The sequence below is a fragment of the Brassica napus genome, chromosome C4, assembly GCF_020379485.1.
Source record: "Brassica napus cultivar Da-Ae chromosome C4, Da-Ae, whole genome shotgun sequence".
Lineage (NCBI taxonomy): Eukaryota > Viridiplantae > Streptophyta > Magnoliopsida > Brassicales > Brassicaceae > Brassica > Brassica napus.
In genome coordinates this window covers 1-54289 of record NC_063447.1, presented here as the reverse complement: position 1 = coordinate 54289, position 54289 = coordinate 1, and the positions used below count along the sequence as shown (strand labels likewise).

At 39.9% G+C, this 54289-nt stretch overlaps 10 protein-coding genes and 2 long non-coding RNA genes across 18 annotated transcripts; 7 read left to right on the top strand and 5 right to left on the bottom strand.

The window, feature by feature from the left end:
- Positions 1-10043: 10043 nt before the first annotated feature.
- LOC106428343 lies at positions 10044-10875 on the bottom strand. Its single transcript, XM_013869086.3, has one exon. The coding sequence runs from the start codon at positions 10757-10759 to the stop codon at positions 10235-10237; it is 525 nt and encodes a 174-aa protein (XP_013724540.2). The 5' UTR covers positions 10760-10875; the 3' UTR covers positions 10044-10234.
- A 3547-nt stretch (positions 10876-14422) lies between these two features.
- LOC106428329 (RNA exonuclease 4-like) lies at positions 14423-16424 on the top strand. The gene is made up of 7 exons (XM_048756494.1): positions 14423-14584; positions 14774-14925; positions 15011-15150; positions 15309-15493; positions 15568-15756; positions 15828-15908; positions 16021-16424. The coding sequence occupies exons 1-7, from the start codon at positions 14553-14555 to the stop codon at positions 16235-16237; spliced, it is 996 nt and encodes a 331-aa protein (XP_048612451.1). The 5' UTR covers positions 14423-14552; the 3' UTR covers positions 16238-16424.
- Positions 16425-16541: 117 nt separating this feature from the next.
- On the top strand, positions 16542-22711 carry LOC106434839 (mediator of RNA polymerase II transcription subunit 33B). Its single transcript, XM_048756493.1, has 12 exons — positions 16542-16899; positions 17119-17229; positions 17382-17708; positions 17847-18166; positions 18274-18365; positions 18622-18976; positions 19258-19468; positions 19689-19803; positions 19942-20103; positions 20214-20874; positions 21080-21286; positions 21510-22711. The coding sequence occupies exons 1-12, from the start codon at positions 16616-16618 to the stop codon at positions 22613-22615; spliced, it is 3951 nt and encodes a 1316-aa protein (XP_048612450.1). The 5' UTR covers positions 16542-16615; the 3' UTR covers positions 22616-22711.
- Positions 22712-22879: 168 nt separating this feature from the next.
- Positions 22880-24617, top strand: LOC111205846 (protein PALE CRESS, chloroplastic). 2 transcript variants are annotated; one of them, XM_048756495.1, is made up of 7 exons: positions 22880-23087; positions 23151-23224; positions 23294-23488; positions 23579-23665; positions 23759-23809; positions 23952-24176; positions 24265-24617. In XM_048756495.1, the coding sequence occupies exons 1-7, from the start codon at positions 23000-23002 to the stop codon at positions 24499-24501; spliced, it is 957 nt and encodes a 318-aa protein (XP_048612452.1). In that variant the 5' UTR covers positions 22880-22999; the 3' UTR covers positions 24502-24617. The 2 variants fall into 2 exon arrangements, with proteins under 2 accessions (XP_048612452.1, XP_048612453.1); XM_048756496.1 differs by having other exon boundaries at positions 22881-23087; positions 23997-24176.
- Positions 24580-25371, bottom strand: LOC125586404. The gene is made up of 2 exons (XR_007322925.1): positions 25141-25371; positions 24580-25036 (listed from the first exon to the last, which is right to left on the bottom strand). It is a non-coding gene; the product is annotated as an uncharacterized LOC125586404 (long non-coding RNA).
- Positions 25372-25498: 127 nt separating this feature from the next.
- Positions 25499-27835, top strand: LOC106434841 (protein PALE CRESS, chloroplastic-like). 2 transcript variants are annotated; one of them, XM_048756500.1, is made up of 5 exons: positions 25499-26124; positions 26214-26300; positions 26394-26444; positions 26632-26811; positions 26900-27835. In XM_048756500.1, exons 1-5 carry the CDS (start codon positions 25882-25884, stop codon positions 27143-27145), a joined length of 807 nt encoding a protein of 268 aa, XP_048612457.1. In that variant the 5' UTR covers positions 25499-25881; the 3' UTR covers positions 27146-27835. The 2 variants fall into 2 exon arrangements, with proteins under 2 accessions (XP_048612457.1, XP_048612456.1); XM_048756499.1 differs by having other exon boundaries at positions 26587-26811.
- Positions 27836-36510: 8675 nt separating this feature from the next.
- On the bottom strand, positions 36511-38864 carry LOC106434835. Its single transcript, XM_013875689.3, has 7 exons — positions 38478-38864; positions 37992-38395; positions 37854-37913; positions 37516-37756; positions 37057-37418; positions 36906-36971; positions 36511-36814 (listed from the first exon to the last, which is right to left on the bottom strand). Exons 1-7 carry the CDS (start codon positions 38725-38727, stop codon positions 36770-36772), a joined length of 1428 nt encoding a protein of 475 aa, XP_013731143.1. The 5' UTR covers positions 38728-38864; the 3' UTR covers positions 36511-36769.
- Positions 38865-39481: 617 nt separating this feature from the next.
- Positions 39482-42026, top strand: LOC125586403 (protein PALE CRESS, chloroplastic). 2 transcript variants are annotated; one of them, XM_048756498.1, is made up of 7 exons: positions 39482-40462; positions 40532-40619; positions 40703-40897; positions 40988-41074; positions 41168-41218; positions 41406-41585; positions 41674-42026. In XM_048756498.1, exons 2-7 carry the CDS (start codon positions 40596-40598, stop codon positions 41908-41910), a joined length of 774 nt encoding a protein of 257 aa, XP_048612455.1. In that variant the 5' UTR covers positions 39482-40462; positions 40532-40595; the 3' UTR covers positions 41911-42026. The 2 variants fall into 2 exon arrangements, with proteins under 2 accessions (XP_048612455.1, XP_048612454.1); XM_048756497.1 differs by lacking the exon at positions 39482-40462 and having other exon boundaries at positions 40473-40619.
- On the bottom strand, positions 41989-42781 carry LOC106434852. Its single transcript, XR_001286853.3, has 2 exons — positions 42551-42781; positions 41989-42446 (listed from the first exon to the last, which is right to left on the bottom strand). It is a non-coding gene; the product is annotated as an uncharacterized LOC106434852 (long non-coding RNA).
- A 127-nt stretch (positions 42782-42908) lies between these two features.
- On the top strand, positions 42909-44680 carry LOC106434849 (protein PALE CRESS, chloroplastic). Of its 2 annotated transcripts, none has more exons than XM_013875703.3 (5): positions 42909-43534; positions 43624-43710; positions 43804-43854; positions 44042-44221; positions 44309-44680. In XM_013875703.3, exons 1-5 carry the CDS (start codon positions 43385-43387, stop codon positions 44543-44545), a joined length of 705 nt encoding a protein of 234 aa, XP_013731157.2. In that variant the 5' UTR covers positions 42909-43384; the 3' UTR covers positions 44546-44680. The 2 variants fall into 2 exon arrangements, with proteins under 2 accessions (XP_013731157.2, XP_048612458.1); XM_048756501.1 differs by having other exon boundaries at positions 43997-44221.
- Positions 44681-44754: 74 nt separating this feature from the next.
- On the bottom strand, positions 44755-49398 carry LOC106434851. 3 transcript variants are annotated; one of them, XR_007322924.1, is made up of 12 exons: positions 48931-49388; positions 48670-48855; positions 48496-48554; positions 48295-48408; positions 47651-47794; positions 47519-47567; positions 46529-47410; positions 46201-46400; positions 45968-46096; positions 45225-45617; positions 45103-45151; positions 44755-44990 (listed from the first exon to the last, which is right to left on the bottom strand). XR_007322924.1 is itself a non-coding variant. In XM_013875705.3 (3 exons), exons 1-2 carry the CDS (start codon positions 49271-49273, stop codon positions 48686-48688), a joined length of 513 nt encoding a protein of 170 aa, XP_013731159.1. In that variant the 5' UTR covers positions 49274-49398; the 3' UTR covers positions 48479-48554; positions 48670-48685. The 3 variants fall into 3 exon arrangements, 1 of the variants encoding a protein (XP_013731159.1); XR_007322923.1 differs by having other exon boundaries at positions 45103-45156; positions 48931-49386; XM_013875705.3 differs by lacking the exons at positions 44755-44990; positions 45103-45151; positions 45225-45617; ... (4 more) ...; positions 47651-47794; positions 48295-48408 and having other exon boundaries at positions 48479-48554; positions 48931-49398.
- Positions 49399-50579: 1181 nt separating this feature from the next.
- LOC106434836 (probable glutathione peroxidase 4) lies at positions 50580-53598 on the top strand. The gene is made up of 8 exons (XM_013875690.3): positions 50580-50698; positions 50764-50840; positions 50928-50989; positions 51094-51212; positions 51449-51616; positions 51706-52301; positions 52437-52545; positions 52644-53598. Exons 1-6 carry the CDS (start codon positions 50645-50647, stop codon positions 51736-51738), a joined length of 513 nt encoding a protein of 170 aa, XP_013731144.3. The 5' UTR covers positions 50580-50644; the 3' UTR covers positions 51739-52301; positions 52437-52545; positions 52644-53598.
- Positions 53599-54289: the final 691 nt, after the last annotated feature.

Here is a 54289-nt window from a genome sequence, read left to right as displayed (position 1 = left end):
TTAGCATATAAAGAGGAGGAACTCTACTGGCGGCAACGGAGCCGTATCCAATGGCTCCAAAGTGGTGATCGCAACACCAGTTTTTTTCACGCATCTACCCGAGGTCGTCGAGCTATCAACAAGTTTTCGGTAATTGAAAACAGTGAAGGAAATGCAGTCTACAAGGAAGAGGAGATAGTACTGAGCATAACCGAGTACTTTACTCGGATTTTCTCATGCCAAATGTCTGATTCATCTCAGGTAGTGGAGGAAGGGATCTCCCCGATGGTCACCACAGAGATGAACGATACATTGATTGCTCCTCCGATAGCACTAGAGATCAAAGAAGCATTATTCTCTATCCACCCTGATAAAGCACCGGGACCAGATGGTTTCTCGGCCAGCTTTTACCAATCATTTTGGGACATTATAGGAGATGATGTGGTGGAAGATATCACAAGTTTCTTCACTACTGGAACCCTAGACACGCGACAGAATGAAACTCACGTAAGGCTCATTCCAAAATTCTCAAGCCCGAAAAAGGTGTCGGACGACCGTCCTATCGCTCTTTGCAACACACACTACAAGATCATAGCCAAAATGCTCACACGACGGCTCCAGCCACTACTCACCGGACTAATATCAGAGCACCAGTCCGCATTCGTAAAAGGAAGATCTATTGCGGATAACGTTCTTATAACTCACGAGATTCTACACTATCTTCAACATTCAAGCGCCACCGTCCGGTGTAGCATGGCTATCAAGACGGACATGACTAAAGCATACGACCGCATCGAATGGAGCTTTTTACGGAATGTTCTCACGCGGCTGGGTTTCCACGACCTGTGGGTCAGGTGGATCATGAAATGTGTGACCTCTGTCTCGTACTCTTATCTCATCAACAGAGCGGCACATGGAAGAGTTAATCCGACCCGAGGAATCAGACAAGGCGATCCCCTTTCACCATATTTGTTTATCCTTTGCACGGAAGTTCTATCTGGCCTCTGTAAGAAAGCCCAGCTTCAGGGTGATGTAATTGGAGTCAAAGTCTCTCGTCACAGTCCATCCATCAACCACCTCTTGTTCGCAGATGATACTATGCTTTTTAGTAGGACGGATCACAAAAGCTGTGCGAAACTCATCATGATCCTAAAGAAGTATGGAGACGCCTCAGGTCAATGCATCAATCTGGATAAATCCTCCATTACCTTCTCATCGAAAACACCTGGGGAAGCGAAACGGCGAGTAAGAGACCAGTTCCAAATTCTCAACGAGGGAGGAGTCGGCAAGTATCTAGGCTTACCGAAGCACTTTGGTCGGAAAAAAACGAGACATTTTCGCGGCACTGGTGGATCGCATAAGACAACGCTCACATAGTTGGACAACGAGATTCCTCTCCGGAGCGGGGAAGTTGGTGCTACTCAAATCAGTCCTAGCAGCTATGCCGACTTACGTCATGTCTTGTTTCAAACTTCCCATGTCCTTGTGCAAACAAATCCAATCTATCCTTACTAGGTTTGGTGGGATGCTTCCCCTAGTGTAAAAAAGATGAGTTGGATTGCGTGGGAAAAACTCGCAAAGCCGAAGAACGCTGGCGGTTTAGGGTTCCGTGAAATTGCACAATTCAATGATGCAATGCTTGCGAAACTGTCTTGGCGAATCCTCAAGGAGCCTTCTTCCCTACTGGCAAAAATCGTTCTAGGCAAGTATTGCATTAACTCTTCTTTCTTAGACGTAAAGGTTCCAGCAAGTGCCTCACATGGCTGGAGAGGTCTCTTGGTGGGACGTGATTTGCTCGTTAAGGGATTAGGCTGGGCAATAGGGTCAGGGAATGAAGTGGAGATATGGAAGGAACCATGGCTATCAACTGTTGAACCAATGTGTATCATGGGACCACCCACTGAAGAAAACCGTAACTGGCGGGTGAACAAACTTATGAAACCATCGTCTACAGACTGGGTCCTTGATCTTATTAGAAGTAACCTCCCCCAATACGAGGAAGCAATCCGGAGACTGATTCCCAGTACCCTTGGAATGCAAGATGAGAGAGTGTGGCTGCCCAATGCCTCAGGCGTGTACTCCACGAAATCAGGCTATGCTATAGCAAAACTCTGCAATGAAGATCAATCTGACCTAGCTTTCAATTGGAACAAGTGTATTTGGCAGATAGAAGCATCACCAAAGATTAAACATTTTCTTTGGAAGGCCAACAACAAAGCGCTCCCTGTGGGTTCAGTCTTGGTACACAGAGGAATTGATGCTGCCGCTACTTGCAAACGATGTGGCGAATTGGAAACTGAACTTCACGTGTTACTACACTGTCCTTTTGCTGACCAGGTGTGGGAACTACTCCTGTGCATCAATAAACCGAACCCACATGGAGTCTCATCTGTCTCAGAACTACTTGATCGATGCCGGAAGATGATATCTCTTCCCCCTCTTGGCCTTGGAAGCACGCCACTATATCCCTGGATCCTATGGATTCTGTGGACCAATAGGAACAAACTCCTTTTTGAAAACAGAATCTTTACTGAGAAAGACTCTGTTCTTAAAGCTATTCAAGATGCAAGAGCTTGGAGAGCTGCTCAGACGATGGTCACAAAACCTCCTGTACCACAATATGTGGTTTCATCTAACGTTAAACAAGCTGTTAATTCTTATATTTGGTCTTCATTCTCAGATGCAGCTTGGGATTCTTCAACAGGCAACTGCGGCCTCGGATGGCAACTCCGAGACGCTGAAGGAACCAGTGCAGAGTCTTCTTCATCTCACCGGCGCTTTGTCACCTCGGCCCTTGTAGCTGAGGCACTTGCGGTTAAAGCTGTGGTTAACGCTGCAGTCTCGTCACACGTCAGCAGTCTCATTGTTTACTCTGACTCAAAAGCTCTTATCCTGCTCCTGAACTCACAAGGACAAGATGTGGCTTTGAAAGGCATCCTACATGACATCCATCAGTTGGCTCAGTCTTTCACCTCTATCTCCTTTAAGTTTATTCCGCGTTTAGCAAATGCTCATGCTGATTCATTGACTAAATCAGCTTTGTACTACCTACGATCAAACCTCCTTGGAATGAGTAACTACGTTTCAATATAAGTTTAATTTGATAAAAAAAAAAAAAAATCAAATATAGTATCACATCATAAGTTACTCTCTCTTTCGCGGTTTGCCAATTCCAAACGAACATTGTTCTACGTTTTTAGTTTAGGAGAGAGAGATTTAATTAAGGGTTGTGGAATTTCCTTTATTTATCAGTCCTTATACTAACACAATAGTCGAATAAAAGATATTATCTTCTTGGATCAGAAAACTTGTTAATAGGTCGGGGTCGGGGATTGGTCTCTCTGTCACTGTGAGAGGTCACTGAGCTGTTCGAAATTTTTGTTCTTGCTTGCCTTTTGTAATGAGAGGGTTGACGGTAGTGAATAGAGAGACAAGTGAAATCACACAACGACAAAAGACGTGTATTGATAAAATAATTGCGAATGTAAATGTTATTCAACTCTTACATATAAAGTCACTTTTAAAAGACCAACCATTTGCCTGCAACGCGAAGCCTTTGGTGACTCAGCTTTTGTGTCACCGTCCATTGTCTTCACTGCTTATACAGTGTCGACTACTTGCTCGATCGAAGCAAATCATTCCGATATTTTACTGTCTTTTTCGTTTACTTTCTGTTTGTCTGTTTAATTCTCTCTTTTTTTTTTGTATGTTGTTTTAAAACAGCTTTATCGATTGACGATTCTTCATATATATAATAGTATATATCAATTAGTCAAAACAACATCGGTCAGCATGAGTTTTCCATATGTGTTTACACTTTAAAGACATTTGCATTTAAAACAGTGAAACGCAAAATTATATAATATATAGAGTTACCTTCGACCTGCTATACAAAATTAGAACTAGTATAAAAGTTGGCGTCTTCGAGTTTTTTTTTTTTAATATTAGAAAAATATATATAAGCCAGTTTGGTAACGTCAAGATGTAGTTGACAAATATTTGTGAATGTATTTTCTTGTAATTTGATCAAAATGGTGTTATTAAAAATAATATTTTCTAATAGTACGAACAGTACATATTATGCATCTGGAGTCAAACTTGACTCTTGATCGTCGAAAAGGGACTCTCTCCGTTTTACTATGAATTAAACGACAAATTAGTATTTTCAAACTTTTATAATTTTATTTTGAAAAGTTTGCATTCAATGTAGGTTTTTGAATACATCCATGTACACAGCCAGTGCCGTCCCAAAAGTTTCGGTGGCCTAAAGCAAAAATAAATGTTCCTTTATAGTAGTATCATGTAATATATAGTCTTGTTAACTATAATTATTTTAAATAAAAACACACATTTAAATCCACAACTAATGATAACTAATAAGCTTATTAAACATCATAACCAAGATAACAAAATACTGTAATGTCACTATGGAAACCTTAACATATTTCACCCAAAAAAATGTCACTATGGAAACTACCAAATGCAATAAATATTTTATAGAACGTAAGATTAAGAGAATCAAACTTAAGATAACCAATACATCAAAATTCACACAGCTAGTATTAGTAAGGAAAACACCAAATATGTGGCCCACAAAATTAATAAATATTTGTGGCCTAAATCTCATGCTTTACCTGCCTTATACAAGGGACGACACTGTACACAGTTCTGTGTATTTATAAGTTTATAATTTTTAGAACACTGTTTTCAGTTTCTTTAACCTTAAGCAATGTTTTTAAAACCGGACCGGATACCGACTCGGTAAAGCTACTGGTTAAGTGGTCGGACCGGTTCAACCGGTCGAACCGGGTTTTCTATTTAAAAATAAATAAATCTAAATAATCATATAGTTACACTATATAGACCTACAGTTCTATGTTCTCTTTTATTAATTAGATAATAAACAATAACCATAAGTTTAGTTATATATACAAGTGAATACTATATCAACTAAAATTGATAGAAAAATGAATGACCGTTTAAATTATATATTTATTTATTTTTACAACTAAAAGTCTTAAATTTTATGAGTATAGAAAAACGAGAATAAAATATGAGAGTCGAAAAGATATTTTAAAAAAGAAAATTCTTTAAAAAAGAATCAATTAGAAAACTAATTAAATAGTAAAAATTAAATATTAATTATGAAATATTATATTTTAATAACAATTGAAAATGCATTAATTATATGTTGATTTCTATTGAACCGGGTTTTGAAGTTGAACCGGGTCACCGGTTTTTAGCCGGTTTCACCGGTTTTCCTCAAATCCGGGTTTTAAACCGAACCGGACTCGGCTTCTTTAACGAGTCACGGTCGGACCGGTTCGACCGGCCGGTCAACCGGTCCGGTCCGGTTTTCAAAACCTTGACCTTAAGTGATTAGTAACTATATAAATACATCTTCTTAATTTACTGTCGATATGTAGTGAAAAACCGATAAAATGACTTCATATCATATGAATAAGTTTTCACTGAAAAATTAGCCATCAGAGTGCAAATAGGAAATATTTTAAAGAATAATTACTGAAATAAAGTAAAATAAAATAAATGGAATCATATTAATCATTTTAAACATAAACACTAATAGCTAAATAAGAAAGTTTTTTAAAAAATCGTGATGTAAATTAATATATTAAATAAGGTTCTTAAGTTGTTCTCATTTAGTTTGTGTTAAAGCAATGATATATATGAGTAAAATAAGAAAACGAAATCTCAACACAATCTGACCTTTTCGGTTAAGAGAACTCGAATAATGGCATGGCGTTTGCATTAAATTGGACAGATTAAAAAACAGTTGTCGTTTGAAATTGAATAATCTGTAGAACTTAGAGATCATGTTACGACACAAAAGCTTCATAACAGCCCATTCACAGCATTATTTTATGAAGGATTTAACGATCGTGCATGTCATCTCGTTATTCTAAGCTTTTTAATTGTATTTTGTTGTTTATATTAGTGATTAGAAAAAATTCATATCAACAAAGTAATCATATCTATTAGGTTCATAAACACTACTCTATCTTGTTTTTTCCTTCTTTTTGCCAAGGTAGAATAGCTCTTAGATTAACTTATTGTAAATCTAAACATCATATTATTAGCATTCTTAGCAAAAAAAATAACAAAGTAATCAGGCCGGGTTTGGTAGAGTGCTTAGGACACCCGCAATGGTGTTACTCTTAATTGAGTCTTTAGCAATATAAAACTTTTTTTTGAATAGTTAAGGATCCTCGTACTTTTGTTATGTCCAATGGTGTACTTCGAAGTCCTTAGGAATAAAAAAATAATTTATTTTTTTTAAAGTGAAAAATTTATTTTTATTTAGCTGTCGTACATTTTTGTAGTGGAGAAAGGCCTAACCTACCGGTTGCATCTCTTCTTTGTTGAAAGAATGGAACGTTCTCTGAGAGGCCATCGACAATACGCATAAATAATTCCTTATTCATGCGGAAACGGCGTCTGAATAATTGTGTAGAGAATGTATAATCTTCGCTGAAGTAGTCATTCCATAAACGGTCGTGTCCTGCTTCACGGTTTTGTTCTATATAAGCATGTCTCCTTTGCTTATTGGTTTGGGACTGGACTATTTCATTGTATGTATCTTCGACGATTTCTTCGAAAATTTCTTCCAGTCTTTCTTCGACTTCATCGGATGAAGATGATGACATTTTTAGGTATCCCTCCTTGAAACCATAAAAAGTTCCACAATTCAGTAATTCAAGCTATATAGTTTCTATAACAGATTGGTAAAGGAGAAATGCTTGGATACATCGGATGAAGATAATGACATCTTTTCTATTAGGTTTTACAAGTTTTAGATTGGTTTCTAGAAGGTTTACAAATTTTTTTCAAGCTATATAGTTTATATAACAGATTCGTAAAGGAGAAATGCTTGTGTTACCTAATAAGTGAAGCAGCTCAAATCTGATTACAACTTGTTGCAAGTTCGAGTAGTAGGAAAAGATTACAACACCTTGATAGCAAAATATTACAACACCTTCGAGTAGTATCAACCGCAAATGAAAGGAAAGAAGAACTATTTGAGAGTAAACAAACGAGATAGGTAGCAATAAAAACATCCTCCAGCCGTGAACTTTTATAGAACATAGAGTGATACAGTAGAACCCGTGAGTTGGCTCACATGAAGCTAGACAACAAAACACTTTTTTCTTGCAGCACCCGTGCCTTCACATGTCCTACTGCTCAACCTAAAACAACAGAAAAATGCAACAGTTATTAGCACTAAACAATACAAACAAACGACATGAGATAAACTAAACAAACGAGTAACAAAACTACCCAACATCTCAGACATAAGTTTGAGTTTAAGAGATGTTTCCATCTCAGTGAGTGGCTCTTTTTTGCCAAGTAAACGTTCAAGCAGTTTCTGTTTAGAGAGTTTTTCTTTCACTGCCATGATGGCCTAAATCTGCGACAACTCCTCTTCTTTACCACTCTTCTTCCTCTTAGAAGGAGCTTTAGCAGCCTTGACGCCCACGGGTCTAGCCTCTGGTTCTCCCACTTCGTCTTCTGTATCAACCTCCAGCACTTATTTGCGCTTCTCCTTACCACCGTGATTAGACAGATAGGTTGAGCACCATTTCTGGTCGTGCCTCAGCTCCCTCCATCCATGTTCCAGACTGAACTTGTAACTGTGATCATTGTAGAAGTAGTCTAGTGCAGCTTTCATCACACCATCATCATTTTGACCACTTCTCTGCTCCCTCAGAGCCGCATCATAGCACCCAACGAACTTGGAGACTTGCTCGTTAATCCTAGCCCACCTCTGCTTGCACTGACCAAGCTCTCTAGGTTTTGTCCCAACGAGGTGAGGACTTGCGTTGTAGTAAGCAACAATTCTCTTCCAGAACTGTCCAGATTTCTGCTCATTGCTCACCACCGCGTCCTTACTAGTGTTAAGCCAAGCACCAATAAGTATTTTATCTTCCTTCAGAGACCATTTCCTCCTCTCCTTCCCACCAGACTCGACACCAGACTCGATAACAGGCTCGGCAACAGGCTCCTCAGGACCTTGGCTACCGAACCAAAAAGGTTCAGGTGAATCAAGGTCAACTGAAGATTGAGATTGAGTAAACAATAGATTAACATAACTAGTGTTCTTATCCATGGTTAGAGAAGTGTTGTGTGTCACTCTAACAGCAATACGTATCCTTAAGTAGGCGCCCTTCAAGTAAAAAAGATTTAAGTCAATGAAAACCGAGCAGTTAGGAAGGTAGAAAGCAGACTAGTTGCATTAACCACCTATCAAATCAGACTAAAACCGAGTTCATAACGTTCTAAAACATTTAAAACAATCACATCTGAGACGGTAGGAAGTGGAAAGCAAAACAACAAGCATTTAAACGCAAATACTTTCAAAGAAAATAGACTTTCAAATTTTTTTTTTAGTTTTAGATTTTAAGTTTTTAATTTTTTACACTACTATATGTTTTATATAATACAAAGCAATAGTCATACACAACTATAACTAGGAAATAGTAGTATCGTACCTTATTATACGGACACTCTCGAGGTTTTAGACACTCGCTTTTACTTCTTTGAAGCTCTTCCTGTAACAACATGAGATCAAACAGTCACAATTTTTTAACAAAATGCATAAAGACCAACCCAAAAGCACAAGAGAGTAACTTACCAGACAGATACATGACCGCCAAACCTAAAAAAAACTACTGCAGAGAGCACTAGACAAACTTCCATTGCAAAGGCATTTGTAATAAGCCCTGATTTCTTCTTAGATAACTCACAAACAGTCTTCTGTAGCTTTACCAGCTTCTGCTCACACTCAAAACCTTGATCCTTAAGCTGCCTAAGTTGTGTCTGAAACTCACACATCTCCTCCATAATAGCCACGTCCCACCATTTTCAAATGTGGCAGTCCCCATCATCGACATTTGGGCAGGTGAAGTACCTTCTCCCTGGATTTTTAGCCGTGGAAGATATTGCAACAACAGGGTCACCACCACAGTAGCATATCCTCGGGATTTCTTCGTCACACTCGGGTTGAGGTTGGTACTGAAGCGGCTCAGCAATATGGTAGTTACTCTCAGCTTCATCCCCGTACAGTTCAGCTTCAGCTTGAATAAGTGAAGTTATGTCGTACTCATCTGATGAAGAAGGCTGGCTATATGAATAATCTGGTCCCATTCTTCGTAAACCTGAAATAAATCATGTAACCGAAATCAATTGAAACAAGCATTTGAATGAACATATAATCTACATGACTCTTAAGTACATTCAACTTCTTTGAAACCAATAAGTACAAAACGCTAACAGCAAGTGCTAAAATGGGATTGAAAACCAAAATCGTTATCAAAGCCTAACTACAAACGACCTTAAACCCCAAATCGAGTGAAAAAAAAAATTTGAAACCCCAATATCGTTATCAAACCCGGTCGAGAGGAAAACAACATCGAATGTAATCAAACCCTAACTACAAACTACCTTAAACCCCAAATCGACTGGAAAAAAAATTCTTCGAAACCCTAATTTCAAAAAAAAAAATTGAATCCCCAAAATCGTTATCAAACCCGTCGATTGAAAACACAAAACCAAACCGATTGAGAGGAAAACAACATCGAACCTAATCCTAATCCATAAATCTACAAGAGAATCGGAAGATTTACCTTGGTCTCGGGACGGATCGAAATCGCCACAAATCGCCTTTCGTCGAGAGCTATTTTTTTTTCTCGGCTTCGGTCGCAAATGTTTTAATTTTTTTTTGATAGAGCAAAGACGAAAACCGACCGGACCACTCAGGTTATGACACGTCGCTAAGGATCAAGTCCGTTTAATCCTTAGTTACGGACTAATCCTTCCCTTTCTCGGCTCGTATATTATTTTTATAATGCGACGGACTCGCTAAGGATCACGCACCGACCCCGTTGCGGATGGTCTTAGGAGGTGCAGTAATAGAGTAATATAAGTCTTAGGGGATCATATTTGATGGGCCGTAGGTAAGCACTGTTCATATATCAGTAAAAGCCTACTCAGAGCCCAAATGATATTTGTACGTTTTTCAAGGTCCGGTACAAAAACTATTAAATGAGTGAGCAAGCAACAACAAACCTTTATTTTCATATAAGTATTACAATATTCGGGTGGGATTTTCAATAAATCAATGGATCCCCCATACCCACAACAGAATTTTCAAATCATAACATATTTCACAATCGATATTTTCCTTATAATATGGAGCAAGCCAAGACCAAGATTATTCATAGAAAGTTGTCGGAACTCATCATTGATACTTGAAAGAATCGTGAGTTGTGTTCGCACGAACGACGGTAGAAGATGACCTGAACTTCATCTTCGCCTTGTTTATGTACTCAGAGAAACGATCTGATGATCTCCCACTGCTACTCTCTCTCGATACACGAGAGATAGGTACATGGTGGTGGTGATGATGATCATCACGTGTATCTTTTTCACTTGTATCCGACACATCATCATTCCTCGTCGGTGCCCTTATCTTCAGCTTCGCTTTCTTTATATAGTCGGTGAACCTCTCGTCTGTTTTCAGCGTTGTCTCTACTCGAGTGATCAGCGTCTTCTTCTGCTCGATGTTTGTTACGGGTTTGGCTGTCTCAGAGAACTTGACGCGGACAGCCTCTGCTTGGTGGTGGTGGTGGTTCGGTGAAGGTTTAGTGGAAATGCGGCGAACGGTTCGTACAGGACTCGTCACTGCTCTGAAGATCTTCTCACACACTCTGTTTCCTTTCTTCTTCTCCTGGTTCTTGCTGCTGCTCTGTGAGTTCTTTGCCATCGATTATTGCAGAGAGCTTAGAAAGTAAAAGAGTTAGTTAATTAGAGAGTGAGTGACCTGTGCAGAGAAGACGGTGACATTAACGAGGTTTTTATAATGCCCAAAAAATCGGTGCATTATTATCTTTGTTGAAATCATAATTGATAACGTGTTCAAAAGGGAAACAACATGCAAAGAGAGAAAAAATCGAAGGAGAAATTTCTTGGGTTGAAAACAGGAAAGGTGGAAACTTTAGGCAAATTTTTCAAAAAAGGAAGAGTGATGCTTGAAAGGGATCGGATTCTGATTCCACTCTGTTTCTTTCTTTCTTTCTTTCTTTCTTTCTTTCTTCTTCCTTGTTTTTTGTATAATTGTTTTTCATTTAACGTAGAGAGACGAGGATCAGCAATTCAGCATTAGGCAAGGGATACAAGAAACACATTAATCTTCGCGTTAAAGTCTTAAACATAAGATTAAAAATTGTCGATTCTCAGCATTAATTACGTCACTTTCCATCAGCTTTTGCTAACTTATTTTTATCCACGAATATGCTCTCTTTGTTATTCCTTCCCTGCTATTAGCATGAAATATTGTTTTCTATTACTGAAACAATCCACTTCATTTCCACTATTATTTTAAAACATAAATAAACTCTATATCAATCACATGCTTTCAATAAGAAATGTATATATAATCAATCTTGGATTTCTAGATGCAATAACACTGGTTCTTGCCGCATAAATGTAAAGCCGCACAAGGAACTTATAAAATTATAAGTCCTTTTTAATATATAGGACAAAAACCAGACGATGTTAAAATATGAAATATATGAAAAATGATCATGTATTGCTGATTATTGTTTTGTTTTGCAGGTGTGATGCAAAGACACGAATTTGAATACAAGGAAAAAGGTTGTCCAGAGTGACAAAAATAAAAGACGCGTAAAACAAATGATTGTAGAAGGAGTTGAAAGGATCGTCTTGATTCTGTGGATTCGTTTGAAAGCTGTACATTTTGCATTTCTTCGGATTCCTTACATGCTGAAAGGAACGTATTACTTAGCATTTTAGTCATAGCCCAAGAGAAGAAGCAGACAAGGATAGGTGATGTTTTTATAGGTCAGTGGTGCGTGCGGGATAGTGCAGCCCAGTCTTGACAACCTGTCTGTCTTAACTTTATGATTTGGTGGGGACTGTGGTGGATCTGACCGAGTCTTCATTTAGTCTCAGAGCCGAAACTATGATTTTACCGGTCATATGATTGTCGCTTCTGGTCCATACATGATATCTTTTGACCGAGATAACCAGAACTAGAAGCTCCTACATTCCCCAGTTCACCTCATATTTATGTCCAAGATGTAAAGAACCATACATCTTCAGGGGGAGTATTAGAGCAACTCCGATGATGTTACCTACCATTAGAATCCTTAGCATTTTAATAATAATTTTTTTTGAATAGTTAAGAACTCTAATCATAAATGTAGGTCCAATGGTGTTATCCAATATGGAATCTTTAGAATTTTTTTTTTTGATTTGAATCTTTGAAATTTAAAATTATTAAATATTAAATTAAATTTGTTCATTCATTGAATGATTAAATGTAAAGATACAATAACTAAACATCTCCATCATTACCAAACTTGTTCCAAATATTTTGAATCAAATCATATTTCAATTGTGCATGTATGTGCGGGTCACGAACACGCCTCCGTATGTCAAGCATAGTACGGAGATTTGACGAAAACAACAAAGAAGCAACTCGAGATGAACAAAATAGCAAACCCAGACGAAAACCCTAATTCGATAAAATCCCCAACTCGATTTGAGACCCAAAATCGATTTAAACCCCTCGATAGAACCCTAAAACCAGATGAAATCAACATGCAACAACTCCAAATACACAAAAAAAAGTGAAAGCTCCGATTTACCTTCACCCTTCTCCAGTTGCCAAATCGCCTTTGATATCGCGAGACCTCTTTTTTTCGTGATGGAGAAAGCAAATGATTCTTTTTTTCCCCACGCGAAACACTCCCCTCCGCTAGCCTATCACGTGATGCCACGCACTTAAGGATTAATCCTTAAACCTCCTTGCCTAAGGATTCTTTCTTAGCTAAAGTAAAAATAAAACGATTATTATACTAACATTTGCCTAAGATTTCGCGCTAAGATAAACACTATATCGACCGTTGCGGATGGTCTTAGAAGATGTAGAGTATTCAAATTCAATTGTTATTTTCTCCATCCAAATTACAGTAATGATTATTGTGAGAAAACATTTACAATAATTAGTTTTGGACAATTTTATTTTGTGAAAATGTATGTATATCCAAAATAACCATACCGATACCTAGAATCAGGTCAAATTTTAATTATTCAAAAGAATTATGTAGTAATAAGATCTGCTAAATCATGTTTGTCTACTCTGGGAACAAAAGTTTATGAGAGAAATTTTTTATGAAAATAATACAGTAGTTACATTTATATATGAAAAATCAAGATTACAAGATCTTTTAAATGTAGATTAGAAGTTCACTCGATTGATTCAATATTGCTGAACTTAGAAAAACGGATTGAAAATTGGAACATGTGTATAACAAGAATTCTTGGAATTTTTGGAGATTCTTGATTGGTGCTAAGCTAACTATAGTGCAAAGTCATAAAATTTAAAAGGTTAATCAATCGCATGAGTGTGTATATTCATAATAGGCATATCGAAATTATTGTATGTCAAATAACATAAAAGAAATTTAGTTTCTAAAGAGGAAATGTCTATTTTTTACGTGGAGAACGATTGGATTAGCACGAGCAGAACGCACTACCGTGCTTTAGAAGAAGAATCAATTTATTATCGAGGTGTTAGCCATTTCATTAGAAATAACATGAGCATTGTTGAATACTCAAAGTTTAATATCCCAATCGAGCATTCAAGAAATTGCTCAAGTTTTAGCAAAAAACTGTTCTTTGGAGTCGTATGGATTAGTTGAAAGAAGATGTTGTTCCCTGCATCAGACTCCCCTTTCCACTATTTCATTTTCAGGTCCGATCACGTCCAACCCTGCTCAATCATGTGATTTCAAATTAAATTTCAGTGGGCTCTGCTGTTGTGTTTAAAATTCTTAAGTGGGGGGGGGGCTCTGCTGTTGTGTTTAAAATTCTTAAGTGGGGGGCAGTTAATTTATAAAAGGACAAATCTTATCACATTTCTAAGTTTATGTCACAAAAATAGTATTCAAATGACCAAAATAGTATTTTATCTTTTGAAAAATTTAATTTTTTTTTTTTTTTTTCAAAATTTGAAATCTTATCCCAAAACCCCACTCCCCAACTCTAAACCCTAAACCCTAAACTCTAAACCCTAAATCCTAAACCATAAACCCTAAATCCTAAACCCCACCTCTTAACTATAAACTCTAAACCCTAAACTCCACCCCTAAACTCTAAACCCTAAACCATAAACTCTAAATCCTAAACCTACCCGTTAACTCTAAATTCTAATGTCTAAATTAATTTATCATTGTGATATAAATGTATATTTATCTATTTTGATAAAACATTAAGTGCTATTTTGGTCATTTTTATTTTAACAGGCTATATTTTTGAAAAAAACTTTTTTTAGTGTTATCTTGATAATTTTCTCTTTATAAATTCCAAAGAATATGTTTGTTATTTTTTTTTATATTGGAAGGTGTGATGTTGCAATATAAAGAAAGATAACTGTTATAAAAAAAACCCTTCTTCCTTCTTCCGTCTCTTCATTGTCTCTTTCTACTCAGCAGACAGGCGAAACGCCTTTGATTTCCATTGTATCTCCCTTGATGTCTCCTCCGAAAACCACCGCCAAGATAAGGTTCGCGTCTCTGATTTTACTCTCTAATCGCCTGATTTTCCGCCATGACTCTCCCTTAAGCCATAGAATTCTCTGGTGATATTCCTCGAGGAGAATTGTTTCGTATGATGATGAATTTGGGATATATTCAGTGTTAGGGTTTATATATATAGAGAGAGAGAGTGATGGTTTGATTTTGGAGCCCTGCAGGCACAGATGCGTTGCTTGCTTCAAGATGTTCAATAGACGCCAGCACCTTGTTGAGCACATGAAGATATCGCACCACTCACTTCATCAGCCTCGCTGTGGGGTTTGCTTCAAGCACTGTAAATCCTTCGAATCTGTTCGGGAACACCTTAACGGTATTGCATGCCTCCCTCCCTCCCTCCCTCTTATGATATTTTTCTTTCTTTCTTCATATTCTTTTGGAACAATGCCTTGTCTCAGTTCCGGACCATCTTTTCAAAGGAGACTGCAAGTCCATTTTCTCTGAACGAGGCTGTACTCTCTGTCTTCAAATTTTCGAGGACGCCACTGCTCTCGCTGACCATAAAAACAAGTGTCACCTCTCTGCACCTCTTCCTCTTGTAAGTTCCTTTTATTCCTTTCTTTGTGGTTAAGTAGGATCAGACTGACTGCTTACTTAGATAACCGTGGAATGCACTGCCTGCCTTTGATATCTCACTCACCGATTGTGTCGGCTTTTCTCTCAAGTCTTTGCACTTGACATATCTATTCATCTCAGGTCACTCCTACTAGGACTCTTGGTGTAAATACACGTCTCAAGGCTGTAGCAATTGACTGTGAAATGGTTGGTGGTGGTGATGATGGGTCAACTGATCTCTGTGCATCAATTTGCCTGGTTGACGAAGACGAGCATGTCATCTTTTCCACTCACGTCCAGCCGCAACTCCCTGTCACCGATTACAGGTAGCTACTGGCCTGCCTTTGTTTACAAATAAAAATTGTTTCATCACTCACCTGCCTAATGTATGTATGTTCAGACACAAGGTAACTGGACTGACCGAAGAAGATTTGAAGAATGGTATGCGGCTTCAGGATGTACGAGAAAAAGTTTTAGCCATCTTGTGCGGTGGACATAATGATGGGGCTGGGAGGCTTCTTCTTGTTGGTCATGACCTTAGGCATGATATGAAGTGCTTGAAACTCCAATATCCTAGCCATTTGTTGAGGTGAATTCCCCCTTTGTTTCTTTCCTTGAATTCTCTCTTCTTCACTAATACTATATATATTTTTTCATCAGAGACACAGCAAAATACGTGCCATTGATGAAAACAAATCTTGTAAGCCAATCACTCAAGTACCTCACAAGGTCATATCTCGGGTAAGTTAGTTATATCCTTGTGCTTCAGGTGATGACCAATACAGTACTAGTAATAATAGTAGTTCGATTACAGTCTTAGGAATAAGTAAACAAACCTGTGTTGTATTTGTAGATACAAGATACAATGCGGGAAGCACGAGCCGTACGAGGACTGTGTAGCTGCGATGAGGCTGTACAAGAGAATGCGGGATCAAGAGCATGGAAAGGCAGAAGAAGAAGGGGATGGATTGAACTCGTGGAAACAGAGCGATCTAGAGAAGATGAAGCCGGAAGAGCTGTACCACAACTCCACATCAGAGTACCGCTGCTGGTGCCTTGACCGCCGTTAGAAATCCAAGTTTCTCATAAATAGAGCTCCTCATTTTCTTGATAGAGTGAGCTTTCGGTGTTCTTTTTTTTCTTTTGGATTTAAGCAACTGCTTTTGTGTGACTGGCTTCCTAAGAGGGCGATACCAACAGCTCTCTCCTTTAGGAACTTGTATAAAGAAAAGAATAGGATCCTCCTCCTTCATATTATAGATCCTGGGTATTCAATTCAAATTAGTGGGGTACTAAACTAAAACGACTGTATTCTCACCTTTGATAAAAGTCCATGTGGCTCTTATGTATAAGAAAAATATATTCGTTTAGAAGAAAAAACCCAATCGTGGAATAAAATTAAGCGACGACGACGAGGGTGAGAAGGAAGACTAACCAAAATAATCACTATGGCCGTGGCTCCGCTGGATTCCCAAGAGAGTCTGTGGGAGTCGGTAACGTCGCTGATTAGGTCGGCCCAGGAGAAGAACGTGGATCCGCTTCAGTGGGCTCTTGAGCTTCGCTTGACCCTCTCCGCTGCTGGAATCTCCCTTCCGTCACCGGACCTCGCTCACCTCCTCGTCTCCCACATCTTCTGGGAAAACCACACTCCTCTTTCCTGGAAGCTTCTTGAAAAGGCTATAACCGTCACTATCGTCCCTCCTCTACTTGTCCTCGCCCTTCTCTCCCACAGGTAAACGATCATGATTTTCGATTTAAATTTCTCCCAGGATTCCCTCTGTAATAGTTCTGGATGAAATCAGTTAATTCCTTTGCTTGGAATCATTATGCTACTACTTGTGTGTTATTATATCCCCCCCCCTCAAACGTCTGTTGTATCTCTCTACTTCTTTCGCTTGAAACAGTCTCATGACCGTCTTTGTTAATTCTTTTTTGGTATGGATATATTTAGGGTAATCCCAAACAGAAAGCATCATCCCGCTGCCTATAGGCTCTATTTGGAACTCCTAAAGAGACATGCATTCTCCCTCATGCCTCTAATTAGAGGTTCAGGATATCACAGGTTCCTTCCTTTTCCTCAATTTATATCGGTTTTGCTTAAATGTTGCACTCATACAGCCTTTTCCCTTCTTTCTTTTTTTTTTGTCTGAGCAATCATAATTACTTTTCTTAGACCTCTCAATGCTTACTCCTTTCAAATTTTGAAATGAACAGGACAATGAATTCCATCGATGATATCCTCCATCTTTCTGAAATCTTTGGTTTACCAAATCATGAACCCGGAAGTATTCTCCTTGCTTTTGTCTTCTCCATTGTCTGGCAACTAGTTGATGCTTCCCTAGACGATGAAGGGCTTTTAGAACTAACTTCTAATAAGAGCTCTAATTGGCCCCACGACATGGAAATTGATGGGCTGCTTAAGAGAAATGACAACCATGGTCTACTAGAGAAAGCCAACACTGAAATGGCTATCACCCTAATCCAATTTCTTTTGCAGAATGAAGTAACTTCGAGGATTCTTCACCTGGCTAGTCAAAACATGTACGACCTTTAACTGCACCCCCTTATTTTTTTCTCTTGTCCTGGACTCTGCTCGCTTGGTGAAAAATAATTGAAATGTAACAACTTCTTCACATCTTTCTCAATCAAGCCCTCTAACCTTTCTTTCTCTCTCTTCAGGCCAACCCATTGGGAAGATTTCAGTCAGCGTTTCAGAGTGCTGACAACCAAATCATTGCTAGTGAGGAACTCGAAACATATCAATCCAGAAGCCCTTACATACTTGGCGTCTCATACAAGTAAATTCCTGGAAAGGGAGAGCAAGACAATCCCCCGAGGAGAATTCCATGCGCTTCTTTCCTCTGGTTCTATCTTAGCATTGACTAGTCAGCATCATGGGACTAGCGGTTCTGCACTCTGGCTGCCCATTGATCTTTTCTTCGAAGACATAATGGATGGAACACAAGCTGCAGCGGCCAGCGCTGTCGAAAATCTAACTGGTGCTAGTACATTTATCTCTATTTGTCCTTCTTGCATTTCTCCTCTCGTAAATATCTACATACCTATTATTATGTGCTTTTATTTGAACATAAGAAAATATCTGCAGGTCTTGTAAAAGCACTGCAGGCAGTTAATAGTACAACATGGCATGATGCCTTTCTTGCTCTATGGCTAGCAGCCTTACGCCTTGTGCAAAGGGTAAGGATCTATTCTGAGCAACTACTAAGAATTTTAAGCTCCTAGCCTCCTAGAATAGGTTGTTCTTGTCTTAGGGCTTCTAGGAGAATCAATGTCTGCGCTACTTCATGGATCTGAAATAAGTAGTAACATATGTGAAGCACCAAATTACGTTTCACAATAAAACTTATACAAGATTCATAATTAGAAGGTCATATAGTGACAATGTTGCGCCTTATGCAGTATCTTTAATTGACCAATATGTTGTAATTTGAAGGAAAGAGATCCAATCGAGGGTCCTGTGCCCCGCACCGACACTTTTCTTTGTGTATTGCTATCCGTCACTCCACTTGCTGTTGCCAACATCATTGAAGAAGAAGAAAGTCAGTGGATTGATCAAAGTGCATCTAGCCCAAGCAACCAGTGGAAAGAGAAAAAAGGAAAATGCCGACAGGGATTAGTCAATAGCTTACAACAACTTGGTGATTATGAAAGCTTGCTGACACCACCCATTTCGGTACAGTCGGTTGCTAATCAAGCTGCTGCTAAAGCAGTTATGTCCATTTCCGGCATTACAAATGGTAGTGGATCTTACGAAAATACAAGCATGAACGAATCTGCAAGTGGCTGCTGTAAGTAAATTTGCCATCTACTCTCTCAATGTTATTTTGCGCCAGCATTCTGGTTTTGAACTCTCACCAAGAGTGCGGTTTTCCTTATTAACTCGGAAGTTGTTTTTTTTTCTCTGTGTGTTTATCTGCTCTGGTTTTATGTGGTGTTTTGACGGTTTCAAGTTATTCATTTGGGTTGTTTATTAGTAGTCTCTCTGTCCCATTATTGTTGGCTTGTTATTCTTTATCATTTTGAACTTTTAGCTTTCTTGTTGAATGTGATTGGTTTGTAATTGGCACAGCTGGTAACATGCGCCATCTGGTAGTGGAAGCTTGTATCTCCAGAAATCTGTTGGACACATCTGCATATCTCTGGCCGGGGTTCGTAAATGGGGGAACCAATCAAGTGCCTCAAGGTATCGCCGGAAATGTTTCTTGTTGGTCTCTAGTGATGAAGGGTTCTTCTCTAACACCATCATTGACAAATTCACTAATCACAACTCCAGCTTCTAGGTATGTTAAAATCTATGATCGATCTTTGTTTATGTTTCTCTTTAGGTAATTGGTTAAAGGGGGTATTAGTCGGAGAAACATATTTTATAGCAGTGCATGTTTTCTTACCTAGATTATCGTCTGCTTCCAAGACTCCATAAGCGGAGCTCGCCTTTTTAGTTAACTTTCTCAGTTGTAACTTGTAAGGCAACTGAAATTAATCACATTAATATGATGGAAGCTTAGCAGAGATCGAAAAGATTTACGAGGTTGCAACTACTGGTTCAGAAGATGAGAAGATAGCTGCGGCTTCTATTCTCTGTGGGGCATCTCTATTTCGGGGTTGGAGCATACAGGTATGTTTGGCATTTCAATTCTGTATCTGTGATCTGCATTTTCTAGATAGTTCTCTGTATTGCAAATTGGTCCACTGAGATCTTCTTTCTGGAGCCTCCTCATCTTTTATGTTTGACCCTTTCTCTGATTAATTTCAGGAGCATGTTATCATCTTCATCGTAACTTTACTCTCGCCTCAGGCGCCAGCTAATATTTCTGGGAGTTATAGCCATCTTATCAACTGTGCCCCATTTCTTAACGTTCTTCTTGTAGGGATATCACCCGTAGATTGTGTTCAGATTTTCTCATTGCACGGTGTGGTAGGTTTGTTGACTTTAACCTATTTTCATGTTATTTAACTTATGTTACCTGACAATAAATAAGAAGGTGCTTCTTTCGATCAAATTGTATTTATGGTGTTGTTTGCCAGGTCCCCTTGCTAGCTGGTGCTTTGATGCCAATCTGTGAAGCATTTGGCTCTGGCATTCCGAACATCACGTGGACTCTCCCAACTGGCGAAGTAATCTCCTCTCATGCTGTTTTCTCCACTGCATTTATACTTCTTCTAAGGTTATGGAGATTTGACCACCCACCACTAGATTATGTCTTGGGAGATGTTCCGCCGGTGGGCCCTCAATCAAGCCCTGAATATCTTTTGCTAGTGAGAAACTGCCGTTTAGAATGTTTTGGAAAGTCCCCAAAGGACCGCATGGCACGTCGAAGATTTTCAAAAGTCGTAGATATCTCTGTGGATCCCATCTTCATGGATTCATTCCCCAGACTGAAACAGTGGTATCGGCAGCATCAGGAATGCATGGCTTCGATTCTATCTGAACTAAAGACCGGAAGCCCAGTGCATCACATTGTTGATTCCCTACTTAGCATGATGTTCAAGAAGACAAATAAAGGTGGTAGTCAGTCACTAACTCCATCTTCAGGAAGCAGTAGTTTATCTACTTCTGGGGTGGACGACTCTTCCGATCAACTCAAGATACCTGCATGGGATATCTTGGAAGCGGCCCCGTTTGTGCTTGATGCTGCTCTTACTGCCTGTGCTCATGGATCACTCTCTCCCCGGGAATTAGCAACAGGTTTCTCCATCCTCCTGAACCTATAGAAATTGACACCTTAATAAAACCAATTTTGACAAGGGGATCACCTAAATCTGACGGTCACCAGCATTATATTACATGCTATCTTAGAGCCAACTCTATTGATGCACAATAAACTATGTTCCAAAAAGCAGCTAATACTAGGTGGGGCATGATCTAAATCTGTCCCTTTGACTTCTTTCAGGTCTTAAAACCCTTGCCGATTTTCTGCCAGCAACACTAGGAACCATGGTTAGCTATTTTTCTTCGGAAGTAACACGAGGTCTGTGGAAGCCAGTTTCCATGAACGGAACTGATTGGCCTAGTCCTGCAGCAAATTTAGCAAGCGTTGAGCAACAGATAGAGTTGATCTTAGCAGCTACTGGCGTTGACGTCCCAAGGCTTCCAGCAGGTAATGCTTTTTCTTCTCGCTCACGACAATATATATTCGCCGGTTCTGTGATTTTCGCATATATACGGTCACGGCAATCCCTGACAACATGTTCCCGGGGGGTCTTTGCGTAGCCTTATACCTATAAACAATTTTCATATCTATAAAATTACACGGTAGAACAAGTGAAAACAATGATTACGCTGCTTAAACTCTAATTGTTGAAACACCTCCGTCTTTGCAGATGGAATCTCTGCGGCTACACTTCCCTTGCCTCTCGCTGCACTTGTCAGCCTCACTATAACCTATAAGCTCGAAAAAGCAACAGAGCGCTTCCTTGTGCTTGTCGGACCGGCCTTGGACGCCCTTGCTGCCGCTTGCCCCTGGCCCTGCATGCCGATTGTGACATCGCTGTGGACCCAGAAAGTGAAGCGCTGGAGCGACTTTCTTATCTTCTCAGCGTCCAGAACTGTGTTCCACCACAACAGCGATGCTGTTATACAGCTCCTCAGAAGCTGCTTCACTTGCACTCTTAGTCTAACGCCGACCTCCCAACTCTGCAGCTATGGGGGAGTGGGCGCACTCCTTGGCCATGGATTTGGGTCTCTTTACTCTGGTGGAATCTCAACAGCTGCACCAGGAATCTTGTACATAAAAGTGCACCGATCAATCAGAGACGTCATGTTCCTGACAGAAGAAATTCTCTCCCTTCTGATGTTCTCTGTGAAGAGCATCGCCACCACGGAGAAACTGAAGAAAACGAAAGATGGTCTGAGGTATGGGGTTGGACAGGTTTCACTCTCTCAGGCGATGACGCGTGTTAAACTGGCAGCTTCACTGGGAGCCTCGTTGGTGTGGATCTCCGGTGGCCTGAATCTGGTTCAGGCTCTGATCAAGGAGACATTACCATCTTGGTTCATCTCAGTTCACGGAGAAGAAGACGAGTTGGGAGGTATGGTACCGATGCTAAGAGGCTATGCGTTGGCCTACTTTGCAATCCTGAGCAGTGCATTCGCTTGGGGAGTGGACTCGTCATCTCCTGCCTCAAAACGTCGGCCAAGGGTTCTGTGGCTGCATTTGGAGTTCGTGGTGAGTGCTTTGGAAGGGAAGATATCGCTAGGTTGCGACTGGGCCACATGGCAAGCTTACGTAACTGGCTTTGTGAGCCTGATGGTGCAATGCACGCCGGCTTGGGTGCTAGAGGTGGATGTGGAAGTGATAAAGAGGCTAAGCAAAAGTCTGAGGCAATGGAATGAGCAAGACTTGGCTCTCGCTCTACTATGTGCCGGCGGCCTTGGGACTATGGGTACAGCTACCGAACTCATTGTCGAGACTTGCCATCAACTTTAGCTTTACGTCTCTCTCTCAACTCATGGGTTTATATCGAAACTGTGATCATCACTTGTATTTTTCAAATTAGCGTATGTTATATAACATTTTGAGTAACATCGTTCGCACAATCCACTACTAGGCGGGGGCTTAAATTGTGAAGTAGGAAACTATAAATGTGGTAGATTGATTATATTACTCTCACTACGGCCTAAGGTGGTTTAATTTGAGAAATTGAAACTAGTAAGGGAAGTAAAATGTGACAGATTACATTAACGGGGGTATTATTTGAGAAATTTAAAACTAAGGGGAGTGAATGTGATAGATAATAGACTCCGACTCGGGTCGGGTTAAAGTTTAACATTTAGAAGAGGATTACGGAGGCGGAGTCGAAGCTCGAGGACCATGGCGTCGACGTCGTTGGTACTAACGATAGCACCTCCTCTGTTCAGTTCCGCCTTGAAGAAGAAGACGATGACTACAGAGCCCTCAGGTCTGTCCTTCCTGCTTCAAATCAGTTCGCTCTCTTACTAAATTCTACGGTATGATGTATCAGTAAAATTCAGAAGAAGATGCTCGGGGAAAGAAGAAGTGCTTCTAGAAGGAATGCCACCGGAGTATTATGATGATGTATGTATGTATGTATGTTGGTGCCTTTTTGTTGTTTGAATCTGAATTTAGAGTTTTTGATGATGACAGGAATGGCAAGCTCGGCAGAGGGAGAAGACGAAAGAATTGCGGCGGATGCAGCGGGAGGAAGAAGAAGAGGAAGAGAGAAAGATTGAAGAGTACCGTGAAATCGGTTTGAGGTTGAAGGAATTTCCTGAGGAAGACTTGAGGAAAGCTAGAAAGCTCGTCTCCAGCTTCATCACTGCTGCTGAGGAAGTCGAAGAGGTTAAATACTCTAAAAAACTAACAGAAACATCAAGTAGTTAGCAGTTAGATTTCATCTCTGATTGGATTATTAGGATAATTTTGTTACAGAGAATTGAAGAAGCTGCTGAGAAAGGAGAACTGGACGAGCTTGTTCTCATGATCATATGGAACCGCCTTGACCTCGCTCGCCGTGATGTAAGAAGATACATATATTCCCTGTCACCTGCGTTTCAATTTTTGTTTTTGCCTAATCAGACATGTGTGGTCTTGTATTGTGTCCTCCTTCAGGACGAGAAGGACGCTATAAGAAGTCTTGATCTCTTGTATAGAAGAGTCGAGGTATGTTTTTCTGTTTTTCTATACAAAATCTTGCTTTAGTTGCTGCTGATGCTACACATCATTTAACTTTCGAAGCTGTCCTGCTCTTCGTGATCCTTGTTGTGTCATTAAACTTTTAACTTAGAATTAGGTCTCCCTCCAGGTAATTGGGTTGAAAGTGAATCCTTATATATTTGGCTCATTTCAGACAGAGATCTTAAAACGGCAAGCAAGTCCTGCGATGAAGCTGCTGAATGATCTTCTAAACATGCATGATGGCTTTGGAGACGATGCTTGGCTGAAAGACTGCAGAAAACGAATGGCTGAGACATTCCCACGGGAAGACCCCTTCAGCATTCTAATGCCACCCGGTTTCGACATTGATATGGTGCCTCCCTTTTGTCCTTTTTTCTTTTCCTTGTTGTCTTGCTTACCTTAGCGCCAAAAAAAATGAATCAAATACACTGTGTTTGCAGCATCAAGGACCGTTACGGTCGCTCGTTGAGACAGACAACACCCTTCTGAGAGTAGACTTTGTAAGAGAAGTTGATGCATTGCTGCATGAAGTGAGATTAATAGAGGAAGACGAGGAGGAAGCTGGTAAGAAAGGAGACCCTGAAGCGATAGCACGTAAGTTGAAGCAGCAAGAGAAGAAGCGAACCATCCGTCAAGTTGAAGCCCTTCTTGATTTGGCCCTCAACTTGAAGTGGTAGGTTAGGTACCAAGAGTTGTTTGTAAAGAAAATACGATACTAATAGGATTGCGGGAGCATCATGCTTTTTCTTAAGGAATATTGGTCAGATCAAAATTTTACCCGCATTATTCTGCATGATGAGGGCTTGGAAGAATTTTCTGTGGACATAGTTAAGCTCCACCACAACACTTTTTTCCTCCGTTTGGCCTCCCACGATGCACTCCTAGCTACGTAAAATGATCTTTTTTTTTGGTCAACTGAAATTCTATATCATACACGAGGAGGGAATACATTGTGAAATACATAACCAGAGAAAGAAGAATAAATCCAAAGACATAGCCCTATGTAAAGGAAGCATTCATAACAAAACCGACAATGCAAAATACCATAGTAAATAAAATTTGTTCAAAAGGAAAAATACCATATTAGGCCTAAAGACCGAAACAAGTGAGAGTTTTTTTGGAAGGATCTGTTCCACTTGGATTGAGAGGTAAGGAAACGTTTATGCTCCTTGGCTTTTTGAAGTATTTTTTCTGTTTATCTGGAAATCCACTCTTGCAGAGAGAGACATGAAAAGCAGTTATTTACTCATCTTCTAGTGAGTCATCATACATAACATACTATTTCATAAGATTGTGTCCCAAGATATTATATTTACCTTTACTGGAATCGTGGCATATGTGTCTTCTGCCAGTTGAAGTTTATTGGGGATTTAATAATGGAGTAAAGAATCACTGACGACAAAACCGAAAATAATTTGTTGATTTACGGATCCAGGCATGTGGCATTAGAGAGGTCATGACTAGAGAAACTTGAGAGAGACGGAAAGTAGTAAAGGGTGGTGTGAAAGCTAGCAGGAAAAACACCGACGTGATGTGGCTCTAATTTAGAAAAGAGATAGGCTAGTAGTGGAAGTAAAGGGTTGTTGACGAAGTGAGTATGTACATATGATATGTTTTTCTTCTGGAACCAGAACCTCAGAAATAAAAGCATAATAAAAAATAAGAGCTTTGAAACCAACTCGAATAAATATTTTAATAAATATAAAAGTCATTCCTAGTTCCTAAACCGTCTTTTCTCTCTCGAGGGTGATTTTCAGTAGCCCTCCTCTTTGCAATTTTCCAGTTCTATTGATTGTTTTTGGGGTCACCGACATTTGTCGGTGGCTCTCGTGCCCCCTTATTTAATTTCTTTTTGATTCATAATTCCAGTAAAGTATTTTGAGAGTGGTCGTGAGAGAAATATCAAAACAAAAACATGTTTTGTTTGTGTTTTCACGCCCATCGAAGTGCAGTTTCTGGAAACTATATCAGATTTCTTCCAGCATCTCTTGCTAAGACTTTGTCAAACGTTTTGTGTTAATTTCCGGTGGTTATAGTTAATCTGTGATGACTGTCCGATGGTTGAAACAAATCTGATATGGAAACAACGTCCACCAAAAAAACCGGAATGGCAAGCTCGGCAGAGGGAGAAGACGAAAGAATTGCGGTGGATGCAGCGGGAGGAAGAAGAAGAGGAAGAGAGAAAGATTGAAGAGTACCGTGAAATCCGTTTGAGGTTGAAGGAATTTCCTGAGGAAGACTTGAGGAAAGCTAGAAAGCTCGTCTCCAGCTTCATCACTGCTGCTGAGGAAGTCGAAGAGGTTAAATACTTTAAAAAACTAACAGAAACAGCAAGTAGTTAGCAGTTAGATTTATCTCTGATTGGATTATTAGGATAATTTTGTTACAGAGAATTGAAGAAGCTGCTGAGAAAGGAGAACTGGACGAGCTTGTTCTCATGATCATATGGAACCGCCTTGACCTCGCTCGCCGTGATGTAAGAAGATACATATATTCCTTGTCACCTGCGTTTCAATTTTTGTTTTTGCCTAATCAGACATGTGTGGTCTTGTATTGTGTCCTCCTTCAGGACGAGAAGGACGCTATAAGAAGTCTTGATCTCTTGTATAGAAGAGTCGAGGTATGTTTTTCTGTTTTTCTATACAAAATCTTGCTTTAGTTGCTGCTGATGCTACACATCATTTAACTTTCGAAGCTGTCCTGCTCTTCGTGATCCTTGTTGTGTCATTAAACTTTTAACTTAGAATTAGGTCTCCCTCCAGGTAATTGGGTTGAAAGTGAATCCTTATATATTTGGCTCATTTCAGACAGAGATCTTAAAACGGCAAGCAAGTCCTGCGATGAAGCTGCTGAATGATCTTCTAAACATGCATGATGGCTTTGGAGACGATGCTTGGCTGAAAGACTGCAGAAAACGAATGGCTGAGACATTCCCACGGGAAGACCCCTTCAGCATTCTAATGCCACCCGGTTTCGACATTGATATGGTGCCTCCCTTTTGTCCTTTTTTCTTTTCCTTGTTGTCTTGCTTACCTTAGCGCCAAAAAAAATGAATCAAATACACTGTGTTTGCAGCATCAAGTACCGTTACGGTCACTCGTTGAGACAGACAACACCCTTCTGAGAGTAGACTTTGTAAGAGAAGTTGATGCATTGCTGCATGAAGTGAGATTAATAGAGGAAGACGAGGAGGAAGCTGGTAAGAAAGGAGACCCTGAAGCGATAGCACGTAAGTTGAAGCAGCAAGAGAAGAAGCGAACCATCCGTCAAGTTGAAGCCCTTCTTGATTTTGTTGGGTCCCTCCTAGATGGAGAGAACTAAGTGGGCATGAGACATAATAATTCTCATGACCCTTTTCACTGTATACTCATAATAATAGAGTTTAGAGAGAGAGACAAAAGAGAGAAAGAAGAGAGAAGGAAGAGAAAACTCGTCAGGCTATTTCAAGACTGGTTTTAGAGGATCAAACGGAACTTGACCGGGCTGATATTTTGTGGGAAGCTTCTTCAGTCAGTGTGTTAAAGGTTCACCGAAGGGATTTGGATTTCAACGGTTGGATCATCTGTTGTCTGGGTTTTAGTGAAGCTGGTCGTCACAGTTCTTCAGCGGGACAGTTTTGGGTGTTTGGTAAATCCGACGGTGAGATCTTCTCTTCTTGAGCTGAAATTTGGCAGAGGTGTTGTTGACTTGTGTATTTTGGATTTGTACGGTGAGATTAGTCTCTGGTTTCCGGAATCCTTGTGAGCTGAGGTCGTTTGGATGCTGTCGGTTTTGAAGCTTTGTGTTGCTTTCTTGTTGTTGTTGTTTGTGTTGGAGATAGCTCTTTGAAGCTAGTGTCTCTGTTCTGTTCAGGCTGTTGAACAGGGAGGACGTGGTTGTACTCACAAACATTTATATAGTGGATTGTTGAGTGGACTATGGTCCCGTGGTTTTTCCTTCTCACATCGAGGAGGTTTTCCACGTAAAAAGTGATTGTCTCATTTATGTTTCTGCTTATACTATATTCTGCCATCGTCGAAGTATTTTCGTCACAGGTTCACACAAGGTCAGGGGAACACGACCTTTAGTATTTTCGCTGTGCCGTGTGACTTTCCCCATCAGAGTGGTATCAGAGCTTCTGGTTTTAGAGCTTTGGTTTTGATAACTTTGGGTTATTATTTGCTTGTGTGAAAGATGGAAAATATGAACATGATGATAAGCTTGAATGGTGCTAACTATCATCTATGGAAGGGCAAGATGGAGGATTTGCTCTTTGTTAAAGAATTCCATGTTCCAGTCTTCGAGGAGCAGAAACCTGAGAAGAAGACACATGAAGAGTGGAAGCTGCAGCATCGCCAAATGTGTGGGTTGATAAGGCTGTGGGTAGATGATAATGTGTTGCATCATATTGAGACTGAGACTGATGCTCGTTCTTTGTGGAAGAAGCTGGAGCAGTTATATGCTAGAAAGACCGGAAACAACAAGATGTACATGATCAAGAAGTTGATTGAGCTGAGGTTTCAGGAGGGGACTCTGATGACGGATCACTTGAATGCGTTTCAGGGATTGCTCAACAAGTTATCTGGTTTTGGAGGATCAAACGGAACTTGATCGGGCTGATATTTTGTGGGAAGCTTCTTCAGTCAGTGTGTTAAAGGTTCACCGAAGGGATTTGGATTTCAACGGTTGGATCTTCTGTTGTCAGGGTTTTAGTGAAGCTGCTCGTCACAGTTCTTCAGCGGGACAGTCTTGGGTGTCGTCCAAGGAAAAGAGTTTCAACATTCATATTTTGATACAATATATTTGGTATCAAAATATAGTGACTTTGTGGAGAAGATGGCAATACATAATAGAAGATGTGATCTCTTTGTTGTATGGCAATATTTTTACAATCGTTAAAAAATGGCATTTCCAATTATTATTTCTTATGGTTGAATCAGTATATTGGATTTTAAACGGAAAAATATATAGAGATCTATATTGGAAGAAGGCCAATGTAATATAAAAAAGAGAATCAGTGTTCATGCGACAAAGATGCAAAGATCGTACAAATCCAAAATCTTTGAAGAAAATCGTCTTTTCTGTTATAAATCATGGAGTGGATTGCCATTAACCAAGACAAGAGGAGAAAGTCCGTCGGCCACATCTAGGCCCAGCCGCGGCCGTGACCAAGAGGAGAGAGAGTCGGTCGTCCGAGGAGAGAGAGACGGTCGGTTTAGACCGTCTTAGGATTATGACGTTTTCCTTTTCCTTGTTATCTTTAGTTTTCCTATTTCCTGTTGGATTAGGTTTTGGATACTTTCCTTTTATCTACTCTTTGTAATCCCTATATAAGGAACCTTATGATTCATTAATAAAACACAGAGAAATATTCAGTTTCTAAACCCTCTATTTACAACACGTTATCAGCACGATAGACTCCAAAACTCTGAGAAAGAAAAACCCCTAAACCTAACCTAAAATCCGTCACACATAAACCCTAAATCAGGCGCAACTTAAAATCGATCTATCTCTCAAACCCTGAGGAACCAGACGACGAGCCACATATAAAATTGAAGTTCTTGACGAGACGAATCCATCAGTGCAAACCGTTCATCGAACCGATCTCAGACGCGCCCACACTCACAGAAACATACACGGCGCCGTCTTGGTCTTTGGAACCCTAATCCGAACCAACATGATTTTCTAGCCAAATTCAAATCCTGTGAAAGATAAGTTTATCATACCTTAGTTGTTTGATGATATCTCGTTCAGATTATGGTGTTCATGTAATCTAATACTCCTTGTTTTTATTTCATGAGCGAAGAGGAGTTGGTGCAAAGATCTAATCCCGAAGAACCCTAAATTGTTCTTGCTTGCGTTCCGGCTTGCAAACTCCGATCAAGCTCAACTCTGATCAAGCTTAGCTTCAGACGTTCCCTGTCCGTGATCAACGTCCTCAGCCTCAGCTCAGCTTGCGTCCAGCTCAGACCAAATCCCTGACCAGACGCAACCGTCCGCGAGAAGAAACAAGCTCGCGATAGCTCTCGGCAACGCGACCCGATAGGAGCCGTTCCGCGTCCGTTCGTCTCAGCTCGTCTCTGATCTTTGGTGGTCCGGTTCAGACCTGCAAAACAAAGGTACAGACTTAATCTGAGAACATGAATCGAACCTGGTTGTTTTGTAAAGATTGAAACCCTAAAACTAATCTCTAAGATGAAAGCCTAAGGACAAATAGATCAAACCCTAAATGAGTAAATCGGAGTTCGAATAAGTCTGATCCCCTAAACCATAAATTCGAGATTGATCCATTGATCAATTAAAATCAGAACCTTAAAGGTTTTTGAATCTCAAATCAAATCCCCATGATCAAAGATCAAAGTTTTCGAAATACCCTAGAAACCCTAAAAGCTTAAATCGGTTTTGACTTCATCTGATGTATTGATCATTGAGGTTTCTAAATTGTTTGATTGTTTGATTGATTGATCTGAGATTTTAGGATTGATAGATCTAATCTCAAAATTCGAAATCCTTAAGGCCTTGAAACCCTTAATCTCGTTTGAAATTCCTAAAGGCCTTGAAACCTTAAATCTCTCATTACTTAAAGCTTGAAAAATTGATTTAAAGAATTTACATATTGAATGAGAGTTAGGTTGCTAAATTATTTAATTCTAAAACCTAATAGATATGCAACTAAGAAATAAGATTGAATACATTTAGATCCTGTTTTGTATATGGCCGTGTGGCCTAATCCATTGCTCACACTTGCGGCCTTGTGCCCTTGATTGATTAAAAGCCGTGTGGCTTAGTGCATATCAAAGTGACCGTGTGGCCTAGTATCCGGATGATTTTATAAACCGGATAGCATTATGATCCGATCCTTAAGATCGTTGTATCTTATAATGGCCGTGAGGTATAAGCATCACAAATGAAAAAGCCGTATGGCCTAAGTATCATAGATAGACTTATGAAATCATATGCACTGATTATTTAAATTGGTTGCAAGAATTCTAAATCAATGAATTGATTGATAATATGATTTCAGATGCCGAGATTTGAACCCATGGATTATGCCATTCTAAATCTCTTTGGAGATAATTATCTAGAATGAGAAATGAACACTTCAATTGCCCTGAAGTCTAGAGGACTCGGGAAATGTATCATTGAAAGAAATGATGAAATTGAAAGTGAAAAGTTATGAGCCATAACTATTATGAGCCATCATCTCACTGAGTAACTGAAAAATCAGTATTTCCATATCAAGAATCCTCGTGACCTTTGGACAGAATTAAAGTCCAGATACACTATGGTATCATTACCAAAGGTCAAACATGAATGGATGAGTCTCAGATTCCAAGACTTTGAGACAGTGGCCGAGTTTCACTTTGCCTTGTCCAGGGTCGTGTACCAACTGAGATTATGTGGAAAAGAGGTAACAGATAATGATTGTCTATTCAAGACATACTCCACATTCCATCCAGAAGATTTGTTGTCAAAACATATCTACATAGAAAGAGGTTCTACCACTTACAATGATCTGGTCTCTTGCCTAACGGTGATTGAGAATGACAAGGTACTAAAGAAAAGCAGTGAGATGAAATATCCTGAGGAAATGGATCAAGATGAATCCAAGGCAGCCGTGTCCAATGCTATAGATGGACAGGCCGGCTTATCTATTTAACTAAGAGGGATCTCGACATTTTATTTTAAAGTCTTTGTTTTGTGATTTGCTTTTAACCTACTTGATGTTTCACGATTTTATATATACAATGGAATTGGTTTTGAATTCATTGTCTTGCCTGATCTTACTTGAACATATAAATGATTTTAAAGAGTTGCCTAAAGGACATAAAACCAAGTAAGAAATCATGAATGGGTATAGTAAGCATAGTAAAGAAACTATGGCTAAGGCATTGCCTTAAAAGGCATTATACACACCCAAAAGAACATGTAACCCATTGAAGTTATAATGTATGGTTTCCAAGTAGAAACAATGGGTAAGGAAGGAAACAAGTTCCTTTAGATTTGAAGAAGAAAAACGCCTAAGACCTTGAAAGAGAGTGGTCGAGACTATACCTATGATCTCTACTGATCAAAACTATGCTACAGATCAGTATGATAAAGAGGCAAGAGATGTGGTAACCATATTGAGATAACACCACGAAATTTTACACTATATGGGATGATAGGATTAGTCATCCTAAAGTCTAAACTTGATGCAAAGATTGAAAAGCCACAGAGTTATCCCGTAAAAGATCTCACGTTGTGAAACATGTACACAAAGGGAAACTCATTAGGCTTAATTGTCCCAAGCACCACGACCTTATAGTATAGTCATGAGGGGGAGGGAGGATAAACCCATGATCAATACTACAAGTTCGTGTACCATTATGGTCAAAGACCAAGTTATATGGCTCGGCCATAAATGACCATTCCTCGGCCGTAGAGGCTATGATACAAACGGCCAAACCAAAGAGGCCATGAGAATAAACGGCTCGGCCGTGACTTGGTCATGATTTGGCCGCATAGTGCAGGCTTGGCCGCACACGTTCCATTACCTATAAGGATTCGACCAAGTAAGCTATTACCTATAAGATATCGGCCATGTAAGCCATTACCTATAAGGATAAGACTATAAAGTCTATAAGCTTGAGGACATTATGATTTACATGTATAGAATGATAATATGCATCAGACCATATTAATGAGCATAGATAGTCCCATCTCAGATTGAATACGGGTCATATAACCAGACATATACCATCTTAAGAGATTTTGAATAAACCACCACATACATATATGTGCCGTCTAAGATGGAACCTCAAAAGAGGATTGGGAATATATGTTAGATAGGAGTATTACTTTCTTCCACGATTTATAAAGAAAACTTGAGCCAAAATGGGTGATCGGATTGTGGCCAAGTACACGGATTGCATCCGTCTATCCAAACATTAAAGGAGAAAGATTATAAGCTGGATAAAAGAATGATAAGAATGGTTTTAACCATCATTGTCTTGGCAAAGATCCTCGGACTAGAGATTATGATTTAAGACGTCCAAAGAAAGATTATAAAGATAGCTAATTGAGATGCTAATCGAAATGCCAGACACTGACCCGAGAAATGACTAACCAGCTTAGCACCAAATGAATGTCCTAGAAGAGACATAGTCAAGTTGCTATAGAGTCTATACAAGATAGGCCAAGTGTTCCATAAGATAAAGGGATCTCGGATAGAAAAGAATGGTGTATGGGATGATAGATCCGAGATCATACTAGAAACCAAACAGACATTGAGAAAAGGCTGCGCAGCTACACATCTAAGGTACCAAACCATGTAGTCTTGGGACGCCAAGCTACTAGGTAACAAAGGTCCTGAATAATAAGATCTCAAATCTATAGATCATGTCTGGAACATAATGGAACCACATGAAAGTGTCGACACACACACACATTTGTATAAAGATACATAAAGTTATAGCACTTGAACATAAAGAGATGAACGAGGATCATGAACCCACGAAAGAGTACTCATACAAATCATGAAAGATCATAGAGATTAGAAAAGATAAAACGTGGAGGTTCAAAGTATCTAAAGAAAGTGATGGGCGTATTGGCCATATACATATATACAGAAACGCCATCCTATAAACCAGTGAAATAGATGGATCCTGTGAGAAGTAAAGAAACCGTGAGAGATGTACATGATGTAAAGGTGTTCATGTTTTCCTATTAACAGCATTTGATTATAGCTTGTTACACAAGGTACTCACAGAGATCAAAGAAACAAATTATAAGGAGATAAACTCCCATGTGGTGGATGCTGCTACAGAATTTTCGAAATTGAAAATGGTCTGGTCATAAGAAAGAATTAGATACAATGATGTAGTAAAGCAGCATATGGATCACTGGATAAAATTGAAAGAACAGCTTTGTTCCTAAGCTGATTCATGGACTGAAAAGCAGCTGCATATAATATGTAAAAGAAAGCGATCACGCATGATCTTGGAGTTGTATAAAAGACAATCCAATAACAGTCCATATACATTTGAAATCCCTTATGTTTGTACTAAACCTAAAGGAGGTTAGTAGACTGATACATAACGTATCTGTAGGCGTCCGGTCCTTCGACTAAAGACGTCTAGCCCTTAAGTTAAATGGCATCCGGCTTTCAGCTAAAAGCGTCCGGCCCCTTCTGCTAAACGGCGTCCGGCTCTTAAGCCCATCGGCCATAAAATGTGTCCAGCCCTTCAGCTTAAGGTGTCCAGCCTTTCTTCTTGATCACGGGCTAGTAGAAAAGATCAACCATCAGGTTGCAATCCGACAATCAGATCCCTTAAGGATCCGGCATAGCAGAACGGTCTGCTGCTGTATAAACTCCACAAAGTTTTGTCGTAAGGATAAGAGGAGATGTTTAATCTATCCTTATCTGTTGGATATAAAGTATTGTAGTCCATAAACTCGTGAAAGCCGAAGTCCATGACCTAATAATGTATACTTAGCGTGTGATATGATCCACATCAACTAAGGTCATGAGACACCATCATCATCAAGATAGGAATGCAAAGAATAATGAATACGGCATTACCTAAGGCAAAGAAATCGATGTCCACATCCATGAGAGTGTTCGGCCACAGAGCCATAATTAGAGATTGTAAACTCACAGTAATGATTTGAACACTCATGAGACAAGTAGTGGACACGTATGGACGAGGTCTATGACTCGAACATAGATCGACCAGATTGATACATGGTCGATGGTGATTATAATGGTCAAAGAAAAGAGTTTGACAGTAGACAAACACGTCTAGACCATGGACACATGCAAACACAATTTGCAAAGACCCAATAGTGATCTCCGAGGACAATGTGATTCACATTGCTTAGCACATATGCTTTACCGGGACACTCGATGTCAAAGGACATGAGAAACGATCCGAGAGGTCAAAGTGGTCTAATTACGGTTCAGTAATGAAACTTGTCGATTACTCCCATCCTATACATATAGGAAATATCACGCACCAAGATGCGTAGAATGTATAACCGACACTGAGGTTCACATCAGGGGGAGTAGTGTGTGTTGTACTCTTTTTCCTTCATCATGGTTTTGTCCCACTGGGTTTTCCTGATAAGGTTTTAATGAGGCAACATGAAGCGTACTACAAATCCTGTATGGTTATGGCATCTAATGGGGAGTGTTATAAATCATGGAGTGGATTGCCATTAACCAAGACAAGAGGAGAAAGCCCGTCGGCCACATCTAGGCCCAGCCGCGGCCGTGACCAAGAGGAGAGAGAATCGGTCGTCCGAGGAGAGAGAGACGGTCGGTTTAGACCGTCTTAGGATTATGACGCTTTCCTTTTCCTTGTTATCTTTAGTTTTCCTATTTCCTGTTGGATTAGGTTTTGAATACTTTCCTTTTATCTACTCTTTGTAATCCCTATATAAGGAACCTTATGATTCATTAATAAAACACAGAAAAATATTCAGTCTCTAAACCCTATATTTACAACATTTTCGAGTTTTTCTTCAGATTTATTGTTTCTTAGTTATTGTTTCTTATGTTATTTGATGTTTTATCATGGTATATGTAAATTAATAAATTCAAGTTGTTAAAAAAAATTTTTGGAGGGAACGTCAGTAAAAAATGTGGGTGATGATCTCATCTTCAGTGAACCCTATATATCCTTCTTGAATAAGACCTTTATACCCTCCAATGCCAATATTTCTAACTATAGAATTATTTAATAATTGCACATCATTAGGAGAATTATTTTGATTATAGGTAACATTTGTAAATGTAAACCATTGTTTTCAATCAATCTACGATAATGTTTTGCGTCTATGCATGTAAGATGTTATAATATCTTAATCATGTTATAGCGCAAAATGTAAACCATTTGTAGTTTCGATATTTTTTTGCTAAATTGTAAATATCAATTGATGATTAGAAGTTCTTACAAGAGCAATAACTTAAACCTGATCCATCTTGGCAAAAAAGAAATAAAAAACAAGATGAACCACATTTTAAACCTACTAAGTTTCCTTTATCTCAACCATAAAACCTTGGGGGAGTGAAAACGCTTTCTATGTCTCTTTGCTGAGATGATGTTTCTCAGCTCTCTGTCGATGTTGTGGAAGAGTGTTGTGGCCGGTAAGGATATCTGGTTGTGAATCAGATTGTTTCTCTGTTTCCACAGGTGATAAATGGTTGATTGAGTTGCCAGCTTCCTAAGCAGGAGGAGGTTGGAAGATGGTGCTGCTCTGATCCAATATTTCGATATTTAAGTTTGAGTTTTATATATGTCGCTAGTTAAAGAGAGAAGATCTGTAAAAGCAAACCTGACGAGTGGAAGCAGATCGGTAAGTGAGCATGTGTGCGAGGGCAAGGTTGATATAGACGGTAAAGCTAACCAGAAGAGCACCAACAGCTGAATTGATTGGACCGAAGAACGGAAAGATAATAGCTAAGAACCATATCGGTATAACCACAGGCAATCAGGCTAAAGGCCTCAAGAAAATGCTCTTTTTGTCATGCATATCTGGATCTGAATATCTGGATTTATTTATGGGAAGAAATTTTTATTTTTGGACTTCTCTAAAAAAATGTTTTTTTGCAGAAACTATTTTCGGTTGACAGTTATCACCAGAAGTTCCCCACGCAATATCCTTCTTTGAAGGAAGGAGGCCACTGTTGAACAGTTTATATAATTAGGAAGGGACAAACTAAGTACAAGACAAGTATAGTCGAGGTGTAATTTATCAAACAGAGATTTTTGAAATACATAAATTATCCATTGCAATCCATATAAAAATGAACTTCAAACGAGTCCTCCTCAAATCAAATCATCCCTGGGAACACAAAAGACAGAAACGGGAAATAAAATAAAAACTGATCTACTCGTGCAACCATTTATCTTTGTTGAAGGCTTAAGATTATCATGGGCGGCCACGCCGGGAGGGGACGCCTATTAAAAAGAAGTACATGAGTCATCCGGAATGCTTTTTCTTCCTCGAACGTTTTCGCTTTGGAATCTGCAACAATTGTTTTGAAGAAATGAGTATTTTGGAGAGATGATGCTTGGACTGTGAAAACCAATTAAAACCAATTACAATTAAAACTTGCCTTTGCCATTGATTCCTCGCCCTCGTCACTGTCCTCTGGCAGGCTAGACTTGATAGAAAAAAACTCCTGTTGAGAAACTCTCAAATAGTTTAGACAAAGAAAAATGCAAACTGATGCAAGCAAGTAAGAGAGAGATGAGGGATGAACTTACTTCTTTTTTATGTTCTTCAGAGGAGAGATGCCTGCTGAAATCTGTAACGCTTAGGGCAGTAAAGTTGCATGATCCGCAAAGAAATGACGAGGCAGAGTTGCGAAGAACACAACTTGTTGTCTCCGGAGACCTAGCCAGTAGGGTTTGCCAGAGCCACTCTGCAGTATGGCAGAGACGTGACATACTCGGAGGAGTAAATGTACGTGCCAGAACAAGGTTGTAGTAACTCTTTTGATGATCCAGAGAAAGGAAGATAGACAACACGGGTTCCACTTGATCAGATATGAGCATTATTGTAGCTGGTGGTGGATTATCAACTTTGAACATACTCAAATCATGATAAATATATGAGCGTACCCTAGCTGTATGAACAAAGGAAAAGGACAGTTGAAGAAACCAAAGTTACTAAAAAAAAATAAAATAAAAAAAAAAATAAATTCAGGAGGATAAATAACAAACTGGTGTGTTGAAGAAGGATTCCAGTGGAAGAGAGCCCTTGGAGGACGTGAGGATGTGCATTTTCCAGGTTGCCCATGGCATTGATGGTTACAGGACCATAGTATCCCAAATCCTTCAAGGCCCCTTCTATACTTGGGCGGACCCGGCGAGCATCGTAACCATCGGGAAGTGGGCAGGTGTCCATGTCCCACCACACAGCCGTTTTAGAATTCACGTACTCAGGCGCGGCTTGGTCGTTCATCTAAAAACGTCAATAAACCAACAACTGTCAGACAGAAAGAAAAAAAAAAAAAAAAAAAAAAAAAAAAAAAACATACTAAGTAGTAGTTAAAACTTGCCTTTACTGTTATGAAAGGTGAGAAGTCTGGCACACTGAAGTTCTCCTTCTCCTCCTTGTCCTGTTGAGAAATCAATTCAAATAGTTAGACAATGTATTTGATACAAGAAGCAAGCACGAGGAAGGAGGGTGAACTTACCGTCTTTTTATGTTCTTCAGTGGAGAGATGACTGGTGAAACTTGCAACGCTTAGGCCAGTAAATTTGCATGCTCTGCAAACAAATGACGACAAGGTAAAGGAATCGCCCCACGAACTGCATTTCCGAAGAACATAACTTGTTGTTGTGTCCTGAGACACTGAATATGCCGCCGCCTCCAGTAGGGTTTTCCAGCGCCAATCTGCAGTATGGTGGAGACGATACATAGACCCACCACATGAACTCGCCAGAACAAGGTTGTATCCACTTTGAATTTGTTGATTCCGGCCAAGAGGGAAATTCAATTTGCCGTCCAACTCATCGGATATGAGCATTATTGTAGCTGGTGGTGGATTATTTCTTTTGAATTCCATCAAATCATTGAAAACGAGTGTGGCTAACCAAGCTGTGAAAGGACAAGTTTGAAGAATCCACAAAACTTCCAAAAAACTTAATTAAAAATTCAAGAGGAGGATAAATTAACTAACCGTTGATGGCGTGTTGAACAACGATTCCAGTGGAAGAGAGCCTTTGCAGGAAGTGAGCATGTGCTTCCGCCAGGTCGCCCATGGCAGTGATGGTTACAGGACCATAGTATCCCAACTCCTTCAGCGCCCCTTCTATACTCGGCCGAACCCGACCAGCATCATAACCTTCTGGAACCGGACAGCCGTTCATGTCCCACCACACCGCCGTTTTAGCATTCGCGTACTTAGGCGCTGCCTTGTAGTTAAACATCTTCCCTACCCTCAGTTCTCGATCTTTAGCTTAACTTCTTGCTTAAGGTTTCCTTCCGACTTTATATGCACCAACTCATGGGCCGGCCTATAGAACTTATCGATTCAGGGCTTTGTGTTGGTTCTGTTAACAAGAGAAAGAGGAAACAAAAAGGGTCCATTCATGCCTACCTCATAATCTTTTTTTTTTGAAACACCAATTCATTAATTTAAACCAAAGTAGTTAGTTGGGAGCTATGAAAGCACCACCAACCTCTTGTTCTGATACATTCAATGCATCTTTGGCAAGGCAATCTGCCATGGAATTCCTCTCACGAGGTATCCAAACAAAGGAGACAAATTCAAAAGCTGAGATAAAGTAGTTAACATCAGCGGTAATGCAATAGAGCTCCTTGGAAGGGGGTCCAGAGTTGAGAGCTTTCACTAGTTGAGCTGAGTCCAGCTCGAAGGAGGTCCGATTCCGTCCCTCTCCTCTGCAGTGTTTCACTGCCTCGCGAAGAGCCAAACCCTCTGCTGCAAGTGGGGAAAGCACTGGGCTCGCTGAAGACTGGAAGGAGTTAGTCTCTGCTTCATCGAGTATAACCCATCCAAGACCTGCTTTCTTCGAAACAGAGGACCAGGCTGCGTCAGACCGAACAACAACCGTTCCAGGCGGGGATGGGATTTGTTGAGGAGGCGATCTAAGAGCATTTGGGCTTTCTTTCGTCACGTCCTGACTCCATTCCCGAGCTAAGGCTATGGCCGCCGAGAGGGTGTCCTCAGGAGACGCAGAGTGTCCTTCAAATACAAATTTGTTTCGAGCTTTCCATATCGACCAGAGGACCCATGGGATCAGAGACCCCGAAGTGATACCAGCGGGAGGGAGACAGTTAAGTGAGCATAAGGTCTCCCAACTAGCCATCAAATCTATTATTCTGCTCACATCCAATAATAATCTATTAATAATAATAATTATTATTATAAAAAAAAATGGAAATATATCATTTTGCTTCTAATCTGTGGAGATTTTTAATTGCACCTTAACTTAACTAGCTAATAATATTTTTGGTATAAATTCGTATTCTATATGTTCATGTACACCCATTTGGTTTTCGGTTTGCTCCTATGTTGACTTCTCTATGTTGTTGAGTTTGCTCCTTACACCATCAGAGAAGCAAAAAGAGTATATAAATGTCAGTGCATGATGAAGGCATGGAGTATCTAAAGTAGCTTAGCTCCAAATTCATGTCACTAACGATTCATTAGTTTTGTCTGTTACAAAGACATTTAGTTTATTCTGTCAGATGATTAAAAACCACTCTCTCTCTCTCTCTCTCTCTCTCTCTCTTTCTTTCGTTTCTGATGTTCGTAGATATTGACAATTAGGAATGAGATAAACTTATGAGAATCATATGTGCTTACCTGAAACTACATTACAGCCATGGAATTCCCCAAAAGCAAACAGTGATTATATTCTTAATCACACGGTGTGATTCACACCAATCCATTTGCTTCCACTTCTAACAACACCAAATTCCAAAACACACATATATTTATATGTATAGACTACCAGAGAAAAAGAGATTGTCATCTATGTAAAAAAGAAATTCCAAATCCATTTACTTAATGTATTATCACGTTAGTGAACATGTCGTCGACGTCATTGGTGCTAACGTTAGCATCTCCTCTGTTTAGTCGTCGGCCTGTTTCCGCTAGGGTAGCCTTGAAGAAGAATACGACGACTACAGAGCCCTCAGGTATGTGCCCTTCTTCCTGCTTCAAATGAGTTTTCATTCTCTACTAAATTCTTCTGACTCGGTTATCAGTAAAATTCACAAGAAGAAGAGATGCTCGGGGAAAAAAGAAGAAGAAGAAGTGCTTCTAGAAGGAATGCCACCGGAGTATTATGATGATGTATGTATGTTGTTGTAATTCAATCTGAATTTCTCCGTATTTCTTTTTGAATTTATCGGTATGAGTTTTTTTCATGATGACAGGAATGGCAAGCTCGGCAGAGGGAGAAGACGAAAGAATTGCGGCGGATGCAGCGGGAGGAAGAAGAAGAGGAAGAGAGAAAGATTGAAGAGTACCGTGAAATCGGTTTGAGGTTGAAGGAATTTCCTGAGGAAGACTTGAGGAAAGCTAGAAAGCTCGTCTCCAGCTTCATCACTGCTGCTGAGGAAGTCGAAGAGGTTAAATACTCTAAAAAACTAACAGAAACATCAAGTAGTTAGCAGTTAGATTTCATCTCTGATTGGATTATTAGGATAATTTTGTTACAGAGAATTGAAGAAGCTGCTGAGAAAGGAGAACTGGACGAGCTTGTTCTCATGATCATATGGAACCGCCTTGACCTCGCTCGCCGTGATGTAAGAAGATACATATATTCCCTGTCACCTGCGTTTCAATTTTTGTTTTTGCCTAATCAGACATGTGTGGTCTTGTATTGTGTCCTCCTTCAGGACGAGAAGGACGCTATAAGAAGTCTTGATCTCTTGTATAGAAGAGTCGAGGTATGTTTTTCTGTTTTTCTATACAAAATCTTGCTTTAGTTGCTGCTGATGCTACACATCATTTAACTTTCGAAGCTGTCCTGCTCTTCGTGATCCTTGTTGTGTCATTAAACTTTTAACTTAGAATTAGGTCTCCCTCCAGGTAATTGGGTTGAAAGTGAATCCTTATATATTTGGCTCATTTCAGACAGAGATCTTAAAACGGCAAGCAAGTCCTGCGATGAAGCTGCTGAATGATCTTCTAAACATGCATGATGGCTTTGGAGACGATGCTTGGCTGAAAGACTGCAGAAAACGAATGGCTGAGACATTCCCACGGGAAGACCCCTTCAGCATTCTAATGCCACCCGGTTTCGACATTGATATGGTGCCTCCCTTTTGTCCTTTTTTCTTTTCCTTGTTGTCTTGCTTACCTTAGCGCCAAAAAAAATGAATCAAATACACTGTGTTTGCAGCATCAAGGACCGTTACGGTCGCTCGTTGAGACAGACAACACCCTTCTGAGAGTAGACTTTGTAAGAGAAGTTGATGCATTGCTGCATGAAGTGAGATTAATAGAGGAAGACGAGGAGGAAGCTGGTAAGAAAGGAGACCCTGAAGCGATAGCACGTAAGTTGAAGCAGCAAGAGAAGAAGCGAACCATCCGTCAAGTTGAAGCCCTTCTTGATTTGGCCCTCAACTTGAAGTGGTAGGTTAGGTACCAAGAGTTGTTTGTAAAGAAAATACGATACTAATAGGATTGCGGGAGCATCATGCTTTTTCTTAAGGAATATTGGTCAGATCAAAATTTTACCCGCATTATTCTGCATGATGAGGGCTTGGAAGAATTTTCTGTGGACATAGTTAAGCTCCACCACAACACTTTTTTCCTCCGTTTGGCCTCCCACGATGCACTCCTAGCTACGTAAAATGATCTTTTTTTTTGGTCAACTGAAATTCTATATCATACACGAGGAGGGAATACATTGTGAAATACATAACCAGAGAAAGAAGAATAAATCCAAAGACATAGCCCTATGTAAAGGAAGCATTCATAACAAAACCGACAATGCAAAATACCATAGTAAATAAAATTTGTTCAAAAGGAAAAATACCATATTAGGCCTAAAGACCGAAACAAGTGAGAGTTTTTTTTGGAAGGATCTGTTCCACTTGGATTGAGAGGTAAGGAAACGTTTATGCTCCTTGGCTTTTTGAAGTATTTTTTCTGTTTATCTGGAAATCCACTCTTGCAGAGAGAGACATGAAAAGCAGTTATTTACTCATCTTCTAGTGAGTCATCATACATAACATACTATTTCATAAGATTGTGTCCCAAGATATTATATTTACCTTTACTGGAATCGTGGCATATGTGTCTTCTGCCAGTTGAAGTTTATTGGGGATTTAATAATGGAGTAAAGAATCACTGACGACAAAACCGAAAATAATTTGTTGATTTACGGATCCAGGCATGTGGCATTAGAGAGGTCATGACTAGAGAAACTTGAGAGAGACGGAAAGTAGTAAAGGGTGGTGTGAAAGCTAGCAGGAAAAACACCGACGTGATGTGGCTCTAATTTAGAAAAGAGATAGGCTAGTAGTGGAAGTAAAGGGTTGTTGACGAAGTGAGTATGTACATATGATATGTTTTTCTTCTGGAACCAGAACCTCAGAAATAAAAGCATAATAAAAAATAAGAGCTTTGAAACCAACTCGAATAAATATTTTAATAAATATAAAAGTCATTCCTAGTTCCTAAACCGTCTTTTCTCTCTCGAGGGTGATTTTCAGTAGCCCTCCTCTTTGCAATTTTCCAGTTCTATTGATTGTTTTTGGGGTCACCGACATTTGTCGGTGGCTCTCGTGCCCCCTTATTTAATTTCTTTTTGATTCATAATTCCAGTAAAGTATTTTGAGAGTGGTCGTGAGAGAAATATCAAAACAAAAACATGTTTTGTTTGTGTTTTCACGCCCATCGAAGTGCAGTTTCTGGAAACTATATCAGATTTCTTCCAGCATCTCTTGCTAAGACTTTGTCAAACGTTTTGTGTTAATTTCCGGTGGTTATAGTTAATCTGTGATGACTGTCCGATGGTTGAAACAAATCTGATATGGAAACAACGTCCACCAAAAAAACCGGAATGACAAGCTCGGCAGAGGGAGAAGACGAAAGAATTGCGGTGGATGCAGCGGGAGGAAGAAGAAGAGGAAGAGAGAAAGATTGAAGAGTACCGTGAAATCGGTTTGAGGTTGAAGGAATTTCCTGAGGAAGACTTGAGGAAAGCTAGAAAGCTCGTCTCCAGCTTCATCACTGCTGCTGAGGAAGTCGAAGAGGTTAAATACTTTAAAAAACTAACAGAAACAGCAAGTAGTTAGCAGTTAGATTTATCTCTGATTGGATTATTAGGATAATTTTGTTACAGAGAATTGAAGAAGCTGCTGAGAAAGGAGAACTGGACGAGCTTGTTCTCATGATCATATGGAACCGCCTTGACCTCGCTCGCCGTGATGTAAGAAGATACATATATTCCTTGTCACCTGCGTTTCAATTTTTGTTTTTGCCTAATCAGACATGTGTGGTCTTGTATTGTGTCCTCCTTCAGGACGAGAAGGACGCTATAAGAAGTCTTGATCTCTTGTATAGAAGAGTCGAGGTATGTTTTTCTGTTTTTCTATACAAAATCTTGCTTTAGTTGCTGCTGATGCTACACATCATTTAACTTTCGAAGCTGTCCTGCTCTTCGTGATCCTTGTTGTGTCATTAAACTTTTAACTTAGAATTAGGTCTCCCTCCAGGTAATTGGGTTGAAAGTGAATCCTTATATATTTGGCTCATTTCAGACAGAGATCTTAAAACGGCAAGCAAGTCCTGCGATGAAGCTGCTGAATGATCTTCTAAACATGCATGATGGCTTTGGAGACGATGCTTGGCTGAAAGACTGCAGAAAACGAATGGCTGAGACATTCCCACGGGAAGACCCCTTCAGCATTCTAATGCCACCCGGTTTCGACATTGATATGGTGCCTCCCTTTTGTCCTTTTTTCTTTTCCTTGTTGTCTTGCTTACCTTTGCGCCAAAAAAATGAATCAAATACACTGTGTTTGCAGCATCAAGGACCGTTACGGTCGCTCGTTGAGACAGACAACACCCTTCTGAGAGTAGACTTTGTAAGAGAAGTTGATGCATTGCTGCATGAAGTGAGATTAATAGAGGAAGACGAGGAGGAAGCTGGTAAGAAAGGAGACCCTGAAGCGATAGCACGTAAGTTGAAGCAACAAGAGAAGAAGCGAACCATCCGTCAAGTTGAAGCCCTTCTTGATTTGGCCCTCAACTTGAAGTGGTAGGTTAGGTACCAAGAGTTGTTTGTAAAGAAAATACGATACTAATAGGATTGTGGGAGCATCATGCTTTTTCTTAAGGAATATTGGTCAGATCAAAATTTTACCCGCATTATTCTGCATGATGAGGGCTTGGAAGAATTTTCTGTGGACATAGTTAAGCTCCACCACAACACTTTTTTCCTCCGTTTGGCCTCCCACGATGCACTCCTAGCTACGTAAAATGATCTTTTTTTTTGGTCAACTGAAATTCTATATCATACACGAGGAGGGAATACATTGTGAAATACATAACCAAAGAAAGAAGTAATGCGAGCAGCCCTCCTCCCAGACCCTTTGGCTTTATACAGCACCCCTTCCAGGGTAGAAGAGGAAGTGGCTCTGGAGAGACTTTGCAATGAACAGCCGCAGATGGTGGAACAAGATAATCCGGGAGACACAAGTGAGAGACCTACAAGAATCAGATCACTCATAGTAAGTTCTAATGCGACAGAGGAAGACCTGATAGAAGAACCTGTCAATTTATGTCAAAATCAGGAAGAAGAGGAACCATCACGTGATACCTTAATTAAAATAAGAAGAAGATCCGCCAGAGCTGCAAGACGAAGTCCCCTGCGCTATAGCCCAAATATTCTCAGAGGAGCCAGTTCAAAGAAGCGAAAGCTATCGCAAATTCTGAACTCACCTAGTATGGAGGCGGGTCCCTCAGAGAGAAATGCACCCATCATAGCTAAGCAAAGATCAGCTCAAGCATATACCAACTCAAATGGGGCAGCCTCCTCTCACACGAACCCACCTGTCTAGCTTATTCCAGCAATCAAGAAGAGGAACCCGGATTTTCGGGCCTCTCCACGCCCGGGTCCTTAGTAGTACTGAGCTGGAACTGTTGCGGTTTGGGGAATCCCACAACAGTCCAGCGGCTGAAGGAGATTCAGAAGAAGAATGCTCCTGACATTATATTCCTATGCGAGACCAAAAACCCCACGGAGATGATTCGTAAAGAGCTCCAGTGGTTCAACTCTGACAACTACCTTGCGGTACCCCCACAACAGAATGGTGGAGGTGGTTTATTCCTAACCTGGAGACAGGACATAGAGCTGAGAGTTAATAAATCATCAAAGGACTTCATTGATACATCTATCTCCTACAAAGGGAAAACCTTTCATGCTACTTTTGTCTACGGTGAACCGGATCACACAAAACGCCTACATGTTTGGAATGAAATATCAAATCTACAATCAACCCCAGGTGAACCCTGGTTCCTCACAGGAGATTTCAACGAAATTGTGGACAATAGTGAGAAGTGTGGAGGACCAGTCAGGGCAGAAGGGACTTTCAGTGCGTTCAGATCCTTTCTATCTACAAACGACCTATTTGATCTAAAATTCTCAGGCAGTTTCCTTTCTTGGAGAGGTCAGAGACACTCACATCTGGTGCGGTGCCGCCTGGACAGAGCTATCAGTAATAGTGAGTGGACAGAACTGTATCCAGCCTGTAGAAGTCAGTATCTCAGATTCGAAGGCTCGGATCACAGACCGCTCCTCTCCTTCCTCGATACTACACAGAAAAGAGGAAACAAACTGTTTAGATTCGACAGAAGGTTAAAAGACAATCTGGAAATCAAACAACTGGTCAAAGATGTTTGGAACAGGCACGCACACCTTCAGGTGGAACACAGACTGGCAAAATGCAGAAAATCCATTTGCGTATGGAGTAAAGAGCACCATGAGAATAGCAGCAAGGCCTTGGAAGTTTTAAAACATAATCTGGAGGAGGCTATGTCAGCCCCAACAGCAGATGAGGACCTTATTCGAGAGATCAATAAAAAACTACTCCATCTGTATAAAGCTGAAGAGAATTTCTGGAAACAAAGAAGTAGACAATTGTGGTTAACGTTGGGAGATTCAAACACATGTTATTTTCATGCTACTACGAAAGGAAGAAAAGCCAAGAATCGAATGTCAGTTTTAGAGAATGAGGAAGGAGTACCTTTTTATGAGGAAGAACAAATCTCTGAGGTTATTTGCAACTACTACTCTACCCTCTTCACGGCCACAAATTTTGACAGCTCACAGACGGTAGCAAAAGCACTGAAGCCCTGTGTATCTCGTGACCAAAACGAGAAGCTGAGGGCTATCCCATCAGCTCAGGAGATCAAAGAAGCTACTTTAGCTATCCACCCTGACAAGGCACCGGGGCCAGACGGCTTCTCAGCCTGTTTCTTTAAAGCCAACTGGGAGACGGTAGGGCCAGCAGTTGTAGAGGAAATCAGAAGCTTCTTCATCACAGGGACCCTCGCACAGTCAATCAACAAAACAGTGGTCAGACTGATTCCCAAAATAACAACAGCAAAGAGAATAGAGGAGTACAGACCTATTGCATTATGCAATGTCTACTACAAGATTATTTCAAAGCTACTATCTTTAAGGCTCAAACCGGTTCTAGCATCTATCATTTCTGAGAATCAATCAGCTTTCATCCCAGGACGTACGATTTCAGACAACGTACTTATTACTCACGAAGTGCTACATTTTCTAAAGAACTCGAAAGCAGAGAAGAAATGCACAATGGCAGTGAAGACTGATATGTCCAAGGCGTACGATCGGGTTGAATGACACTTTATATCTACAGTCCTAAAACGGCTAGGGTTCGATGCTAGTTGGATAAACTGGATCATGCAGTGTATAACAACGGTATCATACTCCTATCTAGTGAATGATTCAGTTTATGGCAATGTAATACCTCACCGAGGAATTCGCCAAGGAGATCCACTGTCGCCCTATATCTTCATTCTGTGTGGAGAGGTCTTGACAGGACTATGTAGAAAGGCTGAGAGAGATGGAACACTCCAAGGGATCAGAGTAGCAAGAGCTTGGCAGATGAAGCAAACCGTACAAGTTGTGAGAAATTGGTACAAATACTCTCAGAATATGGCAAGGCCTCAGGACAGAAGATAAACAAGCTCAAATCCTCCATTACCTTCTATTCAAAAACCCCGGAGGAAGTCAAGACTACAGCAAAAGCGATCCTGGGAATCAATAAAGTAGGAGGCTTAGGCAAATATCTGGGTCTGCCAGAACACTTTGGAAGAAGGAAGAGAGACTTATTTACCTCTATTGTGGACCGCATACGCCAAAGATCCCTGAGCTGCTCAACACGCTTCCTCAGTAGAGCAGGGAAGTTAACTCTACTAAAAGCAGTACTCCAAGCGATACCAACGTACACAATGAGCTGTTTCCAAATCCCAATAAGTCTCTGCAAACGAATACAAACGGTGTTAACAAGATTCTGGTGGGATGGGTCTGATGGTACAAAAAAGATGTGCTGGGTCTCTTGGGATCGTTTGACTAATCCAAAAGCTATGGGAGGATTGGGACTAAGGGACATTCAGTTGTTCAATCAAGCGTTACTGGCTAAACTGACATGGAGAATCATCACGGTCCCTGATTGTCAACTAGCTAGAATCCTAAAAGGAAAATACTGTCAGAGACAAGGCTTCCTAGATACAAATCTACCAAGTGCTTGCTCACATGGATGGAGAAGTATCCTTTTTGGGAGAGACCTCCTAAAAGACAACATTGGAAAGGCCATTGGTAATGGACAGACAACCGCAGTCTGGAAGGACTCATGGATCTCCCTAGACGACAATGTTAAACCCTATGGACCTATTCAAGAGGAAGGTATGGATCTAATGGTCTCGGATCTCCTAACAGATGACCTAAATTGGAACAGAGAAAGGATTGAAAAATTCTTACCTGAGCTTTCAACAAAGATCATGAGCCTACATCCGAGTAGAAGCGGAATGGAAGACAGATTTATTTGGCAACCCCTACCAACAGGAACCTACTCCACACGATCGGGTTATTTCTCTGCATCCAAAAAGGCCAAACAGCAATCAACGAACACTGATGACAGTTTTAATTGGATCAGCGAGGTGTGGAGACACAAATGCTCACCGAAACTGAGACTCTTCTTCTGGTCCATCATCAACAATGCGCTTCCCTTGGGGGAAAACCTTCAAAAGAGAGGAATCTTATCAGCTACAAACTGCACAAGGTGCAATGAGCAAGAGACTAAAATGCATATCTTCTTCGCCTGTCCTTTTGCAGTGGAAGTGTGGAAGAGCATACCGCTAAGAAATGCAGTTCACATAGCTGCAGGTATGGATTTCAAAGAGGCACTGTTGCGCTTTAAGGATGCCGTCTGTTTACTGCCAACTGGGATCGTGGGCTCCATCCTTCCTTGGGTTCTCTGGTTTCTTTGGACATCACGAAACGCCCTTATCTTCGACTCAAAGGAGATCACACCTGAGGAAACTGCCACAACAGGTCTACGCTTAGCACTGGAATGGAATCAAGCCCAAGATAAAATGATCAAAAGCAACCCCTTACCTGGAAGAGCTCTAACGAAGAACAACAAGAACAACAGATCGACAACGGTTCCCCTCAGGAATAACTCGATCTCATGCAAAACAGACGCAGCCTGGAACAAGACGAGGAACAAGGCAGGGTTAGCATGGAACTTTTCAGGTCCCCAAGTATCCAGGACGATAATAGGATCCTCCACACAAGAGTTCATCTCATCCCCTCTAGTTGCAGAAGCTTTAGCAGTGCGAGCAGCCATATAAGCGGCTAAGGAGCTAGGCTTCATCAACCTCAACGTCTTCTCAGACAGTACAACGCTCATCGGAGCAATCAACGGCAGGATCCAGAGAAAAGAGTTGATTGGAATCATCAGCGATATACAATCAATCTCATCTGGATTCACCTCTCTATCTTTCTCTCATATCCCTAGATTGGAAAATTCTCTTTCGGACTCTATCGGCAAAGAGGCTCTTCATCATTCTGTAACGAGCTCTGTAGTGGGCTAACGTTTTTATTTCTTTGGACTTGGGCTTGACCCATTTTGCTTTTATATAAAGTATTTTCGTGACAAGAATAAATCCAGAGACATAGCCCTATGTAAAGGAAGCATTCATAACAAAACCGACAATGCAAAAGACCATAGTAAATGGGTTAAATTGAGCCTAAATACTTCGACATAAATGTGCCATATGGTGACCCATTGTTTATTAGGCCTAAGGCTGACATAAATGAGTTTTTTTTTTGTCAGTTCCAGTTGGAATGAGAGGTAAGGAAGTTTGAGACGTTTATGCTCCCTCCTTGTCCTCTTGAAGTACTTTTCTGTTTATCTGGAAATCCACTCTTGCTTGGAATGAACAACCCTTAGAGACATGAAAAGGCAGTTAATTACTCATCTTCTAGTGAGTCATACTATTTCTTAAGATTGTGTCCCAGGATATTGATATTTTACCTTTAATTACTGGAATCGTGGTATATGTCTCTTCTGACATTTGAAGTTTATTGGGCATTTATAATGGAGTAAGGAATCACTGGCGGTAAACCCGAAAATAATTTATTGGTATACGGATCCAGGCATGTGGCATCAGAGAGGTCATGACTAGAGAAACTTGAGAGAGACGGAAAGAGTAGTAAAGGGTGGTGTGAAAGCTAGAAGGAAAAACACAGAGGTGATGTGGCTCTAATCTAGAAAAGAGAAAGGGTAGTAATGGAAGTAAAGTGAGTGTGTACATATGATGATATGTTGTTTCTTTTGGAACCAGACAGAACCTCATGCAAAGCAGAGAGGGTGATAAGATGGTAAGAGAGAGAGAGAGAGCAGGTGTAGAGATTGAGAATATTTTAGAATCTTTATGATCTTGTTTATTTTGTTTGTCAACATTATTTGGTTATGTGGATTTTCAGCTTGGAGTATATGATGTATATTCTTCATTCTCTTGTAATAGTGTTACAGTTAAATAGTTTCTGATGCTATTTTGGAGGTGGAATTGATTGAGTAGACATCCTCGTACATGCATAGTAATATAATAATGGGAATATAGTATACACGGTTCAACTATCTTGGATTATTTCTAATGAAAGGCAAAACTTCATGTAATGAAGTGCCACAGAGAGGAAAAAGCGGAGTCCCGCTCGGAAAAAGGCCATAAATAAAAGGTTGCGCTCTCCTTGTTTTTCATTTTCGAAAGAGAGAGAGAGAGAGAGAGAGAGAGAGAGAGAGAGAGAGAGAGAGAGAGAGAGAGAGATGGGTGCTTCTGTTTCGGTTCCCGAGAGATCCGTCCATCAATTCACCGTCAAGGTAACCTTTGTGTTTAGCTTGAATATTGTCTCTCTGATTATTTTGATTAATTATTGTTTCGACAGGATAGCTCCGGCAAGGACGTGAATTTGAGCATATACCAAGGGAAAGTCCTCCTCCTTGTCAATGTTGCTTCCAAATGGTTCATCTCATTTTCTCTCTGCCATTACGTTTTCTATCTTTAATTTATTAGTGATTGATAGGCTAATCCTTTGGTTTGTACAAACAGCGGCTTCACCGAATCCAATTATACCCAGCTCACCGAACTTTACCGGAAATACAAGGACCAAGGTCTTTTTCATTTAAATTAACTTAAGTTAGAGCTTTTGTTATGCAGTTGCAACTTGCAAGCTCGCTCATGCTGTCATGCATGTTCGCTCTATTATGTATATCAGGGTTTGAGATCTTGGCGTTCCCTTGCAACCAGTTTCTTTACCAAGAGCCCGGCACGAGTCAAGAGGCTCATGAGTTCGCTTGTACGCGGTTTCAGGCCGAATATCCTGTTTTCCAAAAGGTAGGTATGTCTATAAAAATATCCTCTTTCTTTATTTTTTGTTTTGTTTTGTTTCCGGTGGTTACTTCCTCCTCAAGTTTTATTCATCTTTTAGTTATGTTAAGCAGCTACGACTTGATTGTGGTATGTTTAGATCAAGTGTAAACATAAATCAATATGTGGTTCAACAGTTACTAGCTCTGATTGATTGATAATGGGTTATATATCTGACCAAGTGTGTGTTAATGTGGGATTAGGTACGTGTAAACGGTCAAAACGCAGCACCACTCTACAAGTTCCTTAAGGCAAGCAAACCCACTTTTCTAGGTTCCAGAATTAAGTGGAACTTCACCAAATTCTTGGTCAGCAAAGATGGCATAGTGATTGATCGTTACGGCACGATGGTTACACCCCTTTCCATCGAGGTATGCACTCTCTCTCTTTTCTTATTCAAATCGTCTTATATACTATTAATTGTGTGATGCTGGTTTCATGTTTTGCTTGTAATAAGCAGAAAGACATCATAAAAGCTCTGGAAGAGGCTTGATACAGCAGACGTGATTTTTATCTCCAGACACCTAATAAATTTCGCGGTTGATTTGTAATGATAACCGCAGCTTTTATGCTGTAAATCTACGTCGTTCTTTCTTAGTTCGGTGTACATATTTTAAAAAAGATAAATGAGCCAAAATCCGAACTTAATTGGTCACCCTTATCTACAGATCCTAACTTCCGTTAGTGAACCCATTTAGCACGAAACCATTTTATTATCTACGTATTTTAGCAAAAGCTGAATATAAATTGGCCTGACTCAACTATTCTCGCTTTGATTATTTATCACAAAAAAATTTAATGGGCTTGGACCATTTTCGTTTAGATAGATAAATAAGGGTTCAATTATTTCCGGCTTACATATACGTATTTCAAGAAAAGAGATTTAGTTAGGATCCGTTTCGATACTCCGTATCCGGATGCATTTTCAGACGCGCTCCTATGGATGGATGAATCCCATTCAACCAACGGCTCTTATTCATCAAATTCAAATTTCCCCTCTACTTTACCTGCACTCGTCTCTCTCGCTCGTTAAAGCAAAATCCACCATCGAAAGAGGTACTCGGTCATTCGTTTAAGTCGTCACCGCTTGTAATTTATCTTTTACGGAGCCACGATCTCTTGATTGCTTTGTTTCCTTGATGATAATATATACTTTTTTCGCTGATAATCATCAATATCAACATCCTGAAGTTTGCAATGGTGGTGTTTCGCCATGCGAATCGAGAAGGCCGACGACGATCACGCTTCGGGACGGAAGATTCATTGAGATTGCATTTAACCTAATCCATAGAGATACAGAGTACGTGGTTTCTTATTTTACGAATTAAATTTTACATTTTTTGGGTTTTGTTTCTAAAATTCAGTCGCGTCTTTCTTACGCGTGTGTATCCAAATCAGAGAAATTCAGTTCCGAAGGAATCCCGAGAACGGAATGTGTTGCAGTCGAATCGAAACGGATTGTGACGCAAGGCAAGCATCTGCTTTTTATAGCTTGGGCCTGCCTATATAAAAGTCGTCGGGATCAGCCCATTGATCAGGTAACCCAAATCTTTGAAAATCAATTTATTTCTGGTATCATTTGGGGTTTTTGAATTTCTAGGCCCTTTAAAATTGCTACAGAGTTTTAGTCATTGCAACTTTAAAAACTTTGGGCTATTTTTCGGCCCTAGTATTTCCGGCATCACTTGGTCCTCATCTAATAATTAAGTTAAAATTTGAATTTTTAGGCTTTTTAAACTTGATTTTAGTCATTGCAATGTTTGAAAACGTGGGCTATTTATAGGCCCAACTATCGTTCGCATCATTTGGGCCTTTTTAATAATTAAGTCAATTTTATTAATTTCTTGGCCTTTTAAAATTTGTTACAGAGTTTTTAGTCATTGCATTTTTTATTAAAAAGTGGGCTACGTTTAGGGTTAAGGGATATTTTGGATAGGGCTATTATAGATTAGGATTAGGGAGTACTGTAGATTGGGGATATTATAGATTATGGGTTATGGGATTGAGGGGTATATGAGCTTATGGATATTTGAGATTTAAAGGTATATGAAATTAAGGAGTATTTGAGATTAGGAAGTATATGGGATTAAGGACTATTTATTAATAACGGGTATTTATGATTAGGGATTAAGAAGTATTTAAGACGAAAGGATATTTGAGATTTAGGGTATATTAAGGGGTATTAGAGAATAAAGGAGAATTTGAGAATAAAGTGGCCTTTGAGAATAAAGGGGGCATTTGAGATTAATTAGGGTTTAGGGTTTAGGGTTTAGGGTTTAGGGTTTAGGGTTTAGGGTATAGGGTATAGGGTATAGGGTATAGGGTTTAGGGTTTAGGGTTTAGGGTTTAGGGTTAGGGTATAGGGTATAGGGTATAGGGTATAGGGTATAGGGTATAGGGTATAGGGTATAGGGTTATAGGGTATAGGGTATAGGGTATAGGGTTATAGGGTATAGGGTATAGGGTATAGGGTTATAGGGTATAGGGTATAGGGTTATAGGGTATAGGGTTTAGGGTATAGGGTATAGGGTTAGGGTTATAGGGTTTAGGGTTTAGGGTTTATAGGGTTTAGGGTATAGGGTATAGGGTTAGGGTTATAGGGTATAGGGTTTAGGGTTTAGGGTTATAGGGTATAGGGTATAGGGTTTAGGGTTTAGGGTAGGTATAGGGTATAGGTATTATAGGGTTAGGGTATAGGGTATAGGGTTTGGGGTTTTGGGGTTGGGGTTTGGGGTTTGGGGGTTGGGGTTTGGGGTTGGGTTTGGGTTAGGGTTTTTGTTTAGGGTTTAGGGTTAGGGTTTCTTTTTTAGGTTTTTTTTAGGTCTTTTTTTAGGGTTTTTTTTATTTTCTTTTTGGGTTATATTTTTTATTTTTATTTGTCTGGGTTTATTTAGGGTTTGGTTTTCTTTTTTTTATTTTTTAGTTTTTTATTTTTTTATTTTTTAGGTTTTTTTAGGGTTAGGTTTTTATTTTTAGGGTTTAGGGTTATTTTAGGGTTTCATAATCTTTTTTAGGTTTTCTAGTTTTAGGGTTTAGGGTTTAGG

Bases quoted from the DNA above. Each gene is read 5' to 3' on its own strand.
- LOC106428343 (XM_013869086.3), bottom strand. From the start codon at position 10,759: ATGGCAAAGAACTCACAGAGCAGCAGCAAGAACCAGGAGAAGAAGAAA.
- LOC106428329 (XM_048756494.1), top strand. From the start codon at position 14,553: ATGTCTCCTCCGAAAACCACCGCCAAGATAAG. The intron at 14,926-15,010 runs GTATTGCATGCC...GCCTTGTCTCAG, and splicing joins TGTTCGGGAACACCTTAACG to TTCCGGACCATCTTTTCAAA. The intron at 15,494-15,567 runs GTAGCTACTGGC...ATGTATGTTCAG, and splicing joins CTCCCTGTCACCGATTACAG to ACACAAGGTAACTGGACTGA.
- LOC106434839 (XM_048756493.1), top strand. From the start codon at position 16,616: ATGGCCGTGGCTCCGCTGGATTCCCAAGAGAGTCTGTGGGAGTCGGTA. The intron at 17,709-17,846 runs GTACGACCTTTA...CTCTCTCTTCAG, and splicing joins CACCTGGCTAGTCAAAACAT to GCCAACCCATTGGGAAGATT. The intron at 20,875-21,079 runs GTTTCTCCATCC...GACTTCTTTCAG, and splicing joins TCCCCGGGAATTAGCAACAG to GTCTTAAAACCCTTGCCGAT.
- LOC111205846 (XM_048756495.1), top strand. From the start codon at position 23,000: ATGGCGTCGACGTCGTTGGTACTAACGATAGCACCTCCTCTGTTCAGT. The intron at 23,489-23,578 runs GTTAAATACTCT...ATTTTGTTACAG, and splicing joins CTGCTGAGGAAGTCGAAGAG to AGAATTGAAGAAGCTGCTGA. The intron at 23,810-23,951 runs GTATGTTTTTCT...GTCTCCCTCCAG, and splicing joins TCTTGTATAGAAGAGTCGAG to GTAATTGGGTTGAAAGTGAA.
- LOC106434841 (XM_048756499.1), top strand. From the start codon at position 25,882: ATGGTTGAAACAAATCTGATATGGAAACAACGTCCACCAAAAAAACCG. The intron at 26,125-26,213 runs GTTAAATACTTT...ATTTTGTTACAG, and splicing joins CTGCTGAGGAAGTCGAAGAG to AGAATTGAAGAAGCTGCTGA. The intron at 26,445-26,586 runs GTATGTTTTTCT...GTCTCCCTCCAG, and splicing joins TCTTGTATAGAAGAGTCGAG to GTAATTGGGTTGAAAGTGAA.
- LOC106434835 (XM_013875689.3), bottom strand. From the start codon at position 38,727: ATGTTTAACTACAAGGCAGCGCCTAAGTACGCGAATGCTAAAACGGCG. The intron at 38,396-38,477 runs GTTAGTTAATTT...GTCCTTTCACAG, and splicing joins TGTTCAACACGCCATCAACG to CTTGGTTAGCCACACTCGTT. The intron at 37,419-37,515 runs GTTTGTTATTTA...TTGTTCATACAG, and splicing joins AATCCTTCTTCAACACACCA to CTAGGGTACGCTCATATATT.
- LOC125586403 (XM_048756497.1), top strand. From the start codon at position 40,488: ATGAGTTTTCATTCTCTACTAAATTCTTCTGACTCGGTTATCAGTAAA. The intron at 40,898-40,987 runs GTTAAATACTCT...ATTTTGTTACAG, and splicing joins CTGCTGAGGAAGTCGAAGAG to AGAATTGAAGAAGCTGCTGA. The intron at 41,586-41,673 runs GTGCCTCCCTTT...CTGTGTTTGCAG, and splicing joins CCGGTTTCGACATTGATATG to CATCAAGGACCGTTACGGTC.
- LOC106434849 (XM_048756501.1), top strand. From the start codon at position 43,385: ATGCAGCGGGAGGAAGAAGAAGAGGAAGAGAGAAAGATTGAAGAGTAC. The intron at 43,711-43,803 runs GTAAGAAGATAC...GTCCTCCTTCAG, and splicing joins TTGACCTCGCTCGCCGTGAT to GACGAGAAGGACGCTATAAG. The intron at 44,222-44,308 runs GTGCCTCCCTTT...CTGTGTTTGCAG, and splicing joins CCGGTTTCGACATTGATATG to CATCAAGGACCGTTACGGTC.
- LOC106434851 (XM_013875705.3), bottom strand. From the start codon at position 49,273: ATGATTCCAATCAACTCTTTTCTCTGGATCCTGCCGTTGATTGCTCCG. The intron at 48,856-48,930 runs GTAAGGGGTTGC...CTGTTGTGGCAG, and splicing joins CTTCGTTAGAGCTCTTCCAG to TTTCCTCAGGTGTGATCTCC.
- LOC106434836 (XM_013875690.3), top strand. From the start codon at position 50,645: ATGGGTGCTTCTGTTTCGGTTCCCGAGAGATCCGTCCATCAATTCACC. The intron at 50,699-50,763 runs GTAACCTTTGTG...TTGTTTCGACAG, and splicing joins TCCATCAATTCACCGTCAAG to GATAGCTCCGGCAAGGACGT. The intron at 51,213-51,448 runs GTAGGTATGTCT...ATGTGGGATTAG, and splicing joins AATATCCTGTTTTCCAAAAG to GTACGTGTAAACGGTCAAAA.